This window comes from Oryx dammah, unplaced genomic scaffold (genome assembly GCF_014754425.2).
Source record: "Oryx dammah isolate SB20612 unplaced genomic scaffold, SCBI_Odam_1.1 HiC_scaffold_17, whole genome shotgun sequence".
Taxonomy (NCBI): domain Eukaryota; kingdom Metazoa; phylum Chordata; class Mammalia; order Artiodactyla; family Bovidae; genus Oryx; species Oryx dammah.
The window spans coordinates 34,219,256-34,272,128 of NW_024070201.1; the positions used below are offsets into that span (position 1 = coordinate 34,219,256).

Sequence of the window (52,873 nt, forward strand, 5' to 3'; positions counted from 1 at the left end):
GAGGGGATTTTATTTTGTGCACGTTTCCTAGACCTTTGAAAATCCCACACGTCTTTCATCTCTGACATAACTAATTAATACTAAGGGGAGAATATGGATGCTATTTTAAGGTTCTTTTCCAGAAAGGATTTACATCTCAAATTAGGTCATAATTTAAACCAATAAAAACAGTCTGCTAGCAAAACTTCAGCTATTGCGGGTGGGCTGCAAAGGACAGGGTCTCTAGGTGCCTCTGAAATTACAGTAATTTGCTGATTTGGGCTGCAGTCCATCTCCTGTCCCCTCCCCTTTGACATGGTGCAAACAGGGCAGGCCCTCGCCCTGAGTGGAATGCAGAAACAAGTGAACAAATTCATAATTGAAGGTGCCCACTCTTTCCATTCACAACTGTCTTTGTCACCCTCACCCCCTCTGTGCTCTCAGTCTGTCTCAGACTTGGTGCATCACTATCTTTGCACCCCAGCACTAGACCTGATCTGGGTGGGGCAGCAGAGACTGGTGGCCTGAAACGAGAGCTTCATTACCTGCCCAGGAATTGAATCTGGGTAGCCTGGATGAAAACCAGGAATCCTAGCCACCATACCAGCAAGGGCTAGAAGCTAGAAGCTAGTTTTCCCTGGATCTTTGCCCCCCGTGAAAAGTGCATTTATCACGGAGGCAGAAACTGTCAATGCAGGTACAAAGTTTGTTTTAGAGACATAGCACAACAAGTGGGAGAGTGCATAGAGAAACAGTTTGTTTAGTTGAGATAGAAGCAAGGCTGAGATGCACACCCAGAGAGAAAGGGTGTGGGCGTCCCCCTAATGAGGAGGAGCACAGTAAAGAGGCAGTTAAATCATTTATATAGGTCAATATTTCCAGGCCTTTGTCTTCTTTCAGGCCAATTGCCTGATTTCTTTTTCCATACCTGGCCTACCCTGGGACCCGCCCCTAGGGTGTGCACACACCCCATCAGCCAAGATGGATCTGGAAATGAAGGCTTCTGGGAGGAGCAAGACTCATGTGGCCTGGAGTTATCCCCTGACTTTTAACTCCAAGGAGCCTTTCTGCACACGTGTAGTGTCTCCTGTATCCTCTACTCAGACTGGACTTCTGCCTTATTCCCTTGAGATGTTTACAGGAGACAAAGACTTTCTATTTACCCTGTTTCTGTTGTTGCTTCCATTTGTGAGAGCAAACAGGGGACTGGTGGTCCGTTCCTCAACTGCAGCCCACCTATCTCTTGCCTCAGGAAATGCAAAGAGGAGGCAGGCTGGCTGATTGTAAATGTCCAACCTGGACCCTATCTCCTACCTCAGATCTTAGTTGAATTGAATCTAATGAACCAGACGAGGCCTCATCCCCGGGTAAAGGTCGACTGTAAATCAGGATGTCATTTCCAGGCCCTTCCACGCTTGTGCGTTTGCGTGTGTGTGTGTGTGTGTGTGTGTGTGTGTGTGTGTAGGGGAGCTAGGGAACTGTGGGAGAGGAAGTCAGTAGAGAAGGGGCCCTCCTACCCACTGTTCAGGTTCCTGTGGGCTACAGTAAGATCCAGCCCCAAGGAGTTAGTTCACAAACAGCTTTCTTCCAAGTTGGAAAAGTCCAGGGAAGCTACTTCTATAGAATGTACACTGAAGGTGAGATGCTTGGCAAAGGGTGACAGACAGCTTCCTGAGATCCTTTCCGTTAACCGCGTGTGTTTGGGAACCACTCCAAGGGCAGGGCCAGTCACACGTCCAACCATCGCTGCCGCCACCATAGACACCATGCCGCCACCATGGCCCTCCTGGCCAGAGGCTCTCGGGCTTCAGCGAGAGGCGGCGAGATTCAGGACAGGTGCCTCCCGCCGCCCCTCCCCGTCCGCCCCAGGCCCCACCCTCTTCTTCCCAGGCTCCGCCTGTCACGGTCGCCGCCTCTGCGGGCTGGGGCAGCCCGTCACCCAGCAGCCGGCACCCGAAGGAGCGGAACTGTGTAGCAAGCGACTCGATCCCACCCAGCCATGGATCGGAAGGTGGCCCGAGAGTTCCGGCACAAGGTCAGAGCCACTAGCGGCCCCTCCAGCGCCCCCGCAGAGTCTGGGGGCGGAGTGGGTGGGCGGTGGATACCCACGGCACCACCCCTCCCTTTGCCAGCCGGTCCTGGGGCTCTGGGTGGGCTGGGACCCTGAGGGTCCTTTGGTTGCCAGCAGGAATCCCCAGTAGAATGAGGGAGGAGCATTGGGACTCTAGGTGTAGAAGCCACCAAACCGATTTCCTTCCTGAAATTGTCCTTTTTCTTAATACGCTGCGGGGGTGGGGGTGGGGGGTTAGAATTCCTTCCGATCTTGGCTTGAGATGGGATATTTCTCTGAAATGACTCATAGTGGGCAACGCCCACCCGCCGTGCCCTGCTCCCTCCTAGCCCCCAGCTCTGGGGTGTTGGAGCATGTGGAGAGGCTCTGGGATAGTGTCTGAAAGGTGAGGACTGGGAGGGAGGGCAAGCGGATGCCTCCATCTGTCTTCTGACCTGAAAATTCGAGTTGGAGGCATGTCAGGCAGCCCACTCCCCACCTAAGGGCTTTTCTCAGAACCTGAGAAATAGTGGAGGGACTGCCCAGGGGGCTGTGGGAGTCAGCCAGACTCTTTAGGCTCTCCACCAGTGAGGGGCCTCATTGGTGGCCCAGGACTGTCAGAGACCATTGCTGGAGACCACTGGGTTTGACCCAGGCTTCCCAGAACTGTTTCCAGAGTTGTGCAGGAGTTGCTGAGGCCCTGAGGTCAGAGAGGACCCTTTGAAGAGATCCAGTGGACCTCCCCACTAGGCCTGAGGATGCCTCAGGGCCCAAGGGTGCAGCCAGCAGTGTCTGGAGTTACCCACAGGCCCTACCTGAGGGAAGGGTGACTGAGCCTCGAGACCCACCCAGAGAGGCAGTGTCTTTAGACCCAGCCAACCCCTTTCCCAAGCCTGAGCGGGCAGAGCTCAGGTAGACAAGGTCCAGGGGCTTGGCCCCTCTCTCACCACGAGAGGCCCGGGGGAGCTCAAGGAGCCAGCCAGTATGGATGCCACAGGGGCTAAGGGTTGTGGCCTGGGACTAAGGACCAACCGTCAGTTGTTCATTTAAGAAACATGTTTTGAGCACTCAGTCTGTGCCTTCAAGTTGCTGGTCATGTGCGTGGGAGACAGACCCTACGCTAATAACTACCCACACCTGGGTGCTGAGTATTGGAATCAAGGTTTGGTGGGGGCACAAAAGGGACAGCTCCTGCTGGCTGGAGTCTTCTAAACATGAAGCCTTGGGATCCCAGAGATAAGAGATAACCGGAAGTTCACGCAGGAGTATGGGGGCTGGGAAATAACAAGGGGAGTGTGGGACAGTGTTCACCAGCGCATCCTGTTGCAAAGGGACCCAAGGGGAGAAATTTCAGCCGCCGGGGACGTTTGGTGAGTGTAGATTTCAGGCAACCCACTTGCCCGTCCCCTACCCCAAGATGACTCATGCTTGAATTTCACTTTCCTGCCCTGGGGTTGAAAGTAATGTTGGGTCCTCTTTTGTCTTCTCCTCATGAGGTACTTTTCTTTTCCTCTTTGAGAGAGTTGTTTCTGGGGTCCCTGGTGCTGACTCAACCCCTGGGTTAGCCCCTGTTTCTCTTCCCCAGGCCCCATGGGCCCCAAAGGGCCCCAGGCCTCTGTGTTTCCACCGCCCTGCTCTTCCTCATCACAAGAGTCATTACCTATTAATGCCCTGAGTGTGCAGGCGGGGCATGCTGGGCAAGGCGGGGGCTGGACTTTGTGCCTTGTTGCTTCGGAAGCCGCAGCAGCCTTCCCCTCCCAGGTTGGAGATCATCTGGGAACTGGAGAGAGAGGATGAAGCAGCCGAGGAGAGACCTTGCTGTTGATTGCTTTCTAGATGCCCCTTCCTTATTGTTTCAGAGCAAATTTACCCCCTTGAGAATGATTTGTAATCTAAATAAATCCTTAGTCGTTGGAGGTAGCATTAAAAGTAGTGTGTTGTCACGGAAAGTGCTGTGTGACCTGGAGAAAGTTATTAACTTCTCTGTGCCTCCGTTCTCCAATTTGGTTAATGAGGATCATAGTAATACTTAACTAGTAAGTTTATTGTGAGAGATAGATGAGACCTACACATATGTAGAGAGTTTAAATAGAGCCTGTTACTTAGTGAAGCCTCAGTAAACATCTACTGTTGTCCATCGTCTGGAGTTAGGTAGTTCTTGTTCGATTGCTAAGTCATGTCTGACCCTTTTCGACCCCATGGACTGTAGCCCGCCAGGGTCCTCTATCCTTCACTATCTCCCGGAGTTTGCTCAAATTCATGTCCCATTGAGTCAGTCATGCTATCTAAACGTCTCATCCTTGGCTGTCCCCTTCTCCTTTAGCCTTCAGTCTTTCCCAGCATCAGGGTCTTCCAATGAGGTAGTCAGTGTGTGTGTTAGTTGCTCAGTCGTGTCTGACTCTTTGCAACCCCGTGGACTGCAGCCCACCAGGCTCTTCTGTCTGTGGGATTTTCCAGTCAAGAATACTGGAGTGGCTTGCCATTCCCTTCTCCAGGGGATCTTTGCCATCCAGGGATGGAAACTGGGTCTCCTGCACTGCAGGCAGACTCTTCACCAACTGAGCTACCAGCTGTTCTACACAATGAGGTAGAAATCAGCTCAAATCTCAGTCCTGTCCCTCACTGCAGTGAGACCTTGGGCAAGCCGCTTAACCGCACTGAGTTTTAGTTTCCTTCACTGTGAGATGGAATTCGTTGTGCTCACCTCACAGGATGGTTAGGATGAAATAGGTGTTCAAATACTCGCTGCTCTGGTTGTGCAGCAACCATTTGGTAAATGGCCTCACTATTCCCCACTGATGCCTACAGAGCATCCTAATAGATGACCCAACAGTCTCCAGACCATTGAGCGGGGACTGTTGGGCTTGTACAGTTTCCCCAAGGCCATGAGCAGCACTTGCATGCCTTTCCTGGTCACAGCCTTCAGCCAGGACACCAAGGCAAGGGGAGGAGGTTATCAGAGACTAAGGCTTCCCCCCAAGAGAACCAGCTTTTCAAAAGCAACCTGCTCTTGCACACTGCACCCACAGGTTGCAGGAACTTGGTTACTCATTTGCTCAAAAAGTATTTATTGACTGTTCAGCAATCACATATTCATGGGCATCTGTAGTGTACCCTGCCCAAAGCTAGGCGTCTGGCTTGGGGGGTTTGGGGGATAAATAAGGTCAGGAAGAGCCTCTGCCTTCTAGGGATTTGCTAATCTTTCATTCATGCATGCACACATACAATAAATATTGACTCAGTTCCTGATACATGCCAGGCAGTACTCTAACCATTGAATAACAAAACAAAGTCTCTGCCCTCTTAGAGAGTACATTCTAGTAGGGAAGACAGACAGTTAACAAGCAAACCAATGGAAGTGTCATAAAATGCCAAGTAGTAATGAACGCTATGAAAAAAATAAACTGAGTGAGGTGAAGGGATAAAGAGTGACGAGATAGTACTTTTTATAGGATAGTCAGGAAAACCTCTCTGAAAAAAAGTGATATTTCAGCAAAGACATAAAGATATAAAAGAAATGAGGGAAGGAATCATGCAGATATATCAGCATGCAGTCATTTCTACCTCATGAGCCGATTTCTACATCATTGGGTAGAACACCTGGTGTCTCAGGTGGTAAGAAGAACATTCCAGGAAGAGGGAACAGCAAATACAAAGACCCTGAGGCAAGCATCTGGTTGCCTTCTTTAGGAGCAGCAAGTGGGACGGTGTTTCTAAGAAGACTTATGGAATGAAGAGTGGTGGGAGATGGATCAGACAGGTGGTGGAGTCCTAATGGGCCATACTCAGGATTTGGGGTTTTGTTCTAAGTGAGAGAAGCCAGCAGGGGAGTGATATGATTGACTTACATTCTAAGAGGATTGCTCTGACTGCTGGTAGAGAACAGACTGAGAGGGCAAAGGGGAGGCTCCTGCAGTGGACTAGATGGAGTACCAGACCCAGGATACATGTTCAAGGTAGATCTGACAGGCTTTGCTGATGGGATGGTTGCAGGTGTGGAGAGAAAAGTATCAAGGGTGAGACTGTGTTGGGAGGAGGAGGAGGTTGGTGGAGACAGAGCTGGAGGTGGTGGAAACCAAGAGTTCCATTTTGAATGTTTTATCTTTGAAATACCTTTTAGATCTCCAAGTACAAAAGTGACTGAGATCAGTAGAGGTAGGAGTGTGAAAATCAGAAAAGTTCTGTGCTGGAGATAAGCCTCAGTGAATTCTTATGGTATAAATAGTATTTAAACCCCAGAGACTGGTGAAGTCACTTAGGGAGACGGTGCTGATGGAGAGAAGACTCAGGACAGAGCCTGGGGCACCCCAACCTGTAGAGGAGACAAAGAAGAGAAGGAACCTCAAGCAAGGCAAGAGAACCAGCAGGAGGAGGGTGTGATCTGCTGAGCCCAGCACTGGGTCAAATGCTACCAACTAGTACGCATGACACAAGTCTCTTGAAAAGACAAAAGATAATAAAACATGAGTCAGATAAACCCAGTGCTCTCTGGAATGCCCTCAGTGGTCATGTTTGGATGTGACAGTTGGACTATAAAGAAAGCTGGGCACCAAAGAATTGATGCTTTTGAACTGTGGTGTTGGAGAAGACTCTTGAGAGTTCCTTGGACTGCAAGGAGATCCAACCAGTCAATCCTAAAGGAAGTCAGTCCTGAATATTCATTGGAAGGACTGATGCTGAAGCTGAAACTCCAATACTTTGGACACCTGCTAGAAAGAACTGACTCATTGGAAAAGGCCCTGATGCTGGGAAAGACTGAAGGCGGGAGGAGAAGGGGACGACAGAGGACAAGATGGTTAGATGGCATCACCGACTTGATGGACATGAGTTTGAGTAAACTCCGGGAGTTGGTGATGGACAGGGAAGCCTGACATGCTGCAGTCCACGGGGTCCTGGCGTGCTGCAGTCCAAAGAGTCCGACACGACTGAGCAATTGAGCTGAAGTCCAGGATACACACTGTGCAGGCCTGGGTGGAAGTGGAACTAGATCCCAACATCCCAACAACACTTATGGAGGTCCACTCACTGCCAGCTGCTGAGAACACGGAACTTATATTTATTTATTCCTGGTTTAACTAACAAACACTTAGAACCTGCTACTTTCCAGGCACTGTTCAAAGTAACAACTATTCACTCAAGGAAGAATTTTTTAAAAAGCCATTTTTAATCTCTCACAAAAGGGTGGAATCCTATGAGATACTTTTATTCCCATTTTACGAAGGAAGAAACTGAAAGCACGGAGTTGTGCAGACCCACGTGGGGAAGGGGCCATGGCCTCACTGCCCGCCTTCCTTCCGCTAGGCCTGTGTTGGGACCACATACGGATTAGTGAGAAGACAGGCAGGTGAAGAAACTCACACAGCTTGGTGAGTCCCACGGCAGTGGTGGGGACAAAGTGTCATCCTGTGCAGAGAGAATGACAGGGCAGGCTTTGTGGGGGAGCCTGAGGAAAGGCTTGACCAAGAGGAGCTGGCATTTGAGGAGACTTGGGCTTCCTTGGTGGTTCAGATGGTAAAGAATGTCGGGAAGATCCCCTGAAGGAGGGAAATGGCTCCCCAATCCAGTATTCTTGCCTGGAGAATTCTACGGACAGAGGAGCCTGGTGGGCTACAGTCCTTGGGGTCGCAAACAGTCAGACACGACTGAATGACTTTTATAGGTAGAGGAAGAGCTCACAGAGAAGAAATACTGCTGGTACCACCAGTGCTTATAGCTAAGATTTCACACCAGCCAGGGCTTCAGCAGGAAGCAGGTGGCTCACTCAAATGGGAGACTGAAGAGTTTTATGAAGGGACTGCTTACAGGAAAGGGCGGGGATGGCTGAGCTGCCCAGGCATGGTGACGCAGCCTGGGAGCAGCAGCCGCTGGAGGCCAGGGGCTCCCCCAAGGAGCAAGGGAACGGGGTTCCAGAACAAAGGAGAGAGTGGCTGCAGGGAGACACCCGTCAGACGCTGCAGCCTCAGGTGGGGGCACCCGCCTCGTGGTGGTCTGGCACAGAGAGAGCCGGGGAGTCAGAACCCCACCCTTTCTCCCCAGGTGTCTTACCGCCCTCCTTGGCTGAACCCAGGAGGAAGTAGAGGGCCGCGAGCCCAGCAAAGATTCCTGGGACACTCCTCTAGGTGGGGGAGGCTGGGTTGTGGGTCTGGAGGCAAAAGGGAGGCGACGCAACACACATTTTAGAGCCCTTGAAATTTCGGAGCCCTGGGCACTGTCTTAAGCACTTTACAGATATTCACTCATTTAATCCCAACACAGCCCTAGGAGGGCAAATGTCACCCAGTGGAACAACATGCATTATTTAATCTGCTTCTTGCTCTCTTTCTCCGTCTTTGGCTGAGTGCATACATGAATTTTCATGAGCGGAAGGTTGTGTGCTTCCCCTGTGAGGCCAATCTGAAAGGGCAGTCCATATGGAGGAAGACAGGCAGGTGAAGTTGGAGACAGCTGAGGCCAAACCCAGAGTCTACTTCCAGTGCCCTAGACAAGGGCTTGCACCTTGTGAGGAGGGAGATATCCCTTACCATGCAGGCCAATAGCACTGAGCCAGCTGAACATGGGCCAGAGAAGGCCCATGCTGGACAGAGGGGACCAGACACAAGATGAGTGGGCACAAGATGAGTGGCCATAGGGTATTGATGTGATAAAGAGACCCCCACACAGTTACTTGTACATGGTGGTCTCCTTACAGCTTCTGTGTCCATCATCAAGAGGGATCCAAGAAAGAGAAAGGCTTTTTATATCTAGTTAGAGAAAGAAGACATGATGTCTTGCACACAGTAGGTGCTCAATTAATTTTGTATTAGACAAATGCAAATAAGGAGGTTCTACCTGGTAAGTGGATACCATGTGGTAGTTTGGAAAAAAGCGAGGGTTTTAGAGCCAGCAGTCATCTCTTCTCTACTACTTCTGAGCCTTGATTTCCTCATCTGTCAAATGGGGGTAAGATCCATCCACCTCAGAGGGTTGTTAAAGACAATACAAGTAAAGAACTTCAGACTTGGTGGCCTGTCTGTAAGCAGACTCTGGCCCAAATGAGGGAGCTGGTCAAGGGCCTCAGGCTGGGAGGCTGGTAAGGAGGCTCTGGGCTGGGCATGGTCAGAAAAGACTCTAGAAGAGGGGGCTTGGACTCCGCTTAAATGAAAACAGAGGTCAGTGGGAAGAGGGAGGGCAAGTCATATTGTATGAGTCTGAGACTGGAACTGAGCTAAGAGGAGACAGAGCCAGGAGTCTGTGTACTGAGGAGTGATGGGAAGGTGACTCCGGACTGGCGGAGAGGATAGAAGGAAGGCTCTAGACTAAGGCCGCTGGAGTTCATTCATCATTCAGCAGACACCACTGAGCACTGAGCGCCTGTTTGCATGGCATGGTACTTTAAGACCTACTGTGTACTAGGTATATTACAGGTAACTGAGCACAAGCTTTTGGGAGAATGGCACACAGCCATTCTGACACACATCCTATTCAGGGACATCATCCCTGAAGCTGCCCTTTGGACTGGTATGGGGGAGACCCTCCTGGGGAGTTTGCTTGAACCTAGATTCCAGGAGGAAGAGACATCATATAAGTTTTTTAAATACTTAGAAGCAAAATTTGAATTACAGTGGTGATGTTTCTGCACTCTGTTCAGGCTTCCAGAGAAAGTTCCATCCTTCTCAGCCGTCTTTCTTGGCGTGTGTGTTTTCACTCAGGTGTGGTCAGAGAACAAAGTGATGCTGTTATCTCTGAGTCTTTTTGGAGACATTCCTGGATGGGGAATGGTCAGGTTCACGAGACTCCCACCATTTTTATTTATCCCTTACTTTGGGGTTTAAAGAATATTCTACATAAGCCAGATATGATTTCCCAGATATTATGGTAAATGGATAATTTTTTTAATGGACAAGTTGAATTGCTGGGGATAGATGGAACAATTCTGAATGAGGTTGAGGCGGTTCCAGTGTGTTAGGGGAAGGTCTGTTTGGCTGCAGCCTGCGTCACACTTGGGAGGTGATAGAGATGACCCTGGAGGGATAGGGAAGGGCAGAATTGAAAGTCAGGGTTGGAGTGACCTAGGCTCTGAGAATGGATGGAGCTAAAGAGCTGAACTTTGCAGGCTGCCTCAGAAGGAGACTGATAGGATGTAGTTTCTGGGCGGGGACCTCTGGATGCAGGGGTCAGCATTAGAGGGCTGCCCACAAGGACCAGGAGCCTGGGACCCCCAGAAATAGGCTCTTTCCTCGAAGAGCATCTCCAGGTGATCTGTGCTTGGGATGCAGAAAAGCAGAACCTTAGACTCTAATACTGGAAATTGCCTTTGTCTTCCGTTTCTACTTTCCAGTGCATAAACGCTGTCTGCTGAGGACAGTGCCTCATTTCTTATATTTAATGATGCAGCAGGAGGCGTTTCTGCAAGGAGGGGTTGCAGAGAGCTTCAGTCATAATGCCTCAGTCAAGAAGAGATTTCCCTCTCCTCTACTTTGTCTTATGTCACCGCCCACGGCTGGAATTGAGCTAGAAGCCCTTTGGTTGGGCTCTCCTCACTGCAATCAGAGCAGATAGGCTTTTTATGCATTCATAGAAAGCAGAACGTCCGCAGTTCCAGGAGTCATCCAAAGAGATATCTTCTTGCTTGTTATATAGACCAAACCCAAAGGGATTTCTTAAGAGTGTAAAGGAGAGAGATGGGCATTCGAGATAAGGGGAACCTGCTTGAGAGCAAAAGTTTTGAAATTTTGGCCTGAAGAGGCCCTGAGGTTTTTTCCCTGGAAGTCCTGACTCACACAGGCAGTGGTGTAGCAGGGACAGCACGGGCTTTGGAATCAGATAGCATGCGTGCATGCTCAGTCACTTCAGTGACTCCGACTCTTTGCGACCCCATGGACTGAAGCCCACCAGGTTTCTCTGTCCATGGGATTCTCCAGGCAAGAATACTGAAGTGGGTTGCCATGCCCTACTCCAGGGGATCTTTCTGACTCAGGGATCGAACCCATGTCTCCTGTGTCTCCTTCCTTGCAGACAGATTCTTGACCGCTGAGCCACTGGAGAAGCCCCAGAATTGGATAGACTGAGGTTCAAATGTTAGCTCTGTCTCTGATTAGCTGTGGGACCTTGTGTGACATGTTGTAACCTCTCTGGTCTTCAGTTTCCTCATCTGCAAAATTGGCCTTGTAGGGCGGGTGAGATAAACAAGTGGAGTAAAGCCCAGAGAAGCTCCTGATGCCATCCCATGATGCAAATGTTATTTCCCTTCCCCTTCTGCTCCCATGATTCCCTTCCTTCCATCTGACTATGCATGGACCAGGAGGCAGGGGGATGGAGAAACCCCTCTGATACTTCTTTACTGACCACATTCTATGCATTAGGCTCGAGAGACTTAGAAAAAACAGACTTCATTTTTCCTTTGTGGGGTTTTTCTGTCTGATGAGGGAAACAAACCAGTTCACAAAAAAGCAAGCCTTTAAATAATTGCAAATTGTGACTGTTGTAATGAAGGAATTGAAGCATCTTTGGGGTGATGGAGTGGGTTCTGTTTAGGCTGGTGAGCAGGAAGACCTCCCTGGGGCAGAGGCCAGCCATGCAGGGAAGGAGGGAAACCATCCAGGCAGAGGGAACAGCATATGTGATGGCCCTGAGGCTAGTGTAGCCTGTGAGAAACACTGAAAAGAGCCAGGAAGAGTGGCAGGAGCTAAAGTTGGGCCTTGATAAGGTAAGGAATTTGGCTGCGCCGGGTCTTAGTTGCGGCGTGCAGGATCTAGTTCCCTGATCAGGGATTGAACCAGGGCTGCTGCACTGGGAACCTGGAATCTTAATCACCAGACCACCAGGGAAGTTCTTGAATTTTGTTTTAAGTACAATGAGAAGCTATTAAGCATGAAGTGATATGATCCAATTTATTTAAATATTTCTGAACCTGATCCTAGAGAAATTCAGAATTTTTCTATGCTCAGACTCCTGCACGGCAGCCACATGTGGGCAGTCCAGGTCTGTCTCGGTGTGGCTCCCCACCCCTCTCATGCAAGCCCAGGCAGAGTGCAGAGAGAGTCCAGACTGGGTCCTCACAGATGTGGGCTTTTCGAGGTGCCCACTTCTGTGGTGTGTGGAAAAGCCAAGGCTACCTGAGATTCAGTGCTGCCCACTCTAGCACGTGCTTCTGTCCCCCATCTTCTACTGGCCTGGAGGAAAGGGGCACTGAAGCAGGAGGAAGTAGGAATGCCCTCCTTGGAGCAGGTAGGATAAATTTCTGAAGCCCAACTGTGAGTCAGTGCAGGGCAAGCCTCCTAGCTTATTCTCATCTCTAATCAAATGTTCAGCTTGGTTCTAAGAGGGAAGAAGTTACTGCTAGGTGAAGACCAGAAGTCTGCATTCTGTACCCATCTGCTCAGGCCAGAAATCCCAAGGGCTGGGGCTTGTATGTCCTCTCTGTGCTGGGACAGACAGATTTCCCCCCAGCTTCCCAGAATCCTTAAGATACCCACAGAAAAGGCAAAGGTGCCCCGATTTTCCTCTGCGGACCAATCAGGTGGGAGCTTGCAGCTTCCAGCAGCATCTTCTCCCTTATGTGGGCTGAGGCCCTGGACCATGCTGCTGGGCCTGGGGAAGGAAGGGATCCAAGCACCCCTCAAGCCCCCACCATGTCGTCTCAGTCCTGGGCTGGAGAGAGCGCTCAGGACATAGTGCAGAGATACACACTGAGCTGTCCCAGGGAGTGGAATCTGGGGCTCCTGCTCTTGACCCTGACCCTGGGCTCCCAGCCATTGACGTCAGGGAAGCTGAAAAAACGTAACCCGATTCTCCCCCTCCAGTGGCAGGGGAGGCACACAGGGACGTGGGAAGGGGAAAGCGTGACCAGAAGTCAGGGCCGACCCAGCTTAGGCCAGGACTGGACTAGGGAGAATTCAGTGCTGGGGGCTCCGGCGGGGGGCGGGGGACGTGCTATCTGAGTGCGTGGCCTGAATCCCTTCTGAAAGCAGTCATCCGGCACTACAGCCACCATCAGGTAAGACCGTGGGCTTCTTCCAGACCGGGGAGCTGACACTCGAGTTGCCAGCCTGGACACAGGTGACACAGCCATGGAGGTGCCGTGGGGGAGCATCACCGGCACGAGGGGTTCCCAAGTATGCGCGTATGCATCGCTCCGTGCATCACCGCCCCGGGGTCGAGGCTCAGCCTGACCACATCCAGACGCGAGGCAGAGGGACTCCTGTGGCCACGTCAGGGTGGTCTGCACTTCTGATGCGTTGCAGTCGGGTGCCAGCCTGGCCTCTGGCTTCCGTCCTCTTCTCACAACCCTGAAGAGATGCGGAGGAGGGTCACCCCCTGCCGCCACCGACAGTGGCCTCCCTGTCCCGGGATCTGCTGTGGGGGTGCTGGGCCTGGAGATTTAATTCTGCCTTGGGGTTTTCCAGGTGGATTTTCTGATTGAAAATGATGCAGACAAGGACTATCTCTATGATGTGCTGCGGATGTACCACCAGTAAGTGTGCGGGGTCCAGGTTCCGTGGACCAGCCCGGGTACCTCTATCTTCAGGAAGCCCTGGGATGGGTCATTCTGAGACAGGACGACTTCCCTCTTGAATCCTGGGGGTGCTCAGGGAGGCCAATGCTCAGTGTTCCTGGGAATCAGATAGACACGCCATTCACTTGTGTCAGCAAATATTTACACAGCCCAGGCAGGTCCACAGAGACAGGTCACGGAGACCCTGAACCTGCCAAAGAGGATGGACTGCACCCTTTGGGCAGTGGGGAACCGTCAAAGGGTTTTGAGAAGGGAGCAACTTATATTTTTAAAAGTAGGTGATGGATTGAGAATAAGCAAGTCAGCTGGTAGCCAGAAAAGTGTCGGCCCTAGACGCTGAGGGTCTAAACGGTATGAGATAGAGGCTTGTGCGATAGACTGTGATTTCAGGATTTACAGAGCTCAGCTGCAGCTTGGAGGTGAGAAGCAGGGGTATGAGAGGGCTGGCCACCACCTCACAGACGTTTCCTGTCTGGAAGGACCCTGGGCTTTGGAACTATGCAGAGACGAGTGAGAATCCTGGCTTGATTTTATCTGCCTGATGGCTTAGCAACCCCTACCTGGATGGTTTCCTTGGGATACTTAGATGGGAGAACAAACTCTTCTGAGGCACCTGGCCCAGGGTTAGGGGCTCTAAGCTTTTATCCACCCAAGGTCTGGGCCCAGGGCTGGGGACCCAACCCAGGACTGCTTCCTCTGGGAATCCCTGGGTCTCAGAGGCCATGGGTGTGGATGAGGCTCCAGGGCCCCCATGTCACTGCAGGACCATGGACGTGGCCGTGCTTGTGGGGGACCTGAAGCTGGTCATCAACGAGCCCAGCCGTCTGCCCCTGTTCGACGCCATCAGACCTCTGATCCCACTGAAACACCAGGTGGAGTACGACCAGCTGACCCCCCGGCGCTCCAGGTGTGGAACAGAGGGAGCTGCAGGCTGGAGGCAGGGGTGGGAGAGGTTACCCTGGGATGGACAGGGTCGCTGACAAGTGGATGGGGCAGTGCTGGCCATCGGACCAGAGCTGCGCTGTCACCGGCCCCTCCTCCCATGGCAGGAAGCTGAAGGAGGTACGTCTGGACCGACTGCACCCCGAAGGCCTCGGCCTCAGCGTGCGTGGCGGCCTCGAGTTTGGCTGTGGACTCTTCATCTCCCACCTCATCAAAGGTGGCCAGGCTGACAGCGTCGGGCTCCAGGTGAGTGAGCAGGGCCCAGGGGTCGTGGCACCAGGCCTCAGGCTTCCTGTCTTCCCACACTAGGCTGTGTGGTGTAACGTGGTCACCACACCTTTCTGAGCCTTTGGGAAAGGAAAAGGCCTCTGTATCCTGACAGATTGTCCTCAGGCCCATAGAAATCCGGCTGTCTGTTTTCAATTTTTAATTTTTATTGGAGCATAGTTGATTTACAACGTTGTGTTAGCGTCAGGTGTACAGCAAAGTGAATCGGTCATACATATAGATATATCCACTCTTTTTTAGATTCCTTTCCCATATGGACCATTACAGAGTATTGAGTAGCTTTCCCTGTGCTGTACACTAAGTCCTTATTATCCACTTTATATCTAATAGTGTGTTGCCTGTTTTCTTGAGAGGAGTGGAGAAACTGGCTTCCAGCTGCTGCTGCCTCTGCTGCTCTGCACCCACATCCCTTACATCTGAAGGAAGGGCATAGTTATGCCCTGACACCTGAAGTTCTGGATACATAGCCTTCTCCCTGGAAGGGAGAAGGAAATCCTGGCATAGTGCAGTGCTTCAAGTATAGACTCTGGAGCCAGAATCTCCTGGCTTTGCTATTCATTAGCTGTATGCCTTTGGTGAAATTACTGCCTCAGTTTCCTCATCTGTAAAATGGGATGACAAACAGTCTACCTCATGAGGTTGTTCTGATGGAATAAATGAATTCATATTACAAAGTACTTGTATCAGTACCTGGCACATAAATGCTATGTGCATGTATTTTATGCTCCTAGAATAGCATGACTTCTATTTGTATTTGTGTGCAGGAACACACATACACACACCAGTGAAAGGCCGTTACTTGTTGGAGGAGGAACGAGTGGATAGGGAATAAAGTGAGAGTGAGTTTTTTACGGCTACACCTTTTAGATTGTTTGGCTTTTGAATCATATGAATGTATTATTTTTTTATAAATGGATGTTTTATTGAAGTTTAGTTGATTTACAGTGCTGTACTAATTACTGCTGTACAGCAAAGTGACTCAGTTATAAACGTTATACATTCTTTTTCATATTCTTTTCCATTACGGCTTATCACTGGATGTTGAATATAGTTCCCTGTGCTATACAGCAGAATCTTGTTTATCCATTCTTTCTATACCAGTAAATGCCGTGTGCTTGTTAAACATGCAGAGAGGGAGATTTAATAAGCACCTGTAACGTGCCAGATAACGTGCTGACAACCAGTTCTTTTTATATGCCTCGGCTGGATCATCCCCATTTTACAGAGTTGATAGATCAGGGACTTGACCAGAATCACACAGCCATTAAGTGACAGAGCCAGGATTTAAACCTGGGTCTCCTTATTGCCAAGCCCAGGGATTTCTGTTCAGCACCCCAGGGTCCCTCCCTTGGGGTCTCCACACCTCAGTGTCCAAGCAGAGACGGGAAGATCTTCAGGTCTTGCTGCTGCCAGAGCCCAGAGCTGTGTTTTCGTATGTCCAGCTAAAAGAGGCCCTCCCACGCCCTCCCCAGAGCTTCCAGCATGTTTCTCATCAGCACCCCAATCTGGGCTGCCAAGCCAGGGGCTTCAGGGGGCCCGAAGGCTGGTATAAGACTCTGTGAAGCGGGAGGTAGAAACTGGGCGCTGACAGGCAGTGCTTTGTTCTAAATCCCCGTCTCACGGCTCGCCGGGAGTGTCTGAAATTTCAGCCCCTTCATTATCCCTCTCCTGTGCCGCACATTTTCCAGCCCAGAAACGCAGCCAGAGAAAAAGCATAATGAGCCCCTCTCTTGGCATCAGCTGAGCCCTTTCTTTTCTCCCAGGGTGAGCTCTCCTCCTAGGACAGGCCATTTCTCAACGACGCTTCTGTGCCTGGGGACTTCGGGGTATTTTAATGAATCTTAGAGTTGTACCTCCCTGCCATTTCTCAGGCTTATGAATTATCGACCCTTTCTCAGGTTGATGGGCTCATCTCTCCTTTGTGCTGCTCTCCCTCAGATCGTCATTTCACCGTGGCCCTCGCACAAAGGGCCTTTTGCAGGGCTTCATGCAGGGGCGGGAAGGAGAGGAAAGCTGATCCTGCAAATTGAGCTGGGGATTGTGTGGGAATCATCCTGCTGGGGTCCCACAAGTTCCCTTTAGGAACAAGACAGGGAGCTTCACTCAGAGGAGCTTGGGGAAAAAGGTCTGCCTCCACTCACCAGTCTGGAGTTCATGTTTCTGGAGAGATCCCATGCCTCAGGGTGGCTGGGGGAAGATTCCAGAAGGCAGGGGAGGGGCATGTTCAGACAAGCCTGGCTGAACCAGAGGCTCTGCTGATTTGACCTGTGAGTCTGAACTCCAAATGGGGTCCTGGACCCTGCCCTAGAACTCCATCTCCGCTCTAGTCTCCCTACTGCTGCTGCTACTGCTAAGTCGCGTCAGTCATGTCCAATTCTGTGTGACCCCATAGACGGCACCCAACAGGCTCCTCCGTCCCTGGGATTCTCCAGGCAAGAACACTGGAGTGGGTTGCCATTTCCTTCTCCAATGCATGAAATTGAAAAGTCTAAGTGAAGTCACTCAATCATGTCTGACTCTTAGTGACCCCGTGGACTGTAGCCTACCAGGCTCCTCCATCCATGGGATTCTCCAGGCACGAGTACTGGAGTGGGTTGCCATTGCCTTCTCCAGTCTCCTTGCTGGAGGTATTTTAGGTTTTTATCCACATGTATCCTGTCTGAACCTGCATCCTCTGCCCTGCACAGCTTACTGTATAGTCCAGGGCTGGAGAATGATCCTGTGTGCCTCGACTGTTCCAGCTGTAAAATGGACGGAGTAATCCCTGCCTTTCCTGTGGTCCTCTGGGGCTCTGTCAGGTGGCAAAGATCCAGAGATGACAGGACGCAGGGAACTGCAGCCCAGCTTGGCCAGACGCCTTTCTTTCCTGCTTCCAGACAACCAGCGTTTGCTGTCTGTCAGGGAGACCTGACTTCAAATCTCAGCAACACTCTTTACTAGCTGGATGACCTTGAGCAAGTCTCCTCACCTCTCTGAGCCTCAGTTCCGTCACCTTATTAGCAGAAACGCAGGTGGTTGTGAAGAATGGGTGCAGGGAGGTCACCCAGCTGTTCTCCTTCCTTGAGACATCCCCAGAAACACAGCGAGTTCTTTAGCAAGCCCCTCCCCTGCCCCGTGTCACCTTTTTGAGCTGCTTGCCACTCCTCCCAGGCCCCTGAGAAGACTGGGGTCTATGTCCAGGTTGGAAGTGTTTGGGTGACAATAGGAAGAAGGTGACTCTGGGGCAGGGATGTTGTAGAGGGTAGGAGTTGGCCTAGGGGACCCCTGAGAGGCTATATGCCTGCCCAGTCCTTGACCCTCCAAGGAGTCAAGCTGCGTTCCCCACATGCACCGACAAGCCTCCAAAAGGTCAGCAAATGTGGTGTGAGTTAAGCCTTCAGCTGACCCGTGCTGGTCTCAGACTAGGGAGGGCCTCCACCAACCAGTCCCTGTTCTGCAGCTCAGAACCGTGACCCTGCGCAAACCATCACCTCCTGGGCCTCTGTTTCAACTGATGTCTGGGCATCCTTCCAGCCTGTGGTTGTAAAATGAGGAACTTCAGGACTGACCCCCAGAGCCAAGGTGCTCGGGGGAGCCCACAGCTGTGTCCAGCTTGGAACCGACTGATGTCACCAGGGCTCCGTATCCAGGGCTGGCCCTGCAGGTCCCTCAGCCCCCATCTCTCCCAGTTAATGAGACTAAAGTCCTGAGAAGAGGGATCTGAGCAGAGAGCTTACAGTTGAAGCCCAACTAATGGTAACAGCAACTATTTATTGGTTATTTACAGTGTGCTGGGTGCTAGCTGGCTTTACACACTCTCTTAATTCTCATGGCAGCCACAGTATATCCCCATTTTACAGATGAGGGAAACAGGTTCAAAAAGCTCAAGAGACTTGCCTAAGGTCACACAGCTAATAAAAATAAAAGCAGGGGGTTGAACCCAGGACATCTGATGCTAGAGCCTTGTATTTATTCAGTGTTCATTGCTTTCTCCCAGAAGAGGAATTCAGAGGTCAGGGCCAGGGCCAGGGCAGAGTTAAAATGTTCATTGAGTTTCCATCAAATGGAACAGAAGAGGTTGTGTGTGTCTGTGATGTGAGCTTGAGTCAGGAGCCATGGAAGTTCCTACCCCAACTCAGTTGTGGTGTTGTGGTGCAAGCCTGCTCCTTGGAGTTGGGGGGACAAAGGCCAGGGAAGAAGCACTTGAATCTGGGTGAAAGATTGCCCTTTGCATGGGTTCCAGAACCTGATGGTGCCCCCTGGATGGAAGTGACACGGGGTGAGGGCAGCGAGTTCTGACTTTTACCCCCAGTTCTGCTTCCTGCTCTCTGTGACGCCCACCTCCATCTTGGTTCCCCCATCTGTGAAATGGGCCGAAAGACTGCTGGGAAGTGCTGCCTGCCCTGGGGGTCCTCCAGCTGATGGAGGGGGTGTGGCTGGTGACAAGGCGCTGGCCGTGAGCCTGCCCAGCCGCCCGATGCATGTTTTCTCTGTCTGTGGCCAAGGTAGGGGATGAGATCGTCCGGATCAATGGGTATTCCATCTCCTCCTGCACCCATGAGGAGGTCATCAACCTCATCCGCACCAAGAAGACTGTGTCCATCAAAGTGAGACGTGAGTGATGCCAGGACAAAGGGCTGCTAATGGTGGGGTGGGGTCTGGCAGCTGGTGGTACCCAGCTGCAATGGGAGGAAGGAAGGGCAGAGAAGCCATCATAACCCACCTCCCCTTTCTCCCACAGACATTGGCCTGATCCCTGTGAAGAGGTGAGCAGGACCCTCCTCCACAGGCAGTATCTCCCCTGTGCACTCAGGTTCCTGGGGTCAGCCTGGGGTCTGGCCAGCTCTGCACCTGGGCCAGTGACAGTGGAGGCTTCAGAGAGGGCAGACTTGGATTCTGGGTCTGGTGTCTTAACCTTCTCTCCCTAAGGACCCCTCTTCTATATTCCCATCCTATCAGCTCTCCCGACGAGCCCCTCAAATGGCAGTACGTGGACCAGTTTGTGTCAGAATCTGGGGTAAGGTCAGGAACATGGCGGTGGGTCTGGATGGGGTGGTCTTCCAGAAGGGGCAGCCTGCCTGAAGGAGGGCTTGCTCTAGGGAGGTGCTCTCGGGGGCTCCACATAGGCTGCCAGCACATCCAGAATGGCCCTGTGGGCAGTGGCCCAGCCAGTGCAGACACACACCCCGAGGGCCAGAACGGCAGTCAGGCTTCCATGGGCACAGCAATGCTCACCCTGGAGGCCTTGAGCACAGGAGGCCACTTGCAGTGTGGACAGCTGGTGACCTCAGCCTCTCCCTCCGCTAGGGCGGGCGGAGCAGCCTGGGCTCCCCTGGCAGCCAGGAAAACAAGGAGAAGAAGGTCTTCATCAGCCTGGTGGGCTCCCGGGGCCTTGGCTGCAGGTGGGTGGCAGGCGCACCCTGGGGCTCACTCATGGCCAGCCGGCCTCTCTCACCACTCCCCTTTCTCACTGCTCCCCTTTCTCACTGCTGTTGCTGAGATTTTTGTCCACTAGTAATGATACTTCTTAGGGCTTGATTTCCCCTCTGAGCTTCACAACAGTCCTGTAGGGCCAGAGGGACAGCTCTATCAGGCTCATTTTACAGAGGAGGAAACTGAGGGCCCAAAAGCAGAGCCATGTTCCTTTGGTGGGCCCTCAAGTCACGCAAAAGGAGCCTGTCCAGTTGGCCACCTCTGACACAGTTCTCTTGTCACTTATTACTTTGTGACTTCCTTAAGAGGCAGCCAGGGAATTGCCAACAGACAGAGGGGCTCATGGGACGGTCTTGTTAAGCACATAAGTGCAACGGTTAGAGATCTAGGTTCTGGGCCCTGCTCTGCCACCTATGAGGTCTAGAACCCTGGACCAATTTAATTACTTAAGCACTCCAAGCCTCAGCCTTCTCTATAAATCAGAGGTCATAGTCCTCACGTCACAAGGTTGTTGTGAGAAAGAATGAGATGACAGAGTGAAGCACCAAGCTTAGTGCCTGGCAGGTAGTAAGAATTTTGTAAATATTAGCTATTATTATTTAAGGTATTCTTTATTTTTTCTTTTTTTTTGGCCATGCCCCACTGCTTGTAGGATCCTAGTTCCCTGACCTCAGGCCCTTGGTAGTGAAAGTGCAGAGTCCTCACCACTGGACTTCCAGGAAATTCCCTAAGTGATTCTCCTTATTTCCTTTCTGTCACATTTATTTAACACTTTTCTGCCAAGCGTAAGTGATTTAAAAAAAAAGTCCCTCCTTTCTAAGAAATTATAACTTAATATAGAAGCCAACCACATAAATAGTTACAGTACTGAGGGGCTCTCATGCAAGCATGGTAAACAGATTGTCTACTCTGTGCTATCTCTAATCAATTAGTGGCAGCCGCCAGCATGGCACCCCACTCCAGTGTTCCTGCCTGGAGAATCCCAGGGACGGCGGAGCCCGGTGGGCTGCCATCTACGGGGTCGCACAGAGTCGGACACGACTGAAGCGACTTAGCAGCAGCAGCAGCCACCCTGGAGTACTCTTTTGAAAAGAGTTTTAAGGCTGTATCTAGGCTCAGGTAGAAAAGAGTATTTGATTGATTAGTGATGTCTGCCACAGCCCTGGGAGGGGAGGATAACAGTACAAACACCATCCTAGCTGTAGGTGTTTTAGGCACACCGGGAAGGGAGCAACCAGCTTAGTCTTGAGAGAGAATAAGGAGTTTGGTTAAAACCATGAAGAGAAGATAGCATTTGAGTTTTAAAGAAAGCATTGGCAAATGCTGGAAAAAGAGAAGAAACAGCATCTGCATGTGTTGGATGAGAGGCTGTGTGTGGGGAGTTAGAAGTAGCTTCCTGTGGTTATTGCCCCAGGGGAATGAATCTGGGCTGGTAGACAAAGGCTGAGGAGGTAGATGGCAGAGGACTTGGGTGCTGAGCTCACAGGTGGTCTGGACACACACCGGCAGATGGGGCAGGACATTAAATGAGCAAGCACTTTGGAGCCGAGGCTCACCTACACCTCCCGTCTCTCCCACAGCATTTCCAGCGGCCCCATCCAGAAACCCGGAATCTTCATCAGCCATGTGAAGCCTGGCTCCCTGTCTGCTGAGGTGGGGTTGGAGGTGAGTGACCCTGGGTCTGCTCCAGGGGGTGCCCATGGGATGCCTGTGGGAGATCAGACTGTGACCTCTTAGGGATACAGCACATGCTTTCCCAGAGTGCTCTCTCAGCACTCACTGGGTGATGATTCCTGTTAATCCCTCCAAGGGAAGGCTTCACAGAGTGGGTGACATTTGACCCTTTCTACCGTCCTTCTCCAGCTCTGGGATCCTTTGGTCCTGAGCTTGGGAATGTAGTAACAATAATCTGAACTGACGTTCATTGAGTGATTACTGGATTGGACGTGGTTCTAAGCCCTTTAAAACGTATGAGAACTCTGAGAATTAGGTACTATCATTAGCCTCATTTTGCAGATGAGGAAACCAAGCTCCAGAGAAAGTATGTGATTTTTTCCAAGATCATGTACTTGGTAAGGCCGGGCTGGGATTCAACTCTAGGTGGTCTGATGCTAAAACAAGAACTTTTAACCTCTGACAAATTACTTCCTTTTTCTGTGCTTCAGTTCCCTATCCTGTAAAATGGGGGTAATAGTCTTCCTTCTAGGGTCATTGTGAAGATTAAATGAACTAACACATATACTTCAAACTGTGTCTGATACGTAGGGAGGGATCAATTAATATTAGCTATTATACTAATTATGATTCCACACAGAATCTACTGTATGAGAATCTTAAAGACTCAAACTGAGATTTTTTAAGCAAATGCATAAATTTAACCAAAGGAATGAACCTCTATTGGTGTAATATTTGAAACAGATACAGAATGGAGGGGCCCTGGGAGGACCCCATTGGAACGCTGCTCATTGGAAAGAGTTGAGACATAGCTACTTGAAGAGCCAGTGTCCGATGCTGGCCTCCAGGGGGAGCCCTTCCAACAGAAAAAGTGTCCAGATAGTACAAGTGCACTGATGCCTCTCCGCTTCTCCCCCAGACAGGGGACCAGATTGTTGAAGTCAATGGCATCGACTTCTCCAACCTGGACCACAAGGAGGTGAGATGTGGGGTTTTCACCTGCCGGCCACGAGCCTCTCTGTGCTCCTCTTTCCACCCTCCTCTCCCTTGCCAGTGTCTGAACCCTTCTGTGCTCCCCAGAGGTCTCAATTGCTCTGGTCTGTCAGGCATCTGCTGACTGTCTGTCTGTCCCCTGTAGGCCGTGAACGTACTGAAGAGTAGCCGCAGCCTGACCATCTCCATCGTAGCTGGAGCTGTAAGTCCAGAACGAGCTGGTGGGGGCCCCATGACCCCTACCTGCAGCCCAGCTGCTCAGACCCCTGGCCTCCGCCACACTCTCCTGGCCCAGGGGTCTCTGTCCCTAAAGCTCTGATAGCTGATGGGAAGACCCCTGCCCAGCCAGAAATTGGGGTCACAGAGAGCAGGAGCCACATGCCTGACATGGGGGCCCATGGTGATAAGACAACCCACATCTTGGCCCCCTCAAAGCTCTGGCTCTGTACTTCTAGACTTCCTGGGGACTGAGCAAGGGGCCTGTTTTCTCTCCACAAGGGCCGGGAGCTGTTCATGACAGACCGGGAGCGGCTGGCGGAGGCCCGGCAGCATGAGCTGCAGCGGCAGGAGCTCCTGATGCAGAAGCGGCTGGCAATGGAATCCAACAAGATTCTCCAGGAGCAGCAGGAGATGGAGAGGCAGTGAGTGTGGCCAGCCAGGGAGCCCCCCCCCCCAGCCCGCCCAGGCCCCGTGCCATCCCACCTGCTTTGCTTCCTGTCGGCTGCGTCCTGAGCTGACTTCACTCTCTCCCCCTGAGGCCTGTCCTCACACCAGATGGGTTCAGTGATGCTCAGAGCGAGTATCCCCTGCCTCCAGACCACTGGGCTCCACCCTCTTTGACAAGGAAACCCCCTGATTTCCAAGACTCAGAAATATGGAAAATGAGGATGCTACTAGCAGTAGCTAACGTTTGTCAACTACCAACCATGCGGCTGGCATTGCATGAAGGCCTTGTTTATGCTCCTTAACTGAATTCCCATAATAACTGTGAAAGATACGTGGTTATTAACCCATTTTACAGGTGAGGACACTGAGACTCAGAGAGGTTATACCACTTGTGCACCAAGTCAGATATGGCCAAGCTGTGGAATTCACACCCCGGCAGTTTGGCCACCCCAACTGTGGTGATTAAGAACTGTCCCCCACCAACCCCAGAGTGGCTGGGATGATGACTGAGAATAAATGGAGCTAGCAATTCATAACTCAAAACCCATTGTCAAAATTCCAATCTAGCTGCATTCTACAAGCATAGTAAGAATTTGGGAAAGGAAGGTGGACAGGATCTTTCCATCTTTCCCATCACAGAATTAGCCTGGAGAACCACCCTGGCCTTGGTTAGCAGCCCCAGCGTTGCTTCTGGGGTCTGGGGCCCTCCTCTGGGAGGACCTCACTCAGTCACTTCCTCTTGGTGTTTAGCGGTGGCTGCATGGCATGTGGCCTGCCCTGAATGGCCTTCAGTCCCCTGCAGAGGAGCATCTCTGCTCAACAGTGCCAAGCGAAACCACATAGACTTTTTTGGGCCCCAGACTTTTTTGGGCCCACTTCCCCAGCATCCAAATTTGGTCCAGGCATCCTTGGAAAGGAGCCTGGAAGAAATATTTAAAGCTTTTTCTCAAATCAGAAATTAGCTGCAAGGAAGATTTAACTTCTCTTATGTCGACTCCAGCATGTCAACCTGTATTTGTGTTTCAGAAGGAAAAAGGAAATTGCCCAGAAGGCAGCAGAAGAGAATGAGAGATACCGGAAGGAGATGGAACAGTGAGTGCCTTGGCCCCACATGTCTACACGCACACATCTGTGTGTGGACGTGGGTGTGCTTGCAGGAGTGTGGCCCCAGAGGCCACTTCCAGGCCCAGTTTACCTGGCCCTGGACGGAAGAGCCTGGCAGGCTTTAGTGTATGGGGTTGCGAAGAGTCAGACACGACTGAGCAACTTCACTTTCACTTTTCACTTTTATGCATTGGAGAAGGAAATGGCAACCCACTCCAGTGTCCTTGCCTGGAGAATCCCAGGGATGGGGGAGCCTGGTGGGCTGCTGTCTGTGGGGTCACACAGAGTTGGACACAACTGAAGCAACTTAGCAGCAGCAGCTTGTCCCCTGGTGGATCGTTCTTTATTCGCAGCCATTCCATAATCCTAGTAATGGGTCTTCCTAGGTTGGGGTGACTGGAACATGGTTTTGTTTGCCAGGGTGGCCTTCCCACCTGATTTAGAATACAAGTGCCAGGGACTTGGTTCCTTCACCACAACTGGAACTACATGGCTACTCCCCAGGGTGGTTGGGGTTCTCCAATAGGCAGAAGGCTGGCCTGTGAAGGTTGTGACTCCAGTCACAGGCATGGGAATCTTATTTCAGGATCGTGGAGGAGGAAGAGAAGTTCAGGAAGCAATGGGAAGAAGACTGGGGCTCAAAGGAACAGCTGCGGTCACCTAAAACCATCACCGCCGAGGTGCACCCAGTACCCCTTCGCAAGCCAAAGTGTATGTATCATGTGTTGGCGGGGAGAGGGCTTCCTCCAGGGGCCTGGGGCTGTCTTGACAAAAGTACAGGTCTCCCTACACCTACCACCACCTGCCCAGGCCAGTCGGCCATGGCTGTCTTCACGGAGGGGCAGCCATGTGCAGGGGCTGTCTGCCAGGGTGTTGGGATGGGTGGAATCTGCCTGCCCACCTTGTCCTGGGGCCTGCTGCCAGGCTCTGCCCCGTGACACAGACTCCAGCATGTGCCCTTGGACCTCTGAAGAGGGACTGGAGAGCGGTGGCAAAAGCAGGAAGTGCTCAGGGATGGTCATCTTTGAATGACAGGTGTCATTTCCTCTTTGCCGGGTTCTAAACTGGGGCTGTGGTGAAACTGCGGTAAGAAAGAGGGGAAGGGATTCACGTGAGAGAAGGACTCTGTGATCCACGGATGATGGGTAGCCGTGGGAGGAGCTTCCTGGGAACACCCCTACCTCCTGCACCCCTGTGCGTGGACAGCAGTCACTCCCCTCTGAGGGTGGAGTCGGGGAGAGAACTGTGCAACCCTCCGAAGCACCAAGCTTCAGCAACCTCTACCCTTCCCATCTTTCCTCATCTGTCTTCTGACCCCACGTCCACTTTGAGTCCAGGCCCCCACCAACTGCTTGCCTGCTGTCTACCTCAGCTCCCAGGATGTCATGTCTCTTCAAGGGAAAGAGGAGGGGGTTCAGTCTCAGCGCTTCTCCCGTGGGCTAGTGGTGGGGAGTCAGGAGCAAAGCAGTGTGGGGGCCGAGGCAGTCACAGGTCCAGGATTCCTGGTTGGGCCTTTACTCTGACTTTCCAGCTGTTCTGATTTGTACCTGACATGGGGCAGAATCTATTCCAGCTGCCTGTGCTCAGCTGACCTGGGATCCTCCAGATATGGAGTTGAATCTGCATCCAAGAACCAAGGTTCCCCCACTTCTGCTGTGCAACAGCCATATGGGATCCTGAGATGGGGTCCCGACAGCTGTGGCCCCAACTGTGGATCATACTGAGCCCTGGAGGGACATCAACTTGCCAGCACAGGCCACTTGGGTCAACAAGAGGTGCAGGGCATCTGGATAGTTCCACGTCACCCCTCCCTAGAGCAGGGCAGACAGCCCCCAGCACATTCCTTGTGGGCACCAGGGCAGTGTCATCTCGGGTCCTCTCCCAAGGACAAAGCATGCTGTCATCAGCCACCCTATGACATTTGGTGTTAGTTGAGCTAAATTCTCAGTGAATAATCAGTGTTTTAGACAGGGAGCTAATTTGCTCTTAGGAGTGAAATAGGAGCTTCCAAAGGAGAGGAATCAATTTTAATTGCTTCTTATGAAAGTAATCCTAGTCAATTTAGTACCTTCCTAGAAACTGGATCTCGGGTTCAGAGCAAACACACCCTTTCAGGAACTGTAGAAAATAAAAACCCTTTCTCTAGCTATTTATTCACTGCTTTTAACCCAAATCAATCTTCTTGAATAAAAGGAGCAGGAACTTTCCCTTTGCTCGAGATGAGTGTTTTCTCAGGGGACCCCGGGAAGCACGTGACTGATGACCAGGGCCTGCCAGGCAAGCTGAAGTGGCTACACCTTCATCCACCTCTGTTTGCATCGGCAGTTTAATTCTGCTTTGCAGATTGGTCAGGAAATATATTAAGGCCTCTGAGCCAGCCCAATTCCTTCCTCTTGCCCATTGCTGGGAGGCTGGAATGCTCTCTTCTTGAGAACTTCTGATAGAACTAGGCTGCAGCCTGCCTCTCCCTAACCACTCTTCAATTTGGGGGACCAGTCAGCTGACAGGTTATTTATCTGACTCAAGTGTCTGCCTATGTGGACCCTGCATCTCTGAACAGACAGGAAAGAGCAAGGAACATCTCTTGCCTGGAAAATAAAGCAGTTCATCCTAATGACCCACCCTGATCTTCTCCCTACTCCCTGTCTCAGGGGTCTGGCTGCCTACCTATGACTGACCCAGCAGAACCCCAACATCATATGGAGTCCTCAAAGCCAGGACATGCCATCACAGAGGCCCCAAAATAGCTTTCCTTAGCAAAAGCACCAGAGAGCAGAGGGGTATTTAAGGATCCCAGAGCTGGAAGAAGGCTTGAGAGATAAACAAAGAAGTTTAAATAAGAGCTTTCTAGCCATCTCTCCCCATCAAGGACCCCATGTGGTAGCCCCCACCCCATTAGACCCCAAGGTTTAGAGGCTGAGTTTTATTTCCTACCAAACTATTAAGTCGTCCTTTTGTGTTCATTGTTTCATTAAGTAATCCCTCTCATTAGCAAGAAAGCAAGTGTTTCACTGTGGAGTAAATATAAACAGAGCCAAAAGCAAAGGAACTTATTAATACTTATAACCTTTTCCTTTGATAATGGGAAAGTTCTTCTCATTAATATTTTGAAATATTAATAAGCAGCTCATAACAGACTCAAATATTCCAGGGCCCCAGGAAGGCCAGAGTCCGGGTTAGAAACCACTGGAACAGATGGTTTGGTGTTCTCCACATTAGGTCAAAATCCATGTCTCCCTAACTACTTTTACTCCTTGGTATCTCCTCACCTCCTTAAGATCCCAACTTCCATCTGCTGCCCATCCACACATTTCTGACATTCCCTGGGGACCCAGAGCTCCCAGGGTGATCAGAAGAAGCAGGGAGGATCTGTTCTCCCATTGCAGGCCCTTGATAAATACTCAGGTGTTCCCGTCATCAGCACCACCCCTCTCATGTCAACCAAATACCTTACAAAACCCTTCTCATGCTGCTGTCAGATCAGATTAGCCCAATACAGATAGAGAAATGAGAGCTTCTAAGGCTGAAAGTGCTGCTTGCACCATCCCACAGCAAGAAAACTTTCCTCTGGATTTCTGAGCCCTGTTCCTGCCCCCTGACCTCCCAGCTCTCCCACGGAGTAAGCTGGTCACAGGTCCCAGGCTCCCCCAACCACCTCTGGCCCCTTGGTCTTCCGAGTCCCTCTTGGTTCACCAGCTTCCTCCTCTTTTCCTGGGTAGACGATCTGGGCGTGGACCCCGAGTTTGACCCAGCAGATGACTTGGACGGAGGCACGGACAAGCGGGGAGAGCAGGTTTGCAGCCCCTGCCTTCGCTCCCTGACCTTGCTGCTCTGCTTGCCCTGCCTGCTTCTTCCTGCCAAACCTGCACACTCTCAGCTCTGCGGGGCCAGTACGTGGTGGGGACTCCTGAAGTCTGGGAAGCTCCTCCAAGCCCCCGACTTGGTCCAAGCACTGCCCACAAAACCTTGAGGAAAATACTTGTGCCTGGGCTGAAATGTTAGCTGGAAACGCTGATTCAAATATTTAATACCCCACAGGCCCAGGTTCCTCCTCTGGTGCCCTGGCCTCTACCCTAGGGCTCTCTAGACCTCCCCAACATCCAGCAACTAAGAGGGAAGAGCTGGCTCCAGCAGGGGGCTTTCTAGATCCTGTTCCAGAATTCAAGCTGGTCAAGGGTGGGTCGTTAAGCCATCACCACTGGCCAGGGAGCTTTAGTCTTGCGATATTAGCCCATCCTTCATGCTGTTGTTGGGGAAGGCAGGGGCTGCAGATCTGGCCTGACTGGGGATATGCTTTTCTGGGGGCAGTTCTTCTGCCCACTGCTGCCTGAGCATCCTTCCCAGGGCTGACACCCTCCCCCCACCCTGCAGGGTCTCCTCTTTCTAGGTTAAAACCTGAGAACATGGACCACACTGTGAGGCAAAACCGTTTTGTCCCATCTGACAGTCGCTCTAGGCAGAGACCCAGGCTCCCTTTTGTTCTGGGTTGTTTTTGGATGGAGGGACCCGACACCAGTTAGGAGAGGCCTCACTCAATGGGGCTTTGTGTTCGCAGACTGTGGCTATGGTGGGGGAAAGCTCATCCTTCTACAAGGGGCTTTGTCTTGGACTTTCTGGCACTGACTTCTGAAGCCAGTGTCCAGGGGGAGGCAGTTGACAGCAGCCCAGGGCCTGGGAATCGGGCCGTTTTTCGGGTTGTCTTGGGCCTGCTTTACAACCTGGGTGAGGCCAGGTAAGTGGAGAGTCAGGCAGAGGGTGTGGTTCGGCTGTTGGATTTGCTGGGGCTGCTTTCAGTTCACAAAGGCGCACGTTCCTTGGGAACCCAGCTCCCGGCTGCTGCCTATGGATGCCCTGGTTAAGCTGATCTGCATCTCATCACTTTGTTCTCTGTGTTCTTACAGCCTTTGGCTGGTTTTATCGTTACGATGGCAAATTCCCAACCATCCGGAAGGTAGGCCAGGACTGAGTGCTGTTGGCAGCTGAGTTTGCTGTGGGTTTTGACCTTCCCCATCGTTTCTTTTCCTGTTGCCTCTCAACAGTGTAACCACCTGTTTACTGGGGGGGCTAACCCCCTCTGTGCCTCTCTGATGCCTGATGTCACAGGACAGGGCGCTGTCACAGGGGCACCATGGGGGAAGTATTCACAGGTGGAGACCTTCCCAGGTACCATCAGGCTCTGCTAGGTCAGCACCAGGCCCACTGGGCACGGGGCAGGGCAGAGCCATGGCAGGAATCTTCTGCTTTGTTTCTCTGTCAAGTAGAACCAGAGGCTAAGAGCAGAAGCCAAGGTCAGAGAGAGTGAAAAATCCAACTGGGTGCATGCAGGCCAGGTTATGAGACTGTCCTCATGACACAGACTGGCTCCAGGGTGGGGATTTTTCTGCCTCAGGCTGGATTCAAAGCTGCACCAATCCTAGCTCTATCCTAGAAATTTCCCTGCATGTGCCCGGGATAATGCATTTTTCTGGCCTCTGGGGCCTTGAGTTTTCTCTCTAAATCTTATTCCTATATCTCCAGACCCCATAAAGCTCCCTTTTTTTTTTTCCTAAGTCACTTTGGCATATGATTATGAAAATGCTGCTGTTAATATTTGTAGATTGGACATTCAGAATGACTTGGTATTTGGAAATGAGGCATCAGCATAAATCTGGGTGAACTAATTTAGGTGTTATCATTAGACTGGCTCTTTCTGGCAGGATGTCAGTTCCCCAGAAACCAAAGCACTGGCAAGCTGGGTGACCTTGATGATATGTAACATCTCCCTGTCTGGAAAATGGGAATATCTGATGTGCTGGAAACAACCACCCCCTTCCTGTAACATGGTACTGTTAAGATAATAGATAGCAATATTACTCTTGACAGGGGTAAATGTCTTTACCTAGGAGCACAGATAATGATGTGTATGGCATTGAATAAGCACAACAGAGCATCTCAGGGGATCCCCTTCTACACTGCCCCTCTCTCAGAAAGGTCTTGGTCTCATCTTACAGGTTGACTCTATGGCTTATGATATTTCACTGGGTTCAATTTCTAATTCTTCTCTATATACATACTATCTCTACTAGACAGGATAACACACACACACACACACACACACACACACACACAGAGGATTTTACTTGAAAAAATAATAAGAGGAGATGTACAGGTAAATTCTTTCCCAAGCACTAATAACTAGGTAAATCTAAAAGAACCAGTGTCTCCTTCACACACACCTCCCATCAGAAATCGCAGCACTTGAGAATCGCTGCTGGTAAAGAGGAAAGCCGTTTTCCTCTACTCATTAGTCTAGTCATTCCGGAAATCACTTGTGTTTCGGTTTTCACTTCATTTCCAAAAGAGAGAAAAATTACGTGAAGGTAGAAGCAAGAGCATCCCCCGCCCCCATCTGCCTGTCCTCTCAGTCTGGACCAGAAGGAACATTTGCAGTGAATTTAACTGACCGCTTAAGGACAACAGAATTATGTCCCTCATGCTGACTCTGAAAATCCACTAACATTTTTTTTTTCTAGAGTTATATACGATGCTTTGTCTCCAAGCAGCTGGAACCAAGTCCCCAGGTATTACAAGTGGCCTTCAATGGCCATGATCAGCAATGCACAAAATTTCCCTTATTTGAAAAAATTCAGAGTCTTCCTGGGCCCTCTGGGGCTCAAGAAGCCCAGGCATGTGGCCTTACAAAGTCTATTCCGGTGCCTGAAGGCTTTGTGGTCCTAACTGAGTCCTTTCCCCAGGACTGCTTGAGTAAGTTATGCAGACCAACCCTACTGGTAGGAGCCTGCCATCTGGCAAGAGAGACAGATTCACACACAGCTAAGTAACCCATATGGAGAAGGCTACTATGAGATCACTATGCAATGCTATGGGGCAGCTTGCCTTTCTGCATCAGTAAGCAGGTGCTCTTTTCTTGGAGATGGGACAGAAACTGTCACAGCTCCCTCCCCAGCCAGGAGCCCTAGCTCTAAAATCTTAACACTGGTGTTTAAAAAAAAAAAAAAAGCAGTAGAATGGCCATGCCTATTATGATGGTCCCTGTGGGAGGTCATGCCCTTCGTCTAACAAGCTGCCATTGGGCAGAATGGTTCTGACTCCTCCTGGGGGAGTTGTCTGAATCCATGCATGCGATGGTAGAGAGTCATCTATCAACTGAGCCAAGAGTCTAGTGAACAAGGTGAGAAGGAACGAAGCAGGGCTCTGAAGCAGTGAAAACCATTTTCTCAAGTGGCTTATAGACTGCTTTGAGAGTGGAGGAGGTGCACAGAGGTGGTTGTTGTCTTTAGGAAGGGAGAGAGAATAACTCAGTCACAGGTCCATAATGATCCATCAGGTCCCTCTAGCTGTGAACAAAGTTGTGTGTCCATTGCTGGGAAACTCAATTTCTCATTCCTGGCCTTGAATGATGGGATGGTTCAGGAGATCTGAGAGCAAGCCCCACCCAGGAAGGCCTGGGAGGTGGGGGCGAGTTCAGCAAATGTGGAGGTTTCCTCCTTCCCCATTTCCTGGCCCCTGTCCTCCATGCTGTACATGGAAAGAATTTACCTGTACATCTCCTCTTATTATTTTTTTCAAGTAAAATCCTCTGTGTGTGTGTGTGTGTGTGTGTGTTATCCTGTCTAGGGGGCCGACATGCCCTCCTGCCATGCTCCCCTTGCCCCAGCTCATCAGGTTGCAGTGGGGAAACTGTGGGACCTGGAAGACTCTAGTCCAAATTCTGGCACCACCACTTACTAGATGTTTGACACCAGGCAAGGGACTTCACCTTCATCAAGAGAAGGGAGATTGAACCTGGGTCTTCTGCATTGCAGGCAGATTCTTTACCATCTGAGCCACCAGGGAAGCCCCATGGATGGGATAAGCAGTGTAAACCTCTTGGCACACAGGCAGTCCATAAGTCTTAATTCTCTTCCTTCTTTACTCCTTGGCTTCCCTGCAAGCCCATGGGAGAAGCAGCCAGGAAGGCAGACTTTGTGGGCTAATTCAAACAGGAAAAAGAAGTCCATTTGCCCTCCATCTCCGCACCCCACCCCATTCCTCTGGAACCCTGAGGGCCATCCTTCCTACCTGCCCCTCCACACCAACTCCCAGTCCTGTAGTTTCTACCTAGTTCAGAGGAAACAGTGGGTTTGGACTCTGCAGGAGGAAAAGGTCTGGAGTTAAACCAGCAGGACAAAATTGATGTCCTTGGCTCGGGCTTCCAGGGCTTCCAGGTCTGAGGCTGCCACCCTTCTCCTCTAGCTCAGGACAGAGGATCTCTGTAAATGAGGCTTAGCCAGCTGTCTCAGATTTTCTCTAGAATCTACCAGGATGCATCTGTTGTGTCTGAACATCCAGATAATGGAGAAGGCCTATGCCCAGACACTGGGAAATAAATACAGTGTCTTTTTAAAATACAGCACTTGGAAGCTTACAAGGTGCTTTCATAGATATTGTTTCATTGGCTCTAGATGGCAAACCTGTATTTCCCCCATTTTGGAGGTGAGATAAACCAGGCCCAGAGAGGTTAAGGAGCTTAACCAAGGTCACACAGCCTGTTAGTGAACCAGTAAGCTAGTTCTTCTGACTGGCACAGGAAGTGTGTGTTACTCTGTGATGGGTAGCAGCATCCTGCCTGTTCTAAACCCGAAGCCCAGTGCCGAGTGTGACTGAGCAGGCCGAGGAGAGGGACTCATGGTAGGGAGGTGCCTGCTGTTGTCTGAATGCCCTGTTTGCTGTGCCATGCCACTGTCAACACGGCCTTGTAACCCTTGTATAAACAATGCCACATCTGCTCAGAAAGGAAAGGATAAGAAGAAAGCCAAGTATGATAGCCTTCAGGAGTTGAGAAAGAATAAGAAGGAACTGGAGTTTGAACAGAAGCTTTACAAAGAGAAAGAGGAAATGCTGGAGAAGGAAAAGCAACTGAAGATCAACCGGCTGGCCCAGGAGGTATGATGTGTCCTGCTCCCAAGCAAGGGAGCATCCCTGGGACAGTTTGGTTGGTCCCCACCATGCTCTCGGGGAACCAGCTAGAGTAGCTGTTCCCAGATGGAGTCTGAGGATGGAGTGAGCCCAGCCCCCTCCCCAGGCTGGAGGGTGAAATCTTCCACCTCCCCAGCGTGAGACTAGCTTCTGACTAAGGTGCGTATGTTTGGGACCGAGACTCACCTCCTTGCTCAGGAGTTGGCCTCTCTGCCCAGACTGTAGGTCTCAGTTTGGCCTCCATGCACATGGTTAAAGGTCTGTGTCTGTCCTCAACCCCCACCCCCACCAGATTGAGCACAAGGCTAGGCCTCTCCTCCTTGGTATGGCCGTAAGGCTGGCCTCCCTGCTCAGGGTTTGAGTCTGAGGCTAACCCTTCTGCCCAGACTGTAGATCTGATGTTAGCCTTCTACTCACCTGTCATTAGATCTGGGTCAGTTTGAGCTCCCTGCCACCACCACCCCCACCATCACCAACTCAGGTTATGCTTCTCTTTAAGGCTTCTGAGAATCAGAATGCCAAGCTGATTAGATTACAAAGCCAGAGAAATCCTGGAAAATGTGAAATGCATTAGATTTGACATTAGAACAAATTAGCTACAGAATTAAAGATAACATTGAGCTTGTGCTCCTGAGGACAAGGCAGCCTGGAATGAGGGGATAAGGAAACAAACAGTAAAGCTGGACTCTTGGAATGTGCCTACAAAAGGACCATTTTTGGAGAATCCTAAGAGCCTCAGAGTTTGTGGGAATCCTAAAGACAGCTAATCCCATGCAAGGCATAAGCCCCTTCTCGAATTTTGCCTACACCTGCTGTAAGCTAACACCCCAACCCCTCTCTCTCTTATTTCCCCTCCACTGGGGCCAGGTAGAATAAGCCTGGGGCTTTTTCTAGGTAGTTGACACATTCAGCAGTACTCTGGGTTTTTTAAGAAGTGCTTTGTTGACTTGAGTGTGCCACCCACGTGTGACTCAGTGTGCCCTCTGTCCTCTCCATTTTGCTCTGGCCTTGGGTCCCAGGTATCTGAGACAGAGCGGGAAGACCTTGAGGAGTCGGAAAAGATTCAGTATTGGGTGGAAAGGCTCTGTCAGACACGCCTTGAGCAGATTTCCTCTGCTGATAATGAGATTTCAGAGGTAACAGAGCCCTTCCCAGAGCCTTCTGTCTACGGAGACCCTCCTGCTGCCTTTGGAACCACCCACCCTGGGGACAGCGGGAGGCAGCCTGGCCACTGACAAGCTTCACCCTCCAGGGTCACTGACCAGCCCTCTCCATGCTCCCCTCTTGAGGAGGGAGGTGTGTCTGTATTTCTGGGCTTATTTCCAGAGTGACCTCTAAGTCCCAGCCCATCAGAAATAATCAGTTAGGCCTGCTGTCCTGGCATAATTATTAAGTGTACTTTTCCCTCTCATGTGTGTTCCAGTTTAGATGATGAATTATATGGTTGCCTTTTCATCACTCCCATGGGTTTGGGTACCCCCTACTGGCCACCTGGTATGGGATCAGCGGGGCACCCAGGTGGCAGAGAATTGACTGCCCCTCTGCTTCCAAGGTTCGGGTTTGAGGGTGGTGGGTCTCCAGCAGCAAGAGAAACAGATGAGCATTAGACTCGGTGTATCGTGAAGTGGGGGACTCCTCAGTGACAGAACTTCCTTGCCACCCCCAGATGACCACAGGGCCCCCCCCTCCCCCGCCCTCTGTGTCTCCCCTGGCCCCGCCCCTGAGACGCTTCGCAGGCGGCCTGCACCTGCACACCACTGACCTGGATGACATCCCCTTGGACATGTTCTACTATCCCCCCAAGAGTGCCTCTGCCTTGCCTGTGATGCCTCACCCTCCACCCTCCAACCCACCCTCCAAGGTCCCCGCGCCCCACGTCCTGCCCTCATCGGGCCGCGTGAGTGCCTCTGCCTCACCCTGGGTGCAGCGCACTCCACCCCCCATTCCCATTCCTCCCCCGCCCTCCATTCCCACCCAAGACCTCACTCCCACCCGCCCACTGCCCTCGGCACTGGAAGAAGCGCTGGGCAACCACCCCTTCCGCACTGGGGAGACAGGCAATCCAGCAGAGGACTGGGAGGCCAAGAACCACAGTGGGAAGCCTGCCAACTCTCCTGTCCCTGATCGGAGCTTCCCACCCACCCAGAAGGTACTGCCTCTGTTCCGCATGCGATGCAGGGAAGCAGGAAGAGTGGGCCGGGCTGCGGTTTCCTACGCCCTCCTCTGCTCCTGGGAGTGCAGACGGGAGGAGACATCGCCCCAGCCCCTCTTCCAGGCCCTGGCTCCCCAGCCTGCAGTTGTGGACTTCCTGCATGTCTGTGCCTTCTGCTGACTCTGAAGTGCTGCCTGGTATGGTGAATTGCCTGTGATGCTTGGGGTGAGCAGCAGTGTATCAGTGCTGATTGTTCTCTCTGCTCCTCTTGGCTAGTACCGGCTGGTTACCTTCACTGTAGCACTTGCAAGGTTGTGTTAATGAAAAGCCAGAGCTCTATTTATATGCCAGGTAGTCGTTTCTTGATATTAGCTCAGGAAGCCTTGAATGTGGTGAATGAATCCTCTGTTTAACAGGGGAGCGGTATTAGGCTCTGTAGATGAGGTGATAACACCGTCCACTGAAGTATTAAGACATTACCAAGCCTTTTTCTACGACACTAGCCAACTATATTAGCTTGAAGCATAATACCCAGAAATTTCTGGCCAACTGCCAGCTACGGAAAAAAATGGATAGCTCCTAGAAAGCTCCAAATTTGCAGCTAAAAGATTAGGGCCCTTTTTCTTGGATGTCAGCAGGCAGAACAGTGATCTTTCTCAAAAAGACATATTCCTCATTAATTGTTCTTTAGCGAAAGACTAAGAGGCAATCCACAGTGAAGACACAGAGCTTTGATCCCTGGGAGGGAAAAGCGAAATATTTCTCTGCTCCAGTAGCTGTAAGGAAAGACTTGAGTCAGAACTACAGCAACTCATGTCAACTAAGAGTGGGGTTTGAGGGCAGGGTAGTCAGTAGTACTTGATCAGCTATTTTTATTAACCTTTGCTGCACGGGTTTGGGTTCCTGCATGAAGTGCAGACTAAGCATCTCAGAGCATTCGGGAGTGCTTGGAGGAAGGAATTTGGGAACGAAGAAAGTGCCAGATGCTGACAAGGCTGCAACTGCCAGCAGGGGGCTCTCCGAGGCACTCCCAATGGGGTCCTGAGCCCTGAGCCCTGAGCCCTGACAGAAGTCTGGCATTCCCAGGATGTCTTGCCCCCAGGCCCAGCCAGAGCAGGTGTGCAGGGGGCTGAGTGCGTCTGGCACAGAAGCCAACATCCTTGTTGAGGGGGCCACCCACCAAGATGGGCAGCAGCTTCTCCTCCATGTATTCAGCTCAGTAATCGACTGAGCACCTTCCCTGTGCTTCTGTGTCAGGGCCGTGGCCACAGGGTGCAGGGAGCAGAGCTGAAGACAGTGCCGAGACAGTTGGCACAGTTGTGCTCCCCAGGACTCACCTAAAGGATTAACAGCAGACCAGGCAGGAATCAGCTATAGCAGCAGCACAGGCTAGGTGCTATGGGAGGGATTCATTCTAATGGAAGGTTGACGGCACCTCTTTAGAGCTGAGCCTTGGGGGATAGAGATACATGTAGGATGGGAGAAGGCTATTGCAGGTGCCATGGCCGTAGCAATGACAAGAAGGAGCTACGCAGGTTTGAATCCTGGCTCAGTCGCTGGCTTTATGACTTTGGGCATGCACTGCCTCATCTGTCTGAGACTGAGTTTTCTCATCTGTAAAATGGGAATGCTAACGGCACCTACTTATTACGAGGATCAAATGAATTAACACATGAACTCACTCTAAGTTAATACTTGGAGCACATAGAAGGCACTCAATAGACATTACCTGTGATCAGTGACAGATCAGGTTACAAGAAAATTTGGGTGAAGCTGTGAACAGGAGGTCAGCGGTAAACTGCAGCCTTCTGAGTCAGGGTCAAGATTCAAAGCCAGGTCCCACTTTCTTGGATTCCTCCAGTCATCATGAAGTTTCCCACTGTTAGTTCCTGATCAGAGCAGAGAGAAAATTAAAAGCTCCCCACACACAAGGAGCCTCTGAAGAACTGGACCCTAAATGCCTTAAGTGACATAAAAGCCACGAAGTTTGGGGGTTAGCTGTCTCGGTTAGCTTCATCTCTCCTGCATCAGCACTTTGGTCCATGCACCACTGACCCTGCCCATCCTCCTCCTCCCTGCATGCTTGGGCGAGGGTCATCAGTGCTGCAGTAGGACGTGTGGACCATCACATGTCTGCACAGTCAGCCCTGCCCGCAGCAGGTCTTGGGTGGTGGAAACAAACACCCGTGTCAGCCACACAGGCACCTGCCAGGGGAAGGTATCCAGGGCACTGTCTGCCCCCAGTCCCATACGTCCACTTACCTCCTAAGTCCTTCATTTACTCATGTAACTTGTTTAGTGACTCCTACTCTGTGCCAGACGCTGTGCTGGGCCCTGAGAACCAGCACAAGATGGACAGCCCAGTCCTGAGTCTGGTGGGAGGACAGCCAAGTCAGCAGGAAATGCCCGCACACCATGACAGATGAGGGAAATGCAGGAGGGGTGGGGAGGAAAAGCTCAAGGAACGGTCCCCAAAGGTGGTGACACCCAAGCCGACACCTGGGCAGGTAAAGCAGGAGGCAAGAGCGTGTGCAAAAGCCTCAAGGCAAGAAAGCTGAGGCTTGGGAGGCTCAGTCTAGTCAGCATGAGGAGGGCAAGGAGTGAGGGATGAGATTGCCAAGGAAGGCAGAGAAGCCCCTGGGGGCTGAGCCAAGGAGATTGGTAGTCAGTGAGGACCCATGAAGGGTTTGAGGCAGGGCTGTGACCCGATTTGTCTTGCCCAAGATGATCAAGTGGGTCAGAGCCAAGAAGACATGTTGCATCAGCTCTCCTGATGCTGTGCTTACTGGTCTGCCCTCCCAGCCCCCGCCTCCAGGGCCTCTGTGTCCACCCACCAGGAGCAGCAGATGCTGCGTGTGCGGTCCGGGGACTGCAGCTGCCTCCTTAGAAAGAGGAGGGCACCTGTGGCCACTGAGGGGGAGCCTTGAAAGTATCCTCTAAGTGACAGTGCCCACTGGCGCCCCCACAACAGGCTCCAGCTCAAGTTCCTGATTCCTTGGAGCCACCCAAATGTTTCTGTAGCCTCAGGACACACTGTGGCCGATGGACTTCTTGTCCCTCTGCTGAAGGTCACACACCTAGGACATCCCGCAGGGCGAATGGGCCAGGCTGGCTCAGTGCATGGTGTGAATTTGCCTTTGTGTCAAAGTGCCGTGGTTGGCTTGGGTCGCCCATCTCATGACCTCACATGGGCCTCTCTTTAAACTAACCCCTGTAGACATTCTGCCCAAGCCCACAGCCTCCACGAGGCCCTGGCGTGTCCACCATCTCCAAGCCTGTCATGGTCCACCAGGAGTCCAACTATGTCTACAGGCCACCTGTGAAATCCGAGGTCCTGGTAAGCCCCTCAGGTCCCCTGCAAGGCTGCTTCAGAGGAGTGGACATGGGCTGTCTCCCCTGGCTGCTGCTGCTGCCTCTAGAGAAAAAACGAGGTGGGATTCAAACTCACATCAGAGTTTGTAATAACTCTGTAATAACTCTTTGTAAGGCTAATAACCTTCTCATTAGCCAGGTGGTGAATCCATGTGGGTATCGGTGGGTGTTGCCAAAACCAGTGAAATTCTTGTTCCTCACTTGATCAAACGGCCTAGAGTGCCATCCCAAAGTAAGAATAATAACAGCACTGATTATTATCAGCCTCCATGTGTCAGGCTCTATAAGGCCCCATTTAATCCTCTCAATAATCCAGTGAGATGGTTCCTTTGCTACCCCTGTTCAACACTTGAGGAAACTGAGGCTTAGAGAGGTTAAGTAGGTTGTCCTAGGCAGAGCCAAGTCTGACTATTTACGCCAGTCTTTCAGATTCCAAAGCCCAATTTCTTATCTCCATGGCATTTTGCCAAAACCTACAGCGATTCCAGTTGCCCTGGCCTGAGCCCCTAAGGCCTATGGTGGGTCACCCTCAGATGGGGCAGTGAGCAAAGCTGACCCATTTCCCTTCTCCATTTCTCGTCTCATTCCTCACTGGGGCTGGGAGTGTGGGGTGTGGTCCTGGGGGGAGGGGGAGGGTCTACCCCCGTCACCTATGACTGAGCAAATTGGGACCAGGTGCACCCCCTCCAGGGGTGCCAGCCACTGACAGGCCTCCCACCCATGGTGGGAAGAGCCGTGCTAGAGTTTATATTCCCCTCTCAAGGAAAGCCTATGCAAATGTCAGGGTGGAGCCACTCTGATACTTACTTTGAGTTTTAGCTGTCCTCTCAGCTCCCCAAAGAGCGAAAGTTCGCTCTCCCATGACAGCCTGCAGACGCCTCTGCATTGCGTTTCCAGGCTGATGACAAGGGGTGGTATCTGCTTGCCTGGGACTGGTAGCTGCTGTGTCTGGGGGTGTTGAGGCCCCCTCCACCATAAACCAGGCTGCGTCTGTCTGGGGAAGGATGTTGGCCAGGCAGCCCCAGGCTGGCAGGCCCAAAGCCTGGCACCAGGGGGCAGATGAGACCTATTGGTAGAGTTCAGCATAGATTTTCTTTTTTCCCCTTCTGGCAGCCACAGGAGATGTTGAAGAGGATGGTGGTTTATCAGACAGCGTTCCGACAAGTAAAGGATCCCCGTCGTGTGTCTGTGGACCTTTGCACCTCCTTCTGCCCCTCCCGCTCTGATCTCTCTTGGGGTGCCTGTCAGCTCCAAAGGGGCCCCAAGCACCATCTGCTGGCAGCCTCAGGCCAAACCTGTGTCCCTCATTCCCTGTGGCTCTGGGCTGGGGGGTTCTCATATAAGGTGGGAACCCCGGGGTGAGACTCCACGCCTAAGCTGAGAAGGCCGCAGGTCCCTGGGGACTCACCTCCTTTGCTGCCGTTTGTTCATACAGGAGCAGGAAGAGGGAATGCTCAGAGCGTCACAGAGGCCAAGATGGCTGCTTGCTCCAGCAGTAGAGAGAAAGCACTGCCTGAGGCATTTCCCTGCCCCTGCCCTCCTTTCCTTCTCAAGGCAGATCACAGCTTGAGCAAACCCCACTTGGCCCCAAACCAGCATCAGGAAGAAAGTGGGGCCCAAGGACCTCTATCTGCAGGGGGCACTCCAGTGCATGGGGCCTGCAGCCGTCCTTGCTGGTCCCTGAGTGGGTTCAGGCAGGCGACCATTTGTCATCCCGCCTCCTGGGGCTTACGCTCTCAGAGCCAGCCGTTGGTTTAGCCGTCTCATTGCTGATGAAAGAGCCCAAGGCGGCGATCTTGCAGCCAGCGTCCTCCTGTCTGCGTGCTCAGTCAGGCCCGACCCTGCCACCCTCTGCGCTGTGGTAGCCTGCCGGGCTCTGTCCATGGGATTCTCCAGGCGAGAATAGTGGAGTGGGCTGCTATTTCCTCCTCCAGGGGATCTTCCCAACCCAGGGACTGAACCCGGGTCTTCTGTGTCTCCTGCATTGACAGGCAAATTCTTTACCACTGAGCCACTCAGGAAGCCCACCAACATGCTCACCAGTAGCCTAATATCTGACTACAGGCTGAAACAGACTGCAGGCAGGGAAGGAAGGGGAGGTATCAGCTGTACAGTGAGACAGGGGGGCCTTCTAAGGAGGCTGTCCCCAACCCACTGGGCAGTGACAGGTACCCAAGGTGTTCTGTGCCAAGCACTGTTTATAACTACTTTATGTATTTTAATTCTTTTAATCTTTACCAGAACCTAGGAAGTAAGCGCTTATATCATCCCCATTTTGTAGATGCAGAGAGATTGGGAATCATGCCCTTTGTGGCACAGCCAGTGTCAGACCCCAGATTGGAATTTAACCTAGGAGGTCGGGCTCCACAGTCAGGCTCCTAAATCCTCTACCACACTCTTGGGCATGAATGTCACCTCTCTGGGTCCCAGTGTCTCCAATCTGTTGGATGAAGGGCTAACTCCCTCTTCAAGGGCTCACCGGCGCTAGTGGCTTATAGATCCTCTCATCTGAATTCACACAAGGCACAAGTCCTTGCCATCTGGCCTGTGACTGAGAGCAGATTCTCAGAGGGAAGGAAAGAGGGAGACCCCTGGCCAGCATAGCTCAGTTTTCCAGAAGAAACAGCCATGGGTAGGCAGAGACCTCTTGGTAGAAGAGAATTGACTCCATGTCCTGCCGTTACCCTTCTTGCCCGTGGATTTGCGGCACCCCTTTCTCTCTCTGCTGCCCTGACACCCACACGCCAGCCTGAGAGTGTCCTCAGAGCTGGGCTGGGCTGGAGACCCCCAGGCTCTTTGGGGGTGAGCCTGAGTGATGAAGGCTCATGAGGAGGCAGGCGAGGCAGATGCCCAGGGACCTGTCTGCTGCTCTCTGGCCCCTGTCTTGTGCCCTGAGCTTGGTTGTTCCGTGCTGGGCATGGAGGGGGCTATGGCCACCCATGATGCCAACCACAGGCCCCAGGGGACGCAGTATGGCCCAGGTGACTGTGTGCTGGGGGACGGCTCCACTCAACAAAGCATGTATGGGCATCGGTCACAGAGCTTCTCCTTTGCACCCACCTTGCCAAGGGGACTGACTGAGGCTTGGGGTGCCCAGCCCCTCAGTCTGTGGACCCTGGGCTCCCACTGTCTGTGCGTGACTCCTGGAAAGACTGTGCTTTCTGATTCTGCTTCCCCTTCTCCCTTCTCATCACTTTATTTCTACTTCTTGGGGATGTTGTCCCCACAGTCCCCACTAAGCCAGGTCTTCTGAACTGAGGGCCTCCCTCCTCCTCCCTTGGCTAGAGTTCTGGGGGAGCCTTGCCTTCTAGATAAGCATGACATGAAGAATGGTACTGGGTACTGGGCAAGCACAGACACCCCCTTTTCCTCTGGGTGCCTGACGTCCCTTCCCCATGCCCATAATGCCGTAGCTGGTTTCCACAGAAAGACCCCGAAGCTGTATCGTCCTTCTTTAGGGGCCAGAGCAGTGGGTGGAGAAAAGCTGGGCTTCACCCCCAGAACCTGGACCGGGCTTCAGGTGGGCTTGGAGGGACTGAGAAAGGGCCTGAAAGACCGAAAGCTGTGGGCAAGGCGACCTTCAGCAAGGCTGCCCAGACCACCTCAACGTCAGCAGGGGCCCCTGCCAGCCACAGATGCCCACCTCTCCAGAAGAGTGCAGAGTCCAGGGCTGGTGTCCTTCAAATGCTTCCCGAGCTTCCTGCTTCTCCCAGACATAGATGCTCTGGCTGTTGGGGCGAGCAGCCTCCTTCCTGCATCCCCCATGCTGGCCACAGCTGCCCCCTTACCCCACCACTCTCTCCTTGCCTGCCGCCATTTGCTGTCCTCCTTCACCCTAAGCTTATTTCCTGCAGTGCCCCGGAGGAGCCCGGAGCCCTAACACTCTCTCTTTGCTTCCAGGATTTCCGGAAATATGAGGAAGGCTTCGACCCCTACTCTATGGTGAGAGATGACTCTCCTCCCCTGGGGAGTAAGCCCAGGACCAGGGGGCAGGGGGTTATGGTCTATTTGGTGGCGATGCCTTCTGGGCTCTGAGGGTCCTGGGGATGAGTTAGGGGCTGTGAGGAGCCCCAAGGAGGCTCTTGCCTGTGAAGGCTTCTTTCAAACAGCATTCCACTGTGAAGTGTGTGTGCGTGTGCTTTATAACAATAGTTACACTTGCTGAGCACTAACTGCGTACCAGGCACTGTGCTGGTGACACCTGGCATGCTGTCCCCCAGTCCTCACAACAATCCCAGGGACAAACCATCTCTGTGTATGGGTGTCCATGGGGCCCCCAGTTGATGACTGATGGGAGTGGGGCGGGCAGGGTCCCCTTGTCCATCCCTTCTCTGGGCCCCAAAGTCCCACAGGTGCCTGGCTTTTGCTCCCACCCCTGCCCCCCTGCATCCTTCACCCCGTCTTCTTCCTCTAGTTCACCCCGGAGCAGATCATGGGGAAGGACATCCGGCTCCTGCGCATTAAGAAGGTATGGGGCACACGGAGGTTGGGTGGGGACCACGCTTCTCTGTCCCTGCCCCCTCCTGTCTTGGTCCCTTGTTTCTCCTACTCTCAAAGTGACTCCTGGGTGACTTCTCAGATCCCCACTCTCCTCCACAGCCCTGGGGACACCCCTTCCTCTGGTGGGACCATGTGCCCAGGCCCCACTTGGTGCCCACGTCCCATTTTCTTGCTGACGGCACTGCCCGTCACTGCCCCCCATGACTTCTCCTGCCCTCTCTGTGGCCCCGACAAGAGGGTCCTGGGTGCCCAGGTGCCCACAGTCTGTTGTCTGCTTGGCTCCAAAGGCCTGTTTCCCTCTCATCAGGAGGGAGCTTTAGACCTGGCCCTGGAAGGCGGCGTGGACTCCCCGATCGGAAAGGTGGTTGTCTCCGCCGTTTACGAGGGCGGAGCTGCTGAGCGGCATGGTGAGTGGGGACCAGCCGTGCTCAGGTTTGGGGATGGTGTGATGGTTATCCCGGCTCCTCCAGGAAAGCAAACAGCAGCCTGCTGGGAGCGGGCTGACAGCTCTCAGGAATGCTCTCCCCGCTGGATCCATCCACCTGTCCCACCTGTTCCCCGCAGGCACATGAGCACAGAGCCACGCAGACACCACTCTGCCCTCCAGGGGCTCCCTGTTTAGGGGCGGAAACATCCTCAGAATCACCGAATGCTGACTGTAACAGTGTGGTGTGCTGCAGGCAGGCCAAGGACTGAGAGGGTAGAGGGAAGCTGTGGGAACCCTGAGGGCCTAACCCACTGAGGGAAAGGGGGCAGCCTCGAGGGCTCCCTGCGACGGTGCTGCCTGAGCTGAGCCTTTAAAGGTAAGTCAATGCTTGCCTTGCGAAGGAGAGAAGGAGCTTTCCAGGCAGAGAGGACCGCACAAGTAAAGGCAAGAAAGAAACCGCTGAAACTTTACCTGTGCTTTTAACAACGATAAGAGCTAACATCTGTCCAGAACCAATCTTGCACCAGATGTTATTCTAAGTACCTGCATATAGCCTGTGTCTAAGTATTTCAAGTGCATTAACCTATTTAATCCATATACAACCCTGAGAGTAGATCCGGTTATCACTCTCATTTCACATCTCAGGAAACTGAGGCACAGGAAGGGTTCAGGGCCTGCAGCCAGTAGCAGTGGAGGCAGCACTTGGACACAACTGTTTGGTCCTTTGCTTTACTGGCCAGCACAAGTGCCACCCAGTTTGGGACCTTCTGCAGCAGATGTTCTTGCTTTGCCTTGATCCCCTTACCAACAAAAAACACCCCCTGCTAATGAGTGAACCCTCTGTGGAGCCAGCACAGACTCATGCTTCAAACGATCAACCCATTCATGTGTTAGTGTTCAAAACGCCACCACTAATGAATTCTTCTTCCAGTCCGGCAGCTTTTCAGTACTCCTGACTCCTTGTGGAGGAATAGATGCCGTTGAAGGAGGAGTCCCTTTGCAGGCCCCTTTGCAGGCCAAAGAGGGCTTCCCTGGTAGCTCAGATGGTAAAGAATTTGCCTGCAATGCAGGAGACCAAGGTTTGATCCCTGAGTAGAGAAGATCCTCTGGAGGAGGGCATGACAACCCACTCCAGTATTCTTGCCTAAGAAATCCCATGAACAGGGGAGCCTGGTGGGCTACAGTCCATGGGGTCACAAAGAGTCGTACATGACTGAGCGATGAACACACCACACACCCTTGCAGGGAATCCTGGGGTCAGATCCCTTCTCAAGAGTGCTAGGCTGGAGTCTCTCCCACAAGCTGAGGTGAGAACAGAGGGCGGTGGGGGCCTGAGGAAGGAGGTGGAGTGATGGCAAGGGGACCTGGCCACGGTGGCAGCCAGGCTTCTGTGAGTTACTAGGGTGAGTCCAGCTCAGCCTCCCATGGCCTTCATGACCTCGCCCCTCACAGCCACACTCTGAGCCTTCATTTCTGCCATAGGAGGGGGTCCTGCTCAACCAGGCAGCTGCCGGGGCCCACCTCTGCCCACCCAGCTCACAGCCTCCTCCTCTGCCCTCCTTTCCTGCACCAGCTGAGGGAAGGGTCGATGCTCGGCCCCACCTGTCTGCTGTGTCTAGCAGGGAAAGAGCACCAGGATGGCTGGGTGACTTCCTGGGCCCACCCCTCCTTACGAAGCCCCAGCCCAAGCACTGTCTTATTGGCCCTGCGGCTCCATCTTGGGTTTGTACAAAATGAAAATGTAAAAGCTGCCTCTCCCTGGGCCCACTGTCCAGAAGAAGCTGCTGTCTACAGTTTGGTCCCACACTGCTTGGACACACAAGCAGCTGGTGAAAGTTCCCCCAGGAGCACGTGTTTTAAGCCACCACAGCCGCCATCTTCAGTTGCACACACCACAGTCTGGTAGGCCTTCGTGCCCACGAGGCTTCTGGGTAAGCTGTATCAACATAACACAGAATGTTCCATGGACACCAGGACTTTCTCCCAATAAGAAGAGGCTCTGAAGTTGAAGATGTGTGGGGAAACCGTGCATAATCAACTTCTTGGAGAGGCACAATGCGTATCAGGATACTCAAGCATACTGTATTCGTATATTCAAGGCTCTGACAAGTCCTGCAGCGAGTACTTCTATTTAGTTTATAACTTCAGCTTTTCTCAAACTTATCAGATCATAGGTCCACTTATCCAGGAACACCTTCAACCACACTCATTCATTCAAGAACTATCTGTTGAATTCCTATTTTGTATTAGGTATTTCATTAAGCACTGGATATGTGGTGGTGAATCAAAAATACAATCCCTGCCCTTATGGAGCTGACAGTCTGATAGGAGGGACCACCAGTCAACAAATAGATATATGATTACAAATTGTGAAAATGCTGTACAGGAAAAGACCAGGAGAATACTATGTTACGAGAAAATAATAGGAAAGATCCACTTGAGATTGAGTGTGGGGAGTGAGTCAGAGAAGACCTCTCAAGGGTTTTATCTCAGACTTGGAACAAATGAGGAAAGAGTGAAGGCAAGTGCTCCAGGTGAAACATCATGTGAAGACTCTGAGGCAGGAAAGAACTCGGGCTCAGGGACCTAAAACCAAGCAGAACGGCTGAAGCACAGAGAGGGGGAGCTCACAGAAGTAGCTTGTGTTTCTGGTTAACCTCAACGGAAATGCGGGTCAACCTTCCTCTGCAGTCAGAGGGACAAAAGTTTGGTTGGCAGTGATTCATCACTCGTGTCCCGATTCTGCTGAGCTCGGGGGAGGGCGTGTGGATAGGGTGGGAAAGAAGTGCTGCCCTTGAGTAACCTGGTCAATTGTTTCCCCTCATGCTTTCTGAACCTATATGAGCTTTCTGAATCCAAGAGTCAGGCCCTTCTGTGGCCCTACAGTGACGCCCTGTTTTCCACGTACAGCCCAGTTGCATGTCAGCCTTCCTTTCCTGCAGGTGGCATTGTGAAAGGGGATGAAATTATGGCCATCAATGGCAAGATCGTGACAGACTACACCTTGGCTGAGGCTGAGGCTGCCTTGCAGAAGGCCTGGAATCAAGGAGTAAGACCAACCCCCCTCCCTTCTTCCCTCCCTGGTCTGCCTGCCTCAAACCCTGGCCTCTTCAGCCAGACCTTAGTCAGGGTGCCCCATCCCAGGAAAGATATCCAAGGTCCAGGTAACTCTTGGGTGACACCCACATATCCTATCTGGCTAGTGGTCTTAATCTGACAAAACAGAATTCACAAAGTCAGTTTCTGACCTTGAGTCCAAAAACCAAGTAGCATAAATAGACTTCATAAGACCAGATGTGGCAACCCACTCAAGAAAAAGACTTAAAGTCTTCACTAAGTACATGCCAAACAGGAATCAAAAGAGTGCTTGGGGCTACTAGAAAGCATTAATGGAAGTAGAGGGCCCAGAATGGAGGAGGGGCTGGTGGCAGTCTGCTCTGGCTCATTAGACACCTACCTGGGTCAGGACTGCCATGTAAGGTCTCCCAGGCTGTGCACTGCACAATCAGAGGGGGTGCCCTCCTACAGACTACAGTGTGAATGGTGCCCGCTCATGTTGTGCAGTGCACAACCTGTGCAACTGTATGCAGGCAGCCGAGCCTGAGCTATTAAGTTCAGTGCCGAGGATGCTGACCAGATGGGCCTGGGACCCCAATGAAGGGATGTGGAGAAGACAAGACTTATGGGTAACATGATGACTGTCTCTGATTATCGGAAGTGCTGCATTAGGGTAGAGGGAACAGAGTGTTTTCTGTGATTTTGAGGGCAGAACCAGATTGGATGGAGGGAGGTCCTGGGGAGAGATTTCAGTTCAATATCAGGAACAATTACATGGTAGAGGGGCCTAATGATATTCCACAAAATTTGTGTTGGATATACCCAAGATAAGGATGGAGGTGATGCCATTGAGGGGATTTAAATGTTAGGAGCAGAAAGAGCCTGAAGTTCCCTAATTGGCTGTGCATCAGAATGACCTAGGGAGTTTTTTGAAAATGCTGTTTCCCAGGACCTAACCTCAGATTTCTGGGGGCCAAGTCCATGAATCTAGAATTTGGAGAAATTTCCTGAGTGATTCTGAGGTTTTTGCCTGACTATGGTCCACAGATCACCATTTGAGAATCTGGTGTCATTTAAGGACCTGGCAACTCTGGTCTCAGTGGTTCTGAAACCTCAGAGACTGGAAGCTTCCCCAGACCAAAGGATTGCACCATGAGAGTCCTCCCCACCAGGAGGACCTCCAGCCCCACCTGGGCCCATCTTCCCATGGGGAGAAGATCCCAGCTGGCTGGTCCTGGGCCATAGTGCCCAGGCATGGGAACGGAGTGTCAGGGGCAGACATGCTGCGACCACTGAGCATGCCCCAGAGTCACACAGCTTCTCCCCACAGGACTGGATCGACCTTGTCGTTGCCGTCTGTCCCCCCAAGGAGTATGACGATGAGCTGTAAGTGTGTGCGGGCACCTGGCCCACTCTGTTGTGTTCCTCCTCCTCCAGAATCTTGGCCACTTTCTCTCACCCCAGCCCCAGCCCTCTTCCAGCTTGAAGGAACGGCCCAAGCACACAACATCTAGTAACAATTGATCCTAAAAAGCTCCCCGTCTAGAACAAGCCTAGAACAAAGTCACAGTCCTCAAGTATTGCCAGAGCTGTCTCCAAGTCCGTCTTGTCCAAATTCTTCTTTCCATATGGAAAACAGGCCAAGTAAACAATGAAGTAGGGACAAAGCCTCAGATTTCTGATTCTCCAAGCAACCCTTCGTCTCCAGCCCCATCACCAGCTAGTTTAAAGACTTCTGTGTCTTTTGTTCTCTGGAGGGTCTTCCTGATCCTTAGTTCCTTTACCTCGTGTAGCCAGGGCCATACGCTTCGGCCCCACCTTGCAGGTTTTCCTTGGTCCAGGTTTTCCTTTGTCCAGGGTCTGTCTTTGTGTATGTTTCATTCCTGTCTCTGTGTATATCTCTGTCTCATTCTGTCTCTCTTCCCCCTCCCTCCCACTCCCCCATCTTTCCTGTCCATCTCTCTCCCATTCACTCCTCTCCCCTTCATCCTTGTTCCCTTCATCACTCTCCCCCTTCTCTTGGCCTTCATCCTCACTTCATCACAGCACCTCCCCCCGCCACCTCCATGCTTGCCTGTCACAGGTGTGCCTGCTCACTCCCCATCCCAGCAGAGGCTGAGTCCTGTATGTCTTAGAGAGAAATCAAGGTCTTGTAGCCACTAATTCTGGAACCCAGGGTCCAGGCAGGACCCAAAGCAGGAGCCCAGTGAAGGGAGAAGTCCAGAGGCACTCTGCCTGTAGTAACTAAGCCCTGTTTTGTGTTTCCTGCTCCACTCTGTGTATGTAGCCCCTCTCTTCCCTCTTCTGCAGCCAAAAGCCCCCAGCCAGTCCGAAAGCTCCTTGAAGACCGTGCTCCCATGCTTAGACATGGGTTCCTCCTGCAACCGGAGCCCGGCAGCCCCCACGGTGAATAGGCAGGAGGGTTGCATGTCGTGGCCGTCTGCTGCCCACGCTGTCAGCACGTCCTTTGGACTGGTGTCTGGGGGATGTGCCATCCCTGTAGTGCCACCTGGGCCTGCTGGTGATGACGCTGCAATTCTGTGGGACTCAGAGGCCCTCCTGCTCAGCGAAGCCGAGCAGAGCCCAGTTTGTAGCATGCTTGAGACCTGGGTTCCTCACTCACCACAGGCCTGGGGATCTGCCCTGGGTCCCCACCGCACCCCGTGAGCAGGATGGAGCAGTGAGCACCATTCTCTGCTGGGCACAGGCAGCGCCTCAAACCAGGTATGATGGGCTGAGAGAGCCCAAAGGAAGCACAGCCTGGATGTCCCCTTCCCTGTGAGCCCACCCCTCGGAGCTCTACGAGGACACTGTCCTGGGGTAGAGCCGGGGCAGTTTAGAAGCAACTGAGGCTGGTCCAAAGAACCAGGGCTGGCCTATCTGACTGGTCCACGTCCTGTTGTGACCTGTGGCCTGCGCCCGGCTCAGACCAGACAGTCCTTGGCGCCTCCCCTCCCCCTTGGCTCTGGACTCTACCTGTGGGGCACTGTGGAGCCTGGCTTTGGGACGTATTTCCTGCCCTGTGACAGGACGGTGCCCATGGACAGAGCTGGTAGGTAGCCGTGCACCTGGAGTTTGGTGTGGCCTAAAGCCCACAGCTGGCAGCTTCTGGGGCAGACCGAAGCCTGGACGTGATGACTTTTTGGTTACAAGTTTCTCTGAACATTAGAGCCTCATGCTCCCAAGTCAGTTGACCTCAACTGTGCCTGTGGCTGGCGGGGTGGCCTCAGTGGCCCTATGTTTTCCGTCACTTGCCATCTGCTGTTTTCGAGGGACCTCGGCCCCTTTGCCTTCTGGTCCCCTCTTACTTCATCCCTGGTGTCCCTTCTGCTCCCTCCCTGGCTCCTGTGTGCTGCGGCTATGGCTGGGGTGTGGCTGCTCGGGGCCCGAGAGGGACATCCAGAAACTGGCAGGGCTTTGTTTCTCTGGGGGTGCAGTGTGTGCTCCCTGCCATTGGCCTTGCCCTCGGCTGAGTGCCCACCCGCAGGCCTGCACCTGCCTGGTTTGTTCCTCTTCCCCGCAGGACCTTCTTCTGAAGTTCAGAGGAGAAAACAAATTCACCCCTAGAAGCCAGTGACCTGTGGCTCCACCCTCCTGATCATCATGCCTGGAACCATCTGAGACACAGCCGCCTGCAGGCTCCCTGGAAACCCACAGCCACCCCCCAGGGATGGCAAACTTCCTCTGACCTGGAAGCAGGGCTGCGTAAGGAGCACCTGGGCCACCCTTCTGAAGGCCAGCATGGAGGGAGGGAGCAGCCAGCCATTCTGAAGAGGCCCTGCGATCCAGACTCTTCTGTCATTCCCCTGGTGCAGTGAATCTGGGAGACTCCTCCCTTGAGCTCTGCTAGGACTTGACTCTTGGGTCTCTCTCTCTCTCCCCCCGATCCCTCGCCTCCCTCTCCTGATCTCCTTGCTGCTATCATTGATGCCACAACCTTACTCTGAACTCATTAATAAAATAAGCAGACTTCTTTTCTAGCTTATAGGAGTGAGCGTGGCTTTGGACAACAGGTCCAAGGCTGTCAAATTAAAATTCATGTAGTTTTGCCTCCTATTCGAGAATGAGAAGCAGATCCGGGTGCCGGGATCTGGGACTGACTTGAAGGATGTGATCCAATGGCTAGGAGCTGGCTTGGAGCAGGGGGCTGGGGAAGCTGGAGACAGGCTGGGCTCTTCAGTGTCTTCTCAGCAGAAGGATGGCAGGAAATGAAGTTCTTGTGGCAGGGACTTTGCTCAATCCAGAAAGTATAGCTGAAGCCTGCAGCTCCAGAGAGTCACCTCAAGGTGTGAGGTGTCCCCGTTTCTCTCACAGACAGCATAGTCACAGCTATTTCCCTTGAAGTCACCAAGACAGGATGTGAGCAAGGCAGCTTCAGGCAGTCCACTCCATCCATGAAATTACATCCAGCAAAACCTCATGGAAGGAAGCAAGGATGTGAGGCAGAAGGGCATAGCTTGAAGGGGCTGGCAGTGGGTGAGTGGAAGCCCTCCTGGTTCAGGGTCCAGGGATGAGCTCCCAGGCTGGCTCCAAGGAAAAGAGTGGTCAGCATATCATGGGGATCCAAAATGAGGAGCCGAGGGTCCCCAGGCCTTCTGAGAAGTGGAAGGTGATTCTGATTTAAGGTGCCTCAGAGGAGCAGCTCTCTCTGGCTAGGATTCCTGTCTCTGCCACCAGCTTCTTCTGCATCCTCAGAGCTCACTTTGAACACAGCCATCACCATCTTCTACCTAATTCTAGATGGCCTTTCAGCTATAACTCCACCACCATTTTCCAATTCTCAGTTCCAGAGGCAGAATCTGACTGGGCCAACTCACTTGAATGGGCGGTCTTGGGAGAAGGGGCCAATCTCATGTCCAGTCAGCTGCGGCTGGAGCAGTCACATACCACCCAACAAGGCAGCTGAGGCAAGGGCAGACTTGTGGGCAGCAAGTCATGATCAATGGGAGGAGCAGAGAGAGAAAGAAGGAGAGAGGGAGAAACTGTTGGATTTTCCGATCACACAAGAGACAAAGCCATGAGGATCTCCTGACAGCTGGCTCCCAGAGAGAGCAACCGTGCTGAGGAATTCTATGTTTCCTTATCTGGCTCCTAACCTGGCTCTGGCGACAATTCCAAAGTGAAGGTTGAAGGAAGGGCTCCCTCCTTCGAGGGAAACCTCCTATGTGCCATCCCTGAGCTGGACCCTGGTATCTGCCACCTCAAACTGCAATGAGCAAGATTCCTGCAGCTTCCCCCAACCCCCGCCGCCCCCTGCTGCCACCAAGGAGCCCAGTGCTATCAGGCAGCACTTAGCATCAGCTGTCTGCCAGGTCCTGGTCTTTCTTCTTTTTTTTTTTTTTTAATTGATTTTTTTTTTATTTTACTTTACAATTTTGTATTGGTTTCGCCATACATTGACATGAATCCACCATGGGTGTACATGTGTTCACAAACCTGAACCCCCCTCCCACTCCCCTCCCCACAACATCTCTCTGGGTCATCCCCGTGTACCAGCCCCAAGCGTGTCATATCCTGCATCGGACATAGACTGGCAGTTCGATTCTTACATGATATTATACATGTTTCAATACCATTCTCCCAAGTCATCTCACCCTCTCCCTCTCCCACTGAGCCCAAAAGTCCGTTATACACATCTGTGTCTTTTTTGCTGTCCTGCATACAGGGTCATCATTGCCATCTTTCTAAATTCCATATATATGTGTTAGTATACTGTATTGGTGTTTTTCTGGCTTACTTCACTCTGTATAATTGGCTCCAGTTTCATCCATCTCATCAGAACTGATTCAAATGTATTCTTTTTAA

The 52,873-nt window shown here is 52.1% G+C and overlaps 1 protein-coding gene across 3 annotated transcripts; it reads left to right on the forward strand.

The window, feature by feature from the left end:
• Positions 1-1,885: 1,885 nt before the first annotated feature.
• USH1C (USH1 protein network component harmonin) lies at positions 1,886-51,053 on the forward strand. Of its 3 annotated transcripts, XM_040258282.1 has the most exons (27): positions 1,886-2,014; positions 13,414-13,481; positions 14,287-14,430; positions 14,573-14,711; positions 19,238-19,346; positions 19,474-19,498; positions 19,692-19,749; positions 20,040-20,134; positions 21,746-21,830; positions 22,759-22,818; positions 22,978-23,034; positions 23,331-23,473; positions 24,525-24,590; positions 25,189-25,313; positions 29,504-29,553; positions 33,375-33,527; positions 34,580-34,696; positions 35,227-35,709; positions 38,930-39,049; positions 40,198-40,248; positions 42,985-43,026; positions 43,499-43,552; positions 43,892-43,991; positions 46,954-47,060; positions 47,523-47,525; positions 48,399-48,454; positions 49,356-50,585. In XM_040258282.1, exons 1-27 carry the CDS (start codon positions 1,979-1,981, stop codon positions 49,480-49,482), a joined length of 2,673 nt encoding a protein of 890 aa, XP_040114216.1. In that variant the 5' UTR covers positions 1,886-1,978; the 3' UTR covers positions 49,483-50,585. The 3 variants fall into 3 exon arrangements, with proteins under 3 accessions (XP_040114216.1, XP_040114214.1, XP_040114213.1); XM_040258279.1 differs by lacking the exons at positions 29,504-29,553; positions 33,375-33,527; positions 34,580-34,696; ... (1 more) ...; positions 47,523-47,525; positions 49,356-50,585 and adding exons at positions 28,322-28,395; positions 50,592-51,053 and having other exon boundaries at positions 1,904-2,014; XM_040258280.1 differs by lacking the exons at positions 29,504-29,553; positions 33,375-33,527; positions 34,580-34,696; ... (3 more) ...; positions 47,523-47,525; positions 49,356-50,585 and adding exons at positions 28,322-28,395; positions 50,592-51,053.
• Positions 51,054-52,873: the final 1,820 nt, after the last annotated feature.

Coding starts and splice junctions, on each gene's coding strand:
- USH1C (XM_040258282.1), top strand. CDS start 1,979: ATGGATCGGAAGGTGGCCCGAGAGTTCCGGCACAAG. Junction 34,697..35,226: donor CTGATAATGAGATTTCAGAG/GTAACAGAGCCC, acceptor TGCCACCCCCAG/ATGACCACAGGGCCCCCCCC. Junction 43,553..43,891: donor GGCTCCTGCGCATTAAGAAG/GTATGGGGCACA, acceptor CCCTCTCATCAG/GAGGGAGCTTTAGACCTGGC.